This window comes from Oreochromis niloticus, unplaced genomic scaffold, assembly GCF_001858045.2.
Source record: "Oreochromis niloticus isolate F11D_XX unplaced genomic scaffold, O_niloticus_UMD_NMBU tig00000736_pilon, whole genome shotgun sequence".
Taxonomy (NCBI): Eukaryota; Metazoa; Chordata; class Actinopteri; order Cichliformes; family Cichlidae; genus Oreochromis; species Oreochromis niloticus.
Window position 1 is genome coordinate 114469 of NW_020327230.1, and position 72089 is coordinate 186557.

The following is a 72089-nucleotide window of genomic DNA, read 5'->3' on the forward strand; positions in this document are numbered from 1 at the left end:
GATAATTGGTCAATGGATTTAGAGAGTGGAGGAGTAAACTTGTCAGACTTGTTACTAGAAGCAAGGTGGCATCGAGGTGGCGGTGAGAGAAAAGAGGAGATGTGGGAGATGTGGCTGGCTTGAGGCTTGAACGAATCCAAGTAAGTAGCGCACAATGCAGGACGCACACTGGCGAGTCAAGCTGGTGGAAGTAAGGCAAAGTCTTGACAGCATGCTTCTGGAAGATCCAGCAGACAGGCTGGATGGAGAACTGATTCCAGGAAAACAAGGCAAAGCTGATTATTACTACGTCAGAGTTTGACTCAAAACAACTCTCAGAACTGACTGGTTACCGCTCAGGCAGAGACAGCGATCAGGCCAAGAGCATCTGCCACACCGCTCCTTAATGGTATCACAAAAAAATGGCAGTGCGTATGGACGCAGGCAGCAGCACAGCACTCCCGACTACTGTGCACCTCGTTGTGTTTTTCCTACTCGGCCCCCACCCCTCCCTCTATTTTCACACAGCACCAGATCCCCGCAGGGGATCAAGTATGCCGATGACACCACCTTGATTGGAGTCTTCTCCATTAGAAATGAGAAAGCATACACTGCAGAGGGAGAGAACTTGTCAACATTCATGCTCAGAAAATAGCCTGATGCTGAACATCTTTTAAACCAAAGAACTCGTCATGGACTTAAGGAGGCACAGACAGGTTCACTCCCCTCTCATTATAAATGAAGAAGAGTTGGAATCTGTCTCCATCTTCAGGTTCCTGGGCACCTAAATCTCTGCTACTCTCACCTTGACACACTGGTAAAGAAGGCCCAGCATCAGCTGCACTTCCTCCATATCCTGAGGAAGAATAACCTGGACCAGAAGCTGCTGCTTGCCTTCAACCCCTCCAAGTGGAGAGCATGTTCTCCTAATTCCTGGGTGTTTGGTACCCAGGTGCCACAACTGAGAACAGGAAGGCTGCCCAGAGGGTAATTAACACCCCCCAGTAATCACTGGCTGCCCTCTGTCACCCCTAGAGGCCATCACCAGATTCTCTCTTGTCTCAGGAAAACCAGTGACCCCTCGCACCTAGCCTTACTACCTGTTTGACACTCTGCCCTCTGGTCAGTGCCTCAGGTCAATCAGGTCCCACACCTCCAGATTCACAAACAGCTTCATCCTATGGACCATTCAGACAGTTAACAAACACTATCCCCCGACACCGCACCCCTGTCCACCAATCCTGCATCACCAATCTGAGCCATGTTCTGAGTAACCCTCATCACTCAGGCCACTCACACATGGAGTCTTTTCAGAACAAGTCTTTTCTTTGCACTACCTCCAAGCACTTTTTTGATTATTGTGTTCTCTAATTTGTGCCTTTCTCTTATTTTTGTATATATCACTCTTGATTGTATATATTTCTCCTGTTTGCTATTTATTCCTGCTGTCTACTTTTATATTTTATCCGGGCACAGTTGACGTGGAACACCTACAATTTCATTGTACATGTACAATAACAATAAAGGCATATTCTATTCTATTCTATTCTATTCTATTCTATTCTATTTGCAAGAGAATCACACCGTCTACAACTGGAGCAGCACCCTGAGGCTCCCTGCAGACCGCTGGATGAAGGTGGGCTCTGTGACCTGTGAGGCCACCCAGGGCTGCCAGACTCTGGTCTCAGAGCCACTGAGGAGAGTCCAGTGTTCCCAGTCCTGACCTGACTCAATCTGATACCTGTTTCACGCTCCTGCTTTCAGTCTGTGCTCTTTAACAATCTCACTCTCTGATTTCATCCTTAATGTGTTTGTTTTTTTCAACATTTAAAAATGATAAATATCTTTCATAAACATAACTTGTCTTTTTTGGTTTGGAATTTATACTTTACAGCATAGTAGTCATAATTAATTAATTCAAAGGAAATATTATTATTTTTTAAATAAAAAGCAAGTTTATGTGTTTTATTTTCATCTTTTCAGGAGTATTAGCAATTTTCTTAAATCTGTGTTGAAAATATTTTCATTCAGATTCCAATCTTGAAGCTTCCTCACAGTTTAAAGGTTTGAAGGTTGGGAATAAACAAGAAGGGAACAATTTCCAAAGGCTTTCACATGAATGGGGTAAGCAGAAATAACACAAATACTAATAATCATCAAACCAACTATGTTTATGGATATGATGTATAATCCATCCTTCCATGGAACAAGTACAGAAAAGAAATGTCAGTACAATGCAGATGCAAATCTGGATGAAAGATATTGTCAGTTGGTTAAACTGAAACTGTATGAAAGAAAAAATAAAAGATGTAAAAACTAAATTTGTTGAATATATCATATAATAAAAAATAAACAAAAAAAGATAAATAAAAGTGATGTTCCATTTATTAGTAATTGACTGTTTTGATTCACAATAAAGTCAGAACTTTTATTTTACTTCAAAAACTATAATAATAATAATAATTAATGTTATTCATCGTTGTCTTTCAAGGCACTCAAGTCCACCATACAAGCCATTAAATACCAAAATCACAATGTGCATAAAATGACAATTAGAGATAAAAGTTGATAAACTATAGTATTCAAATGTCAGCAATATAAACTGAAACAGATCAGGTTCTTGCCCGTGGTATGATAATGATAGTCAAAGAGATGGACCTCAGACTACAGGAAGGAGTCGTGATGTCCAGAAGATCAGAGAGATACTGAGGAGCAAGCTCAGAGACTTAAATACAATATTAGAATTGATGGTGTATTTTACAGGAAGCCAATGACATTGTTGGAGGACAGGAGTAGTAATATGTGCTGTGGAAGGAATTCTGGTAGTGACACAAGCAGCCACATTTTTCTCTTAATTTTATTGACTTGCGTGGTGTGTCAGGAAAAAGTAAAAACATTTTATGTCGGGGCGAGTGTCGGTTCAAACTTCATAGTTAAGTTCATATTGCTGTGCATAAAGTGCCTTGCATTTGCAATTTTACCTTTAAAAGCAGCTCAGTTAGTTGGATAACCTGTTGTAGCGTCCAAGAATAATTCATAATCACAGATTTCACACTGGTAATACACAGGTTTAAGGGTAGACCATTTAGTTGTCAAATCTGAGGCAAAAGCACAATTATGTTGACCACAACATATTTGTGCTGGCCTGTTTGGTGCCCTGGGCAAACACTCCCTCTGACAGATGCCAACAGACTAAATTAACTGATCCACAAGGCCAGTAATGTTGTGGGGATGGAGCTGGACTCCGTTAGGGTGGTGTCTGAGAGGCAGATGTTGTCCAAGATAAAGACAATGTTGGATAATACCTCCCACCCACTCCATGACATGACATGCTGGCTAGTCACAGGAGCACGTTCAGTGAGAGACTGAGATTACCAAAAAGCACCACTGATCAACACAGGAAATCATTCCTGCCCGTGGCCATCTCCCTGTACAACTCATCCATCTAACACACTGTGAACACTGCAATAGTTAGGGAGACCGGGGATAGTTGTAACGTGGGTCGGTTGTAACACTTCCAATTTCTCCAATCAGAGCTAAGTTTCAAATGATGTGATTCATCCTGTACATGCCCAATTCAGTTCTTCTATCACATGTGAAAAATTAGCACATTTTGGCAAACACAGACAATTTAAGAAGAAAAAAAGTAATTTGTTTGTTTGTTTGTTTGTTTGTTTGTTTTTACTTTATTTCAATTTTTAATAGCATTATCTGCTTTGCAGTTAAACTCATCAAACTTAAATTAGATTTTTTTTTATGTCCTTGGGGATATATTCTTTGTAGGTCTTTAGTGCTAATGTTTTAGCCGTTGGCTGTAATGTTAGCTAATTCATGGCTATAGGAGTCTGGGTCAGTTGTAACAGCAACAGTCTGGGTTAGTTGTAACAATAACGCAAATGTTACAATTTACCACACTATTACTTTAACTTATATTAAACAAGTTGGGGCAATGAGATCGGCAGAGAGAGGTTCACTGGTCACCTTTGTATATGCGGTTAATGACATTGGCAACACAATTACTCCAATGTTTGTGTTCCCACGCATACGTTATGCAGACCACTTTGTCAGAGATGGGCTAGTAGGAAGTATTGGTAGTGGAAATAAATCAGGATGGGTGCAAGAAACAAATTTCCTCATCTTTCTGAAGCACTTTGCAAACCACACCAAGGTAAGCCATGAAAAAAAGTAATTCTTCTCATGGACATCTCAATGGAATTGCGATGCTGGTGCACAACTACATTCTTTCAGCTTCATTGTTACGTTCAAAAGTTGGTGCAAGAGTTGTAGGTTACAGTGCACACTGAGCCAATGAGGCCAAACTCAAGGAAGACCAACCAAAATTAATGAAATATTCAGTTGCTGAAAATTCCATAATTTGTCTTTTTTGGGGGTTGGAATATGTTCAAAAGACAGATTTCTGCATTCTGTCACACACACACATAGCTACATAAATAGTGCTAAGTGCATTCAGGTGTTGAATAAAAATGATTACATGTTAAGATTTTGTCACTACCCTTATTTCATTGTGTTACATTTCACCCCAGGATATGTTACAACTAACCTAGACTATGGGATTAATTGTAACATTTCACTCTTTGTGTTTGAGACCATACCATGCAATGAGTAATTGTGCTGCAGAGAAAATAGCTGTACTGTTTAATAGCAGAGACATGTAAATGCTTTGCATTACATTTTGAATCCAATACCTTAAAAGAGCTCCAAGCTACAGACAGAAATGTCAAAAATGTTACAACTATCCCCGGTCTCCCCTACACCCTTTTTACACACACTCTTTTCTACTCTGTAATATTCTTGTCAATTTTCTTGATATTTATTTATAATCACCTCTGTTAATCCTTGATATTTATAATTGAGTGATCTGTATATATTAGTGCTATTTCTTAAATGTGTAAAATCTGTAACATAATGTATTGTTTGGAGTTTAGTCTGTTACTGTTACTATTTTTACCATTTCTTCTTGGAGCAACTGTAACCCACATAATTTCCTTAGGGATTAATAAAGTATTCTGATTCTGATTGTTTCAGGATACATGACCTGCCATTATCCAATGACACATCTGCTTGCCTGTATCTTTCACTCATTTCTCCTCCTCTTCTTTTCTCTTTTTTCTAAACTGAGCACCTGATGGCTTTGAACTTTTCTTGTTTGTATTCAGGATTCAAATCATGAATACATAATGTGCTTGGATTTACAACATTATAACTGAAATGTGCTCTATTTGGAAGCAGCCAGCCCCCCTCCCCTTTCGACAGGTTGTGTGTGAGACTTTAAATCATCAAACTGTAAATTATAAATTTTAAATTGTTATTGATCCATTTACCCCGAGTCCTAAGTGTATATATATTTTCTTACTCTTCTTATATATATTGTTTGTTTACTTGCGCTGCTGTAATTGGAGCCTCGTCATCTCATCTCTCTATATACTGGACTGTATATAGCGGGGATGACAATAAAGTTTAGTTTGACTTCAGCTCAGCAGCAAGCAGGCGCACTGAGGGCTCTCGCGCTCACTTTATAGAATTTCTAAAAAACATTGGTCCAAATTATAAGTCTGTATCATAATATCTGGTGTTTTTGTGTTTGTTGGTTTTCAATTCAATTCAATTCAATTTTATTTATATAGCGCCAAATCACAACAAAGTCGCCTCAAGGCGCTTTATATTGTACAGTAGATAGCACAATAATAAATACAGAGAAAAACCCAACAATCATATGACCCCCTATGAGCAAGCACTTTGGCGACAGTGGGAAGGAAAAACTCCCTTTTAACAGGAAGAAACCTCCGGCAGAACCAGGCTCAGGGAGGGGCGGCCATCTGCTGCGACCGGTTGGGGTGAAAGAAGAAAAACAGGATAAAGACATGCTGTGGAAGAGAGACAGAGATTAATAACAGATATGATTCGATGCAGAGAGGTCTGTTAACACATAGTGAGTGAGAAAGGTGACTGAAAAAGGAAAAACTCAATGCATCATGGGAATCCCCGGCAGCCTACGTCTATTGCAGCATAACTAAGGGAGGATTCAGGGTCACCTGGTCCAGCCCTAACTATATGCTTTAGCAAAAAGGAAAGTTTTAAGCCTAATCTTGAAAGTAGAGGTTTGTTTTTATTTTGTTTTATTTTGCGAGTTGGTTATTAGATGCCGCTCCAACCAGCCATAGAATCCCCCACCACCCCGCCCTCTCCTCCCTGTGCCGCAAGCAGCAGGTGCACCTTGCAATAGGGCGCCCTTACTCCCAGCAAATGGGCGACAGAAAACTGATCGGTGCCTATGACATTCCCAATATGCGCTGGCATGACGTCGGGGCAGCATGAGTACGAGCAAATTTTTTTTTTTCGATGCCCTTGATGCCGCCCCCCACCATGATGCCGCCCTGGGCAACCACCCATGTCGCCCGTATCAACAACTGCTACTGGACACTGACACCGCTTTGATTTTGCAGTTCCTGAGGGGTGTCCAGCACCTAACAGCTTGCAGGCCAGGGTCCTCAGTTCCCCTTGGGACCTGGACCAAGGGAACTGGACCTGCCGGTTCGATCCCCAGCTCTGTCTGTCTTGGTTGTTGTGTCCTTGGGCAAGACACTTCATCCTACCGCCTACTGGTGATGGCTAGAGGGGCCAATGGTGCGATATGGCAGCCTCGCTTCTGTCAGTCCCAGGGCAGCGCTGTCTACAACTGTAGCTTGCCTCCACCAGTGTGTGAATGTGAGAAAAGTGCTTTGAGGGTCTCGAAAAGCACTATATAAATGCAATCCATTATTATTATTAAGACCACCTTCCTTCTGGCCCTAACTTCCGCCAGATGAATTAGTGAGCTCGAGGCGCTGTATGTCCACAGTGACTGTTGCAGGTGGTGGTCCTCCGGCCCAACCCTGCCTTCTTGAGTAAAGCCCTCTCAGACTTCCACCTCTCTCATTCAGTTGAGCTGCACTCAGGTCCTACTGAAGGTTTGGACCAAGAGGCTGCTGGCTCTGTGCCCCGTCCGAGCTCTGGCACTGCATGTTGCACGTACCCACTCGATCCGGACAACGGACCAGCTGTTAGTTTCATTCAATTCAATTCAATTCAATTTTATTTATTATCATACTTCCGGCGCCGTCTCGGATGGCAGCCTGTCTAGCATGCTCTCTACAGTTGAAAATTACTTTCCCCTTTCTTTCTTTTCCTCTTATTTATTTCTTTTTGTCTACTTAGTTAGTTTTTTAGTTTATACTTCTTGTGTTGTCGAGAAATTTTTGTCCGTGTTTGAACAAGAAACTCTTTGTAAAACTACTGAGATGACCGCAATGCCACGCTGCCCCTTTGTCTATAGCCGGGACCAGCTGCTGGGACTAAGACAGCATAGCCATGCCAGTGTTCAGCATGAGATCCCTGCGGTGATCAAGAGGAACTACCGCGGCTGCAGAGCCGGGAAAACCCGATGACTGAGGAGGAAAAGATTCCGTCCTGCTCTCCCGTCAGTAGTGACTGGCAATGTTAGATCGCTGGTTAATAAGATGGAGGAGATCGCGACGCTAACAAGGACAGAGAAAGTTTTCCGAGAATGCAGTGTTATGTGTTTCACGGAGACATGGCTGCACAAAAACATCCCGGACCAGGTGGTGGATATAAACGGATTTACGTGTGTGAGAGCGGACAGGGACCCAGGCAGCAGCGAGAAGAAGAGGGGAGGAGGACTCACTCTTTATGTTAACAACCGCTGGTCTTCCCCCAGTCACGTTAAGGTGAGGATGGCTGTGTGTAACAAACACATCGAACTGTTAGCAGTCGGTCTTAGAACATATTATTTACCGCGGGAGTTTTCCTCGCCATTATCGTCATTGTTTACATCGCCCCTGATGCCAACGCGGCGCAGGCATATGATGTCATCAGCTCTGTGACAGCGGACCTACTAAATCATAGTCCCTCTGCCTTTGTGGCTATAATGGGCGATTTTAACCACACGAACCTCTCCACTGTTCTACCTACATTCAAGCAGTATGTGGACTGCAAAACAAGAGACAATAAAACACTGGACCTGTTTTATGCCAATGCTACTGAGGCATACACCTCCAGCCCTCTCCCTCCTCTGGGCAGTGCTGATCACAACCTGGTCTACCTCCAGCCCCTTTACAGATCTGCCGTCCAGAGACAACCTGCAGCCATAAAAACCGTTACAACATGGACAAGGGAGTCGGAAGAGACTCTGCAGGGATGCTTTGAGTCAACAGACTAGATTGTTCTTTGTGATTCTCATATGGACAATATTGCCAATCTGACAGGCTGTGTTACAGATTATACAGGGAGTGCAGAATTATTAGGCAAATGAGTATTTTGTCCACATCATCCTCTTCATGCATGTTGTCTTACTCCAAGCTGTATAGGCTCGAAAGCCTACTACCAATTAAGCATATTAGGTGATGTGCATCTCTGTAATGAGAAGGGGTGTGGTCTAATGACATCAACACCCTATATCAGGTGTGCATAATTATTAGGCAACTTCCTTTCCTTTGGCAAAATGGGTCAAAAGAAGGACTTAACAGGCTCAGAAAAGTCAAAAATAGTGAGATATCTTGCAGAGGGATGCAGCAGTCTTAAAATTGCAAAGCTTCTGAAGCGTGATCATCGAACAATCAAGCGTTTCATTCAAAATAGTCAACAGGGTCGCAAGAAGCGTGTGGAAAAACCAAGGCGCAAAATAACTGCCCATGAACTGAGAAAAGTCAAGCGTGCAGCTGCCAAGATGCCACTTGCCACCAGTTTGGCCATATTTCAGAGCTGCAACATCACTGGAGTGCCCAAAAGCACAAGGTGTGCAATACTCAGAGACATGGCCAAGGTAAGAAAGGCTGAAAGACGACCACCACTGAACAAGACACACAAGCTGAAACGTCAAGACTGGGCCAAGAAATATCTCAAGACTGATTTTTCTAAGGTTTTATGGACTGATGAAATGAGAGTGAGTCTTGATGGGCCAGATGGATGGTCCCGTGGCTGGATTGGTAAAGGGCAGAGAGCTCCAGTCCGACTCAGACGCCAGCAAGGTGGAGGTGGAGTACTGGTTTGGGCTGGTATCATCAAAGATGAGCTTGTGGGGCCTTTTCAGGTTGAGGATGGAGTCAAGCTCAACTCCCAGTCCTACTGCCAGTTTCTGGAAGACACCTTCTTCAAGCAGTGGTACAGGAAGAAGTCTGCATCCTTCAAGAAAAACATGATTTTCATGCAGGACAATGCTCCATCACACGCATCCAAGTACTCCACAGCGTGGCTGGTCCATCATCAAATGTGAGATTTACAAGGAGGGAAAACAGTACACCTCTCTGAACAGTGTCTGGGAGGCTGTGGTTGCTGCTGCACGCAATGTTGATGGTGAACAGATCAAAACACTGACAGAATCCATGGATGGCAGGCTTTTGAGTGTCCTTGCAAAGAAAGGTGGCTATATTGGTCGCTGATTTGTTTTTGTTTTGTTTTTGAATGTCAGAAATGTATATTTGTGAATGTGGAGATGTTATATTGGTTTCACTGGTAAAAATAAATAATTGAAATGGGTATATATTTGTTTTTTGTTAAGTTGCCTAATAATTATGCACAGTAATAGTCACCTGCACACACAGATATCCCCCTAAAATAGCTAAAACTAAAAACAAACTAAAAACTACTTCCAAAAACATTCAGCTTTGATATTAATGAGTTTTTTGGGTTCATTGAGAACATGGTTGTTGTTCAATAATAAAATTATTCCTCAAAAATACAACTTGCCTAATAATTCTGCACTCCCTGTATCAACTTCTGTGTTGACACTGTGGTTCCCAAAAAAACCATTTTGTGCTTCCCCAACAACAAGCCCTGGGTTATGTTAGGGTTCAGAAATTGAGGAGGAAAACCAAAATAATGACCACTGATCCTGCCGGGTGCAATTAGACGAAGATTTTAATGAATACACGCGTGGAGTCCAACACTGTGCAGATTCAGTGTTGAACTGTCTTACAATTGTCAGAACAAAGACTTTATAGGGTTGGGGTGATACTGCTCCCCCCCCTTCTGTTGCCAGGCAGACTCAATACAGCATACGTCAATGCAAAACCACAAACGTTCAGTTAACTTTGACATAGTTTAAAAAGAACATTGTCTTCGCGTCGAAGTCAGGTGTCTTCCTGTTGTCCCCGGACGCTCGCTTATCTGTCTGGAACATCAGGCACACGTTCTGCACAAACTGTCACTCATGCAGGCACAATTTTGCAGTCGCAAGCAAAACATGATTAAACTCTTACCTATATAAATGAGTCTATCTAATATGTGTGTATGTATGTGGGTGTATGTGTGTGTCAGCTTCGGCTGCCCTTTGTTTCACCTCTCAGCTCCCCAGCTAGACCTTGTAACCTTTCCACTAGACAGAAGGCCAGCACGTACACAACTGAAACTATGTGTGTGTGTATGTGTGTCTCGTCCTTAAATGCTCTCTCATCTCACCCGTTGCACTTCTGACCTTTCACCAGAACAGAGGCTCATCCTTACATGTAATAACCTAACTGGAACTATATATGTAATCTACTGAATAAATGTTTTAATCAAAAACCTCTACTAAAAGCTTAATCCAAAGATATAAATGCATAATAAAATAACCTGCTCTTAGCTTGCACTCAGACTCTGCTTTCAGTTTCACTTTTGCAAAGCATGGCGTTTCCTGTCAGCCTGCAACTCAGTTTCTCACCCACTGAAGACTTCAGTGTAAGAATATAAAAACATTCAAAAGCCTTTAAAATTATAGATTCACCTCAACAGTTTAAAGTGGTTCTTACTGGACTTGTAATAAAAGCTTAATTGGGTGCCAATATGTTTAAGCCTCTAAATGCAATATCCCTACTTGGAGATTATGTGATTAATGCCATGGTAATATGAACAATAGCAGTGAAATAATTTCTCTAATCCCAATAGTTACCAAAGACATCAAAGCAACCCTGAACAAGAAAAAAAAGAGCTTTCAGAAACGGTGACAGAGATCAGCTGAAACTGGTGCAGAAGGAGCTGAAAGCCAAGATTGCAGAGGGTAAAGAGTCCAACAGAAGGGGGCTGGAAAATAAACTGCAGGAAAACAACACCAGGGAGGTGTGGAATGGAATGCGGGCCATCACTGGCCTGAGACAAAAGAGAGGTGTTGCGATGGATGTGGACGTCGAAAGTGCTAACAACCTAAATCTGGACTTCAATAGGTTTGACTGCCCTGCCTCTCCTGTCTCCACACCCAGCTCAGATCAACCCGTCGACCCTCAGTGACTACAGGCCAGTGGCTCTGACCTCACATGTCATGAAGACGCTAGAGAGACTCATCCTGAAACATCTGCGTCTGCTCATGGAGCCCTGGCTGGACCCCCTGCAGTTTGCTTATCAACCTCGTATCGGAGTGGAGGATGCCCTCATCTACCTGCTGGACCAGGCTTATTCTCATCTGGACATAGTTGGGAGCACTGTGAGGGTCATGTTCTTTGACTTCTCTAGTGCTTTTAACACGATCAGACCATCACTGCTGGGGAATAAGCTCACGGAAATGCAGGTGGACGCCCCACTGGTAGGTTGGATTACGGACTATTTAACAAGTCGACCACAGCATGTCCGACTGAAGACCTGCCGCTCAGATAACATCCTGAGCAGCACAGGGGCGCTGCAGGGGACGGTCCTATCACCCTTCCTCTTCACCCTCTACACATCTGAGTTCAGGTACAAGTCTCAGTCATGTCATCTGCAGAAATTCTCGGATGACTCTGCCATCGTGGGCTGTATCAGGGATGGACAGGAGGAGGAGTACAGGAGTGTGGTGGACAGCTTTGTCGAGTGGTGTGAGCTTAACCACCTACAACTAAAGATCACAAAGACAAAAGAACTGATTATGGACTTTAGGAAGCAGGCTCCTCCTCCTAACCCTGTCACCATCAGAGGGGCTGATGTGGAGATCGTTGAGGACTACCGGTACCTGGGCGTACACTTGGACTGTAAACTGGACTGGACCAAAAACACCAATGCTATCTTCAAAAAAGGGCAGAGTCGGCTTTTCCTACTGAGGCGACTCAGGTCCTTCAATGTTGGTAGGAAAATGCTGACCATGTTCTATCACTCGGTGGTGGAGAGCGTCGTGTTCTTTGCAGCTGTGTGCTGGGGAAGTGGGGTGAAGACAGCTGATGCCAACAGGCTGAACAAACTGATTAAAAAGGCTGGTTCTGTCCTGGGTGTCAGACTTGAGAACCTGGAGGAGGTGTCTGAGAGGAGAATGCTAAAAAACTTCTTTCTATCATGGACAACCCCTCCCACCCCATGCACGCCCCCATGATGGACCATCGGAGCAAAGGCAGCAAAAGACTCATTGCCCCGAAATGCAGAACTGACCGCCACAGGAAATCCTTTGTGCCAGTGGCAATAAGACTGTATAACTCTTCCTCACTCTGTAGGTGATTTTCCTGAGACTATTACCAATGTTATTCTGTTCCTTTTCAGACTGTGCAATATTACCCAACAGTACCTTATTGAATATTGAATATTTGTTTCATCTCCCCATAATACGCTGCTACTCCCTTTATTCTATTGCACATTACTATGTCACTTTCTAGAATCGCCTGCACTGATAGTGAAGTTATTTATTCTCCAGGATACAGTCATTTGTATTACTTCATTAGAGTTATTGATACTATGTCTTGCACTATCCTACTACTGTATATTACTGTATACTACTATTCTTATTGTACATATTGTATATCTTATTTATCTGTTCCTCTGTCTCTCCTGCTGCTTTGAGCATGTACATGACAAAAGAATTTCCCTCGGGATAAATAAAGTTATTCTTATTCTTATTCTTATTTATATAGTGCCGAATCACGACAACAGTCGCCTCAAGGCACTTTATATTGCACAGTAGATCGTACAATCATAGATACAGAGAAAAACCCAACAATCATATGACCCCCTATGAGCAGGCACTTTGGCGTCAATGGGAAGGAAAAACTCCCTTTTAACAGGAAGAAACCTCCGGCAGAACCAGGCTCAGGGAGGGGTGGGGCCATCTGCTGCGACCGGTTGGGGTGAGAGAAGGAAGACAGGATAGAGACATACTGTGTAAGAGAGACAGAGATTAATAACAGGTATGATTCAATGCAGAGAGGTCTACTAACACATAGTGAGTGTGAAAGGTGACTGGAAAGGAAAAACTCAATGCATCATGGGAATCCCCCGGCAGCCTACGTCTATCGCAGCATAACTAAGGGAGGATTCAGGGCCAGCTGGTCCAGCACTAACTATATGCTTTAGCAAAAAGGAAAGTTTTAAGCCTAATCTTGAAAGTAGAGATAGTGTCTGTCTCCAGAATCCAAACTGGAAGCTGGTTCCACAGAAGAGGGGCCTCAAAACTGAAGGCTCTCCCTCCCATTCTACTTTTAAATACCCTAGTAACAACAAGTAAGCCTGCAGTGCGAGAGCGAAGTGCTCTAATAGGGTGATATGGTACTACAAGGTCATTAAGATAAGATGGGGCCTGATTATGTAAGACCTTGTATATGAGGAGCAGGATTTTGAATTCAATTCTGGATTTAACAGGAAGCCGATGAAGGGAATCCAAAACAGGAGAAGTATGATCTCTCTTTCTAGTCCCTGTCAGGACTCTTGCTGCAGCATTTTGAATTAACTGAAGGCTTTTCAGGGAGTTTTTAGGACATCCTGATAATAATGAATTACAGTAGTCCAGCCTGGAAGTAATAAATGCATGAACTAGTTTTTCAGCATCACTCTGAGACAGGATATTTCTAATTTTAGAGATGTTGCGCAAATGGAAGAAAGCAGTCTTACATATTTGTTTAATATGTGCGTTGAAGGACATGCCCTGGTCAAAAATGACTCCAAGGTTCCTCACAGTGTTACTGAAGGCCAAGGTAATGCCATCCAGAGTAAGAATCTGGTTAGATACCATATTTCTAAGATTTTCAGGGCAATAACGTCAGTTTTATCTGAATTAAGAAGCAGAAAGTTAGCGGCCGTCCAGGTCTTTATGTCTTTGAGACATTCCTGCAGTTTAACTAATTGGTGTGTGTTATCTGGCTCCATGGACAGATAGAATTGGGTGTCATCAGCATAGCAGTGAAAATGCATGCTATGTCTTCTAATGATGCTGCCTAAGGGAAGCATGTATAATGTAAACAGAATTGGTCCTAGCACTGAACCCTGTGGAACACCATAACTGACCTTTGTGTGTGAAGAGGACTCTCCATTTACATGTACAAATTGGAGTCTGTTAGATAGATATGATACAAACCACTGCAGCGCAGTACCTGTAATACCTACCTACAGCGTGCCGGTCAAATCCCGTGACTTTACGAGACTTTAGCGCGTGTGCAGACTGCAGGATAGTTGCCGCTGAGCTAGCATGTTAGCTAACCAATAGCCCGGAATGGATCTGCTGAGTATAGTTGTGGATGAAGTGGTTCTGGAAGGGCTGGACGGGATAACCATTCCCAGTTTGTGGATATGACTGGAAGACAGGCAGCCCGGGTTTCCCCTCAAGCTCGATGACTACACCAAGGAGCTCATATGGAAGTCACTGGTCATCAACACCGAGCTGACGTTTTACGAGCTCCCAGAGGAGAGAGAGGATGTCGTGCTGACCAACAGGTTTAAGGACATTGATGCAGAGACAGGCATCGAAGTGACTGACAGCTTTACCGACACTCCCAAAGACATCTACCCCATCGACGTTGTTCCAGAAAACAAGGATGGGATTCAGGGCTCATGTGCCTTCTTCAAAAAGAGGAAAGACATCACAAAGCAAGTCAACTCCAAGTCTCCGCTGACCCCATTGTTCAGATTGAACGAGGCTTTGGAAAGATACGGGAGAAAGCTGGTTGTCGTGGCATCACAGTGTCTGCGATATCGTGCCCTGATTGGCAGCGAGAGCGATCCTGATGTAACACTTGGCAGCGACTCTTACTGCGTGCTGGAGAGAGTGGGCCGAGCACGATGGCAAGGAGAGCTGCAGAGGGATCTACATGGAGGCTCTTTCAAGGTGGATGCCCGAAAGTTTCACTACTTCAAAAAGTCTCCTGTCTGATACCAGTTGGTCCCCATGCAGTCCTACGTCAGGTGAATGAAGACCGGACAGCAGCAGCACTCCATCCTTCTGCTGCTTAAACGTTTCCATGTAAACAAGAGGACCAAGTATGACATACTGATTGTTTTATTCAATCCCGGGATCCTGGGAAGCCTCCAGTCCAATTCCCAGTCGTCTCGCTTGGTTGTAGAGACGATCCAGCAGGCACGCCATGACCAAGGGGGTCATACCCCTTACATATGGAATATGTAACGGAGTGGAGAAATAGTCTCTCACTCAGAGAACCAAGGTTACAATGCAACTGTACGTTCATTTGTTTGTTTTCACATCTACCCTGTTATAATGTGTTTCCTTGTGTGCCTCAGTTCCCTTGTTACTCCCAGTTTACTCTTTGTTCCTTGGTTCTGCTGCACGGCAATGCTGCTGCAAGGCTTTTAACTAAGACACGAAAAAGAGAGCACATTACACCAGTTTTATGTTCATTACACTGGCTTCCAGTACATTTTAGAGTTCATTTTAAAATCTTGGTACTGACTTTTAAATCTTTGAATTGTGATACTCCTGCCTACATTTCTGATCTTTTAGAACCCCACGCTCCCTCTCGCAGCCTGAGATCATCTAATCAAAGGCTGTTGGTAGTCCCACAAACACGTTTTAAGACCAGAGGAAATAGATCTATTAGAGCAGTCGCCCCCAGGTTGTGGAATGCTCTCCCTCCATCATTACGTTGCCTTGATTGTATTTATTCTTTTAGAAAGCAGCTTAAGACTCATTTATTTAGATTGGCTTTTAATTAGATTTGTGCTGTATGTTTGATTGTGCTTTTTTTATGTATTTCTGTTTTTATATTACTGTGAAGCACTTTGTGGTTTTTAACCTGTGAAGAGTGCTAAATAAATTGAATCGAATTGTTCCTAGCTCTGAGCCTCTAGCTTCAGACTTTCCTTTTAGTTCTGTGTTTCAGTAAATAAAGCTGCCTCTTTCAATTTGTCCATTTGTTTCTGAGTCCTGAGTCCTATACCTGCCACAGTTGTACATAACAAGGAGAGTGTCTGAGTTTTAGTTGATGCTTGACCTTCTTATGACAAACAGCCAGTGTAATCTGACTTTGTAAGTTAAGACCAACTTATTTTGTGAAGTCTACTTTCCTGTGTTCTCCTTTATATCCAGGAAACCTGTGAAGCGGAGCTGGAGAAAGAGGCATCTTGGAAAAAAAAATGTCATCAGCTGTGTCAGCCTGACTGTACTGGGAGCTGGGATTAACACTGCTGTGGACTTTGTGTGTTAAAACTGTTTATGACCCTTTTTTCACTTGTCATTGAAGTCACTGTCTCTGCTAGAGGAAGTCCTGTGATTGAGTCCTGCTTTTCTGCCCAGTGTCAAACCTTAACACAAACACAACTACAGCCAGGACAGAAAGATTTGAAGACAAAGGAGGAAACAGAGAAGACCTTAAATAGCTCCATGATTTTGTTTCATTCTTTCTGTTTGTTTGATTACATTTAAATGTTTGATAATAAATATATGTTTATGTGTAATGCCAAAGCAGATTTCTTAAACCCTATTGCTCTTTTGCTTCAAAGGAGTTCTTGTGAAACACAAACTTTTAAATCTTTTAAAAATCTTTTAAATGAAGCTGTTATCAGAGCTGTTTCAGTGGATATGTGATGGCAGTCATGTATTTATGGAATGACAGTGGGGCAGATCAAGCATAAATGTGACTGACTGACAGCCACATCACTGCTCTCTCCTGGGCCTCCCCCAGCGAACAAACAGATTAGGGATGTTTAGCGATCTTTTGTTTCAATATTTTGGCATAGCTCACTGCCTAAGTCAGTAAATGGGTGTACTGCATTTACACTTCCTTTTGGTTTTGGCTTATTCTTGGGTGGAGTTGGAGTCGGGAGACAAATTCTTGTTACACCGAGGATGTAACACACTTTTGAATAATTTCGTGAGCAGCAAAAAAACAACACTTACTATTATTCAGCACTTCACTGCACCTTACTGAGTGCTGGCATTTGAGTCTTTCTCACTACTCTGTGTATAGAAATCTGTACATTACAGAGAGTGCAAGCATGCATAATTTTTGATTGCCCTTCTTACAATCCACCTTAAATAAAGGTGGGATAAGGTTTTAGGTTTTAGGAAAGTGGAATTTGTTTTGGTCAGCTCAGATCATGCCAAAAAGTTTACTAATCCCTGAGAAAATTATGTAACTTTTTTTATGCTTTAACTAGGGACCGAGAGTACTTAAAATCTCAGTGAAGCGGAGTAGGTGAGGTAGAAAGTCATTAAGATTACATGTTACATATCACGCATTGTCTCACTTTGTCTTAGAAAATTGTGTGTGTGTGTGTGTGTGTGTGTGTGTGTGTGTGTGTGTGTGTGTCCTCAGTGAACTGTATCAGTCTCTGCAGTATCTTCCAGCTGCAGCAGTCAGTTCAGTTTCTGTTCAGTCTGACTGAGGGAGGTTTTTGTACGACTGTTTTTCACTGTGTGAACACCCACTGACTGTTCAACCAGTGAGCACTCAGACAGTAATAAACTGCTGCATCTTCAGCCTGGACTCCACTGATGGTCAGAGTGAAGTCAGAGTTTGATCCACTGCCTGTAAAACGAGCTGGAATCCCTGATACTCGAGTGCTAGCAAAGTAAATGAGCAATTTAGGAACTCTTCCATCTTTCTGTTGGTACCAGGCTAAACAGTGAGAGTTGCTATGAACATAAACATTCTGACTGGTCCTACACTTGATGCTCACAGATCCTCCCACAGCAGAGCTCACTGCTCCAGGCTGAGTCACTGTGATCTGTCCTCTGGACTCTGAGGATACAGAGACAAAAACATAAAGCAGCTTCATGGTTTTGTGGGCTTCATTTCAGAGGGACAGATGTTGATAGAGGAGAGGAGTTTGATTCTCTGGACTTTACCTGTGAAGCAGCAGCAGAGGAGAGTCCAGATGAGGACGCAGATCAAAGTCATGTTTTTGATGAGGAGGATTTCTCTGGCTTCTGTTGTGATGAAGGACAGCTGTCAGTCATCCAGTCTTCAACTCTCAGGACTATAAACTCTCCCAGAGCACTGGAGCATGGTGCTGCTGATGCAAAGTGCCTCTCTATGGAAATCATCTGACTGACACAATGAAATCCTTCTTGTTTTTTCTATCTGAAATTTTTGTCTGAATTAATGATGTCTTTTCTGTTTTTGCTTAGTTTCCTATTAATTGATATTTAAAATTATTCAAAATGTAATTTGCAATTTCCATATGGATGATGAAGTTAATGTATAATCTGCCCCTTACCCTGAGACAGCTGGGAAAAGCTCCAGCCTCTCCAGAATCCTGTCAGATAAGATCACAGATTGAAATAGAAAGTGTGTGAAGTGTTTTCTCACAGTGTTCCTCACATGTGAACAGACGGCTGTACTCCTGCTGACAGTAATAAACTCCTGCACTTTTAGGTTGAACTTCACTGATGGTCAAAGTGAAGTCAGTTCCAGACTGACTCCCACTTAAATAATCACAAACTCTAGATTTGCAGGTGGCAGCATCATCAATCTGCAGTTTAGGAGCTTCTGCAGGTTTCTGAAGATACCAGGTGATGTCATCACTAACATACTCACCAAGAGTCAGTACGGGTTCAGATCTGGCAGATCACCATCTTTGGCACTATTAGAATCAATGGAATACACCCCAAACTCCATAGACAAAAAGCAATATGTGAATGGGTTATTCATACACTTGAGCGTTGGACACAAGAGACCATGATATATTAATAAGAAAATTGGAACATTATGGTGTTAGGGGAATAGTTTTATATTTGCTTAGGGGTTATTTAAGAGACAGGATGTCAAGAACAATAACCTGGGCACACAGTAGAAGGATTAACATAGTTCAAAAGAAACCAGAAATGCCACATCCACCTTCACGTGAGGGCCAAGTTACCGCTGAATGGTGACTAATGGACTGGCGTGGAGCAGCCAGCCATGCGGGGTTAAATAGTCCTCCTGATGATCGCCTGGAATGGGATGCAGGTGTGGAGACAACAGCCACACCCGTAGGCGTGGGCATCCCATCCGCTCCTCAGGCACCAGGCCGCAGACCATGACACAGGAAGCAGTTTGTGAAATGAAATGGTATTCCTCCTTTTTTATGGACATTGCTTGTGAACACATTTAATTCTTCATGGTTTAAACGAAGTAAAATACTTGTTTTATCTTGTGGTCTTTAATCATTTTGTATTGCAACAAGAGATGATCAGTGATGAGTTTTTCATAGTTCCAGAGTTGTGCTTTTATTCGTGCTTTGGTTTCTTTGCTGTCCTGGTGCTCCAGTGTTTCCATTTCTCTGACCCACTCTGTCATCTTGTTTAGTGTATTCCTCTCACTTTCTTAATTTATCTTTTTGTTAGTTCCTGTTTATTTGGAAAGTTCCTCATCAGTAGAGAGTTGAAGATGAAGAATTTCCATGTAGACACAAGTACAGCAGGACAGAGAGAAAGATTTGAAAACAAAAAGGTGGAAGCAGAAATGCCTTTTAAATAGTTGTATTGCTTTGTTATTGTTATGGAAATTTAATTAACAAAATCTACAGACACGATGAGCAGAAGGCTAACACCTTTTAATAAACACAAGCGCTTGGGAGAGAGCTGCCATCGGGGCACTGACAGCAGTCTACTAATGAAAAGTTTTATTATATGTTTATTATATATTACATTACATATATTACATATTATATATGTTTTATTATAAATAATATATCGAAGCCCAAACTTTCATAATCAGACTTATTTTTATTGTATTTTAAACCCTACAGGATCAGAAAACCCCAACAATTACATGACCCCCTATGAGCAAGCACTTTGGTGACAGTGGGAAAGAAAAACTCCCTTTTAACAGGAAGAAACCTCCAGCAGAACCAGGCAACCATTTACCATTTACAAAAAACATGCTGTGGAAGAAAGCCAGAGATTGATAAGAAGTAATGATTCTATAAACACATAAAGAAACCACGCGACCTGCGGCGTAGGGGCCACAGACGGATGTCCTGGTGGTTGTGTAGTAGGTGGAGCTGATGGCTGGATAGACTCTCCAGAGCTGCCAGGGGACACAGCAGGTGGAGACAAGACTGACTGGATATGAAACATGGAAAAAGGGAAGACAGAGTGACTGAAACTAAAAGCTAGAACAAAAAATATAACATCAAGAGAACTAAAACCATGAATAACAATAATCAAGAAATATAATTTAAACACAAAACACTTGGTCACAGACCCAGGGCCGTGACAAGTATTTTGATTGAAAACATATATTATGTTGTTTAATTTATAATGACGTAGAGTTGGTAAAAGAGGAAGAATTTATAGATTATCTGGGATAAAGAATAGTTGAGTTCTTTAAAATAAATAACAAAAACATCTGCCTTCATTGAATGAAGGCATTTAAATATTTTTATTGAGATTCATAAAAAGCTTTATTATTTAAGAAGTACAATAAATCAGACTGCTTATGTAATGGAGTTATTTCTAGGAAAACGTCTGTCAGAAGATTCATTCACAGAGAGAAAAATAGCCATATGCTATGAGATGATAAATTGATGACGTTTGAAGCAAATGCTTGCTGTGTCAGTGTTTATTTTTGTTAGAGCATATTGTAGTGTTGCAAGTTTTTGTATATATTGTTTGTGTTTGGGGAGAAGCCCCTCCCTTCCGCCTTCCTCCACTTGATGCTTGATTAGAGACACCTGAAGGGCAGCGAGAGGAGACGCTGTAATGACAGGGGATGGAGAGAAGAGAACAGAGAGCTGAACTGAACGGCGAGCCAAACCGAGGGTTAGCAAAAAGGACGCCCCATATTAGAAAACTGGCCCAGTGAGCTGAGAGCGGTCGAGGGTAGTCTCAGTGGGAAACCACAGCTGACAGTGGGTGCTTGACGAAAGCCGACCGTACGTTTGAACCCGGAGCAGCGGCGGGCGGAGTTCAGAGCTCTGGCCTCCCGGGGTAAGTACCACTTGTTAAGATTCATGTAATACCCCGGGAAATTGAGAAGAGTGACTGCCGCTGCTCTCCTGTGCCTAGCGGAAGCTTGAGCGGAGCGGCAAGGCGACAACAGAGGACGCGGTCGGCCCGGCTCCCACTGGTGTAATCGGTGGATTCTTCACGGCCGGGAAGTGTGGCTGTCACCGCTTGCGGGGTGAGCCGTGTAGAATTTAACAAAGGACCCAAGATACTGATATTGCAGTGAAGTGAGAGGCTTTATTGAGACTGAGTGATTAACAAACAAAAGGTGAGAGTGACGAGAAACAGAACTTAGAAATAATCTATACTGGGAAAACTAAAACCTAAACAACAAACCTGAACATGAGAGGAGACAACAAGCAGGGAGAATTCACAGGATGATGCAGGGAAAGAACACAGACAAACCAGCAACGCACACCAGAAAACACAGAGCTTATATACACAAAGAGACAATCAGGGAATGAGACACAAAAGGAGGGAACAGCTGGGAGTAATCAGATGAGACAGGGGAAACATAAACTGAATACACTAACATAAGACACAGACCTTCACAATAAAACAGGAAATACACAAAGGTGCAGAGTGGAGAGAGAGAGTACACTGAGGAGCAGGAGGGAGAACACAGACATGATGGACTGGGGGAAACATGGAATAAAAAAAAAGTGGAAACCCAATAAACTAAACAACTTGGGACCGATAGGAACTCCAAGAATAACAAATGAACTTAACATGATACAGAAACACAGGAAACGAAGAACGCTGGGTCAAAATGACCCAGGACCTTGACAGTGGCGGAGCCTGACTTGGAACTTGGGACTTAGCTCATGGACTGAGCACCGTTATGTTTTTATTGTGCTGAGTTTTATATTTTTATTTTTCTCTCCCCTGATCAGGGTATTTTAGTGTTTTTTAGTGTAAATAAAGTGTATTAATTTTTTAATGACTATTTTAACCGGGTAATACGTCTTCTGTTTCCGGGATCACCCCCTGCTGCTCTCCCCGTTATAGAAGGGGCTCCCTTTTAGCTTACACCCGTGACGCAAACAACAAATGATTATTGAGGAGATACAATTGTTCAGCATTTCACTGCACCTTACTGAGTGCTTCGATTTGTATCTTTCATACTGCTCTGTCCATAAAGATCTATAGATCTCTGTCCATAACAGAGAGTACAAAGACGTGCATTTTTTGATTGCCTTTCTTACAATCCAATTTATATAAAGTTGGGAGAAGGTTCTAAGAAAGTTTTGGAAGGTGGAATTTGTTTTGGTCACCTCAGATCATGCCAACAAGTTTATCAGTCCCTGAGGAAAGTATGTAACTTTAATAAATATATGTTATAACCAGTGTTGAACTTCCCCAACACTGTAATTAAGTAAGTAATTATAGTTACTAGTTACTTCGTCAAAAAAGTAACTGAGTTAGTAACTGAGTTACAAGATTCTAAAAGTAATTAATTACTTGAAAGGTAACTATTGTGTTACTTAAAAAAAAATGTTTAACCCTCTGGGTCCAGGGTATAATTGGCCATTTTTAACTACTTTTGATTTTCCCTCCACATTTCACCTTTAAAAACTATTTACTTTGCCTTGTTTGGTATCATCCTTTTCAGCACAACCTCACGTGTCTGAATTTACTGTTATGTTTTCATTTTGACGTACTGTACTAACACAATTGATCTAAAATCAGACAAAAAAAACATAAAATCAGAGTAGAAAAAGTTATATTTTTTACTGTAACAACCACAAACATGTTTATTGAATCATATTTCATAACTTTAAATGCAAATATAAATTGTCAATTTTGTCAACACGAAAGGGCTGGGGTTTTTTTTGTTTGTTTGTTTTTTAAGCTCTAGCAAGCACTCTCATAAGCAGAGAGTGCTTGCTAGAGCTGTCCTTAGACAGTAAACATGACGCAACTATTGAGGAAGAAACGCCGCGTATATATTGTTTATCATGACTCTGGTTTTACTTGGCCTATCAACACAATTTATAAACTGGTATATATCACCTTGTTGCTTTGTCTTTAAGTGGTCATGTGATTGACTTAGCACGACTACTTTATTCTTCCTCAGTCACACAGCAGCACTCATGCGATTGTTTTTCCCCCTGAGCTCCAGGTGTTGTGCCAAAAAGTGATCGTCAGGCAGAAAGTGATTGCCGTCCGCGGGAGCGCGCGTGCTGCTTAAAGATGTAGCCCCCAGATTACTTACGTAGACAGCTACTTCCTTACAACTGATGCAGTAAGCTGAAGACAGCTTCAACCGTCTGGTTGTTGAAAAATAGTAACGCGACCGCACCGCATTTTCTTGTTAGTAACAGTAACAGCGTTGTAACGATAGGAATAGTAATTAGTGAGATTACTCGTTACTGAAAATAGTAACGCCGTTAGTAACGCCGTTATTCGCATCACTGGTTATAACACATGTAGGGAGGTCAAAGTCATGAAGATTCCATGTTATATATCACATATTCTCTCACTTTTTATTTTTATCTCATTTACTAAAGACAATCTTTGTGATGAATCACTTTAGTGTGTGTGTGTGTGTGTGTGTGTGTGTGTGTGTGTGTGTGTGTCCTCAGTGAACTGTATCAGTCTCTGCAGTATCTTCCAGCTGCAGCAGTCACTTCAGTTTCTGTTCCGTCTGACTGAGGGAGGTTTTTGTACGACTGTTTTTCACTGTGTGAACACATCCTGATTGTTAGGATAGTGAAAACTCTGACAGTAATAAACTGCTGCATCTTCAGCCTGGACTCCACTGATGGTCAGAGTGAAGTCAGAGTTTGATCCACTGCCTGTAAAACGAGCTGGAATCCCTGAATCTCGAGTGCTAGCATAGTAAATGAGCAGTTTGGGGAGGTTTCCATCTTTCTGTTGGTACCAGGCTAAACGATGGTTGTTGTCCCAATTAATAACATTCTGACTGGTCCTACACTTGATGCTCACAGATCCTCCCACAGCAGAGCTCACTGCTCCAGGCTGAGTCACTGTGATCTGTCCTCTGGACTCTGAGGATACAGAGACAAAAACATAAAGCAGCTTCATGGTTTTGTGGGCTTCATTTCAGAGGGACAGATGTTGATAGAGGAGAGGAGTTTGATTCTCTGGACTTTACCTGTGAAGCAGCAGCAGAGGAGAGTCCAGATGAGGACGCAGATCAAAGTCATGTTTTTGATGAGGAGGATTTCTCTGGCTTCTGTTGTGATGAAGGACAGCTGTCAGTCATCCAGTGTTCAACTCTCAGGACTATAAACTCTCCCAGAGCACCGGAGCATGGTGCTGCTGATGCAAAGTGGCTCTCTATGGAAATGATCTGACTGATGCCAGCAGGACTACATAATTAGTCTTTGCAATGTGAATTCACAGGTTTCATTTTAATTAGCCAACGTGTTTTGAGATGTAATTGGGTTGGTAGTTTTTTATTATTCTATTTATTACTTTATCCAGGATCTTGAAGCCTTCTCCTGATGCACAATCTGGTAATTTGAATCAAAAGCAGAATTAAACATTTATTCAGCTACTGCTATAAAAGTGATCAATGACACCACTGAGGCAATGAACCTTTTGGTGTCACGTTTTTCCTAGACTGACTCCAACGCAGACTTGGACCAGTCTCATGATGCTGTTTAATAATAGATCAATCAATTTAACATACCACTGAATAAAGGTCTCAAAGTCAGTTTTCTAAAATCTGGAATGTATTTTAGCAGATTGCCACAAGGATACGTCTTTGTTTTTTAAAGCCATTTCATGGACAGTTTCCATGTACCGAGAAAAAGTAAACAAATGATTGATTGATTTTAAGTAAAATAATTGCATGTATTGTTAATTAATTACTATCCATATGAGGTCCAAAGAGATCATCACCACAGGAAATAACAAAATAAACATAAGAGCAATAGCAAAAACTTTAGGACTGTCCAAATCAACCATCTGGTTCATTCCTAAAAGGAATGAATGCACTGAACAGCACAATACTAAAAAGGACTGAAAAACCACAGAAGAAAACTAAAACTGATAATGACAGAATGCTAAGTTAAGAAAAAAAAACCATTCCCTTGGAAAACTTGGATGCCGTTCGCCTTGCTCGCTCAGCACTCAGTGACACTGACACTGCTTTGCACCTAACAGCTTGCAGGCCAGGGTCCTCAGTTCCCCCTTGGTACCTGGACCTTGTCCTTGGTGCCCTCCATTTGAGCCCCTGGAAAGTGCTGAGTTGAAGTGGCTATCGCTTAAGACTGCCTTCTTTCTGGCCCTAACTTCCACCAGATTAATTAGTGAGCTCGAGGCGCTGTCGGTCCACAGTGACTGTTGTAGGTGGCTGCCAGATGGGAAGGGGGTGGTCCTCCGGCCCAACCCTGCCTTCTTGAAGAAAGCCCTCTTGGACTTCCACCTCTCATTCAGTTGAGCTGCACTCAGCTCTCACTGAAGGTTTGGACTGAGAGGCTGCTGGCTCTGTGCCCCGTCCGAGCTGTGGCACCGTATGTTGCACGTACCCACTCGATTCGGACAACGGACCAGCTGTTAGTTTCATTCCATCCCGGGATTCTGGGAAGCCCCCAGTCCAAGTCATCAGCTGTGTCACACAACTACAGCCAGGACAGAAAGATTTGAAGACAAAGGAGGAAACAGAGAAGACCTTAAATAGCTCCATGATTTTGTTTCATTCTTTCTGTTTGTTGTATTACATTTAAATGTTTGATAATAAATATTAGTTTATGTGTAATACCAAAGCAGATTTTTTAAACCCTATTGCTCCTTTGCTTCAAATGAGTACTTGTGAAACACAAACAGACACAATCAGTATCTTTAAATGAAGCTGAGGTGTTTCATTAGCTATGTGATCACAGTCATGTATTTATGGAATGACAATGGGGCAGATCAAGTATAAATGTTCACTATTTGCTGATGATGTATTTTTTTAATCTACAAAATTACTAACTGAATTCCAGCTTTATTAAAATGAATAAAATCTCATGATGTTATCATCATGGACATAAATGAACATATACCTTGTTCAAATGTGCTGTTGGATTTGAAGGTAAAATCCACAGACTGAACTTGTGGCTTTCACGTTTCTACCCCTCTTATGATCCAAAATCATGTGGGTCATATGTGTGTGTATTTCTTTGGGTGACTCTTCCCATCAGAGGATGTAGGTGTGGGTGTTTCTCTTTCGTCTCTCACAGGTGTGTTCATTGGAGTGTCTTGACAGAGACAAGTGCCTGCTGAGTGGTTGGGTTGACTGATTCCTGTTCCCAAATTGGAAAACTGGATGGACAGCAAGCTCTTAACTACCAGATGACTGACAGCCACATCACCGCTCTCTCCTGGGCCTCCCCCACCGAACAAACAGATTAGGGATGTTTAGAAATCTTTTGTTTCAATATTTTGGCATAGCTCACTGCCTAAGTCAGTAAATGGGTGTACTGCATTTACACTTGCTTTTGGTTTTGGCTTATTCTTGGGTGGAGTTGGAGTCGGGAGACAAATTCTTGTTACACCGAGGATGTAACAAACTTTTGCATAATTTAGTGAGCCGCAAAAAACAACACTTACTATTGAGAAGGTACAATTATTCAGCACTTACTGCACCTTACTGAGTGCTGGCATTTGAGTCTTTCTCACTACTCTGTGTACAGAAATCTGTACATTACAGAGAGTGCAAGCATGCATATTTTTTGATTGCCTTTCTTACAATCCAGCTTATATAAAGTCGGGATAAGGTTTTAAGAAAATTTAGGAAAGTGGAATTTGTTTTCGTCAGCCAGAAAGTTTACTGATCTTTGAGAAAATTATGTAACTTTAATAACTATATGTTATAACTAGGGACCGAAAGCACTTAAAATCTCAGAGAAGCGGTGTAGGTGAGGTAGAAAGTCATTAAGATTACATGTTACATATCACACATTGTCTCACTTTGTCTTAGATAAGTGTGTGTGTGTGTGTGTGTGTGTGTGTGTGTGTGTGTGTGTGTGTGTGTGTCAAGATATGGCCCTGTGAACGCCTTGTTAAAAAGCTGGTGCAAGGAGTCCTGCGGTCCACCTAAACAAAGGGCTCTTATACTTAAACAGATACAGAGTAGGTGTCCTCCCATACTATATATCAGAAAGAGAAGGTACGACCTCTCTCATGACCTTAGGATGTGTGTGCATGCCAGAACACTCTGGAAGGCACACATAGTCTTTGCAGACTACTAAGGATCAGACCTCTATCATTATACAATTGATTATATACCTCTTAGCATATATGATTATATATTTCTAAGCATAAATAACAATCCAACAATATAAACCTGACATCAGTCTGAACTGCTGTTGCCCGAAAACGATCTGGAACTCCAGACTGACGCTCTGTAGTATCATAGATCAGGAGTTTCTGAGCTTTTCCAGATTTCTGAAGGTACCAGTTAATGTCATCACCTATAGTTGTACTGGATTTACATCTGATAGAGACAGTCTGTCCTGGAACAACAGACTGAGCTTTAGGAGTCTGAGTCAGGATGATTTATGCTGATTAACCTGAAAACAGGAAAAGAAGAGAAGAGTTATTGAGACAAATCAAACTCAGAAAAAGATGATCAAACATTAGAGGATCATTTCTTTAACATGGAGAACAGATGGAAGAAGGTCAGTGCTGCTTGTTTCAGAGTTTCTCCATCATAGCAGAACATCATTGTGGTGAACCTGGCTGCATGCTGAAGCAAAGTTTTCAGAGAGAGTCTCACCCTGAACAAGGAGCCCCAGGGTGGCCAGCAGTAGAGTCAGTGACATCATCATTGTGCTGCTGGTGTGTGAGTGGCTCTGAAAGGTCTGGACAGCCACTGATCAACACTGGCCTCTATGGTGTTGAAAGCACTGGAAAAGTAAAAAAACATGACCTTGTGAGCACTGTGAGGGTCATGTTTTTTGACTTTTCCAGTGCTTTCAACACCATCAGGCCAACCCTCCTGGGTGATAAGCTAACAGCGATGCAGGTGGATGCTTCTCTGGTGTCCTGGATTGTTGATTACCTGACAGGAAGACCACAATATGTACGTCTCCCACAGTGTGTGTCTGACAAGGTAATCAGCAACACAGGGGCACCACAGGGGACTGTCCTCTCCCCCTTCCTCTTCACCCACTACACCACAGACTTCAGCCACTGCACAGAGACCTGCCATCTTCAGAAGTTTTGTGATGACTCCGCGGTGGTTGGATGCATCAGCAGGGATGATGAGACAGAGTACCAGGCTGTGGTCGACTCCTTTGTCACGTGGTGTGAGCAGAATCATCTGCAGCTCAACGTGGCAAAGACCAAGGAACTGATAGTGGACTTCAGGAAGACCAGGAAACACTTGACCCTGTTTCAATCCCGGAGGTCAATGTGCACATTGTAGACTACTATAAATACGTTGGAGTACACATTGACAATAAACTGGACTGGGCTAAAAACACCACAGCACTTTACAGGAAGGGCCAGAGTCGTCTCTATTTTTTGAGGCGACTGAGGTCCTTCAACATCTGCTGGACAATGCTCATGATTTTCTATGAGTCTGTTGTGGCCAGTGCGATCCTCTATGCTGTTGCATACTGGGGGAGCAGGCTGAGGGTCGCAGATGCCAACAGACTCAATAAACTGATTCGTAAGGCCAGTAATGTTGTGGGGATGGAGCTGGACTCCCTCAAGGTGGTGGCGGAGAGGCGGATGCTGTCCAAGATAAAGACAATGTTGGATAACACCTCCCACCCACTCCATGACATGCTGGTCAGTCACAGGAACATGTTCAGTAAAAGACTGAGATTACCGAAAAGCACCACTGAACGACACAGGAAATCATTCCTGCCTGTGGCTCCCTGTACAACTCATCCACTTAACACACTGTTTACTGCAACAGCTACACCCTTTTTGCACATGTTCTTCCTTTTTCAGCTATTTATTAATAAATGACCTTTATGTATATATATGCCTGTATATATTGTGCTATTCTTAGTTAGTGTATTGCCTGTCTTTGTTAATGGTTGTTTATAATGGAGCACTGTAATGAAAAAGAATTTCCCCTAGGGATCAATAGTATTCTGATTCTGATTCTGATTAACAGCTGTGAGCAGAGAGGCAGGACACATATGCAAACACACAGAGTCAGTCATCTTTCCTCATCATGTCATCCTGAGTCATGTGTTCAGAATCCTTCAGTCAATACAACACTTTTTTCCTTTGTCTTTTTTTTTTTAATTTGAGTTTAATTTAGTAATTAAAGATATTCCAAAACAGGAACATGTATATTTACTTAAGTATCCAAATCTCAACAATGTTTTGTCAATTTGTGTTTAAAAGGTTAAACTTGAACAATTATTCTTTTCCTAATTTCTTCCATAATTTACTTTCAGAGAGTGTGTGATGACTCATGCTTTGGTATTTATGAATATAAATAATCAGAGAAACATATACATATACACATTAATTGTTACCTTTCTTGAAAACGTATCGCTGTGGTCATCGCAGCCCAAGGAGGAGAAGCCTCTCTCAGACTGAATACACAATACTACTTTCTGCCTTTTAATGAATATTTCTTGTATCAGTATTAGCATTATTGCTATTTGATTAGGGGATCAGCCATCTGTAAAATGTTTGGAGACTCATTGTTTTCACAAGACTAATTATTTTTGACTTTATCAAAAAAAGATTAAAAATCTAACATTTATTTAAAAAAGAAGAAAAAAAGTCCTGGTTTAATTCGGTACGATTATAAGATTTGGATATCATTGCATTTTGTGCAAGTTGTCTTAAAAGCTGTGTGTGTGTGTGTGTGTGTGTGTGTGTGTGTGTGTGTGTGTGAACTGTATCAGTCTCTGCAGTATCTTCCAGCTGCAGCAGTCAGTTTAGTTTCTGTTCAGTCTGACTGAGGGAGGTTTTTGTACGACTGTTTGTCACTGTGTGAACACCCACTGACTGTTGATGTTATGGAGACTCTGACAGTAATAAACTGCTGCATCTTCAGCCTGGACTCCACTGATGGTCAGAGTGAAGTCAGAGTTTGATCCACTGCCTGTAAAACGAGCTGGAATCCCTGACTGTCGAGTGCTAGCATAGTAAATGAGCAGTTTGGGGGGGTTTCCATCTCTCTGTTGGTACCAGGCTAAACAGTGAGAGCTGCCAGAAACATAAACATCCTGACTGGTCCTACACTTGATGCTCACAGATCCTCCCACAGCAGAGCTCACTGCTCCAGGCTGAGTCACTGTGATCTGTCCTCTGGACTCTGAGGATACAGAGAGAAAAACATAAAGCAGCTTCATGGTTTTGTGGGCTTCATTTCAGAGGGACAGATGTTGATAGAGGAGAGGAGTTTGATTCTCTGGACTTTACCTGTGAAGCAGCAGCAGAGGAGAGTCCAGACGAGGACGCAGATCAAAGTCATGTTTTTGATGAGGAGGATTTCTGTGGCTTCTGTTGTGATGAAGGACAGCTGTCAGTCATCCAGTGTTCAACTCTCAGGACTATAAACTCTCCCAGAGCACTGGAGCATGGTGCTGCTGATGCAAAGTGCCTCTCTATGGAAATCATGGAAATGCCCTTGTCCATTATAAAATATTTACTCTGTGTTCAAGAATCAGTGATTTGGTATTTCTGTCTGCTGTAATTACATCAGATTTTTCTCTTAGTCTTTTTAATTAATCCATTGAGTTTTTCATAAAATCAGCAATTTGCATTTTGTTGATTACTTTTAAAAGCATTTTTTTGAAGTTTTACATTGTGCATCTTATGCTGAGCAAGCTTTGGTTGTGAGGATTGGGCAGGCTATTCTGTGACATACTTCAAATCTGGCAATACAGTAGGTAAATATTTGCACGAAGAAAAGTCATCATTTCTTCATCTTGCTCTGTACTACACTATAAAGATTACAGCATAAAAACAAATAAGCAGCACATCATCAGAACTTTACTGAATCTTTGCACCAGACCGTGTGTCTTACTCATGGCCGTTGATCATTGGCTGTTTATTAATGGTCATGAGAATTTGCATATTAATGATCAACGAACTGACCTCCCAGCCCATTGTTCCTTCACTGGGCTGGTTTCAGTTATTATGCAAATGTACTGTTTATAAGGTTTGGGGAAACCTGCAGTCAGCTGAGACTGAAGAAGTCACTTGGATGAGTGATGAAATGTTTCTCCTGCTGATAACATTACATCCAGATGAACCGAATCAACCTTGTGGGTTTTACTTATCTAGATGATTGAGCATGCATCAAGACACCATGTGTATTAGTGCCTAATTATGAATAATATTACTCAGATATTGATCAGTGACAAACACAAAAGGCTACAGTTTCAAATATTTTAGACTCTCTGACTGGTGAGAGTAAAATGCTGAACATTTGTGTCAATGCTAGATAGAAAGCACTCAGGCATAAAATTTAGTGTTTATATGAACGTCTGTGAATGAGGCGTTTTATGAAGAGCTTTGATTGCTCAAGCTGAGTAGAAAAGTGTTATATAAGAACCAGTCCATGTACCATTTACCATTCCTTCATCTTCAGCCTGGACTCCACTGATGATCATAGTGAAGTCAGAGTTTGATCCACTGCCTGTAAAACGAGCTGGAATCCCTGATGTTCTAGTGCGAGTGTAATAAATGGAAAGTTTAGGAGGATTTTCCATCCCTCTGTTGAGGCTAGGCTAAACAGTCTGATACATAGACCTTATGACTGGTCCATTTGATGGTGACAGTGTCCCCCAGAGCAGACCTCCCTGCTCCAGACTGAGTCATGTTGACCAGGACTCTGGTGCTACTAATGTACAGACACTCTCTATGGAAATGCTGTGGATCCAACTGGGACTTGGATAATTTGTGTTTTTATCAGTAGATCAATCATTTTTACAGTATTAAGGGAAATTGTTTTAATCCTTTGGTATTTATACTAACTCAGTTCAGACGTTTATTATGTTGTTACATGGTTGACAAAACAATCAGATTATTTGACTATTTATTGCAAATATGTGTAAACTTATTTTTAATATAGTTCCTGTATTAAGAAAGTGAATAATATTACTAATGTTTCTTGTAATATTACCATGAATAAAGTCCTTAAAACCTTTATAAATGTACCTACACTGCAAAAAAAACTACTCTGGAGGTTTTCACTAATTCAGTAATTGCCAGTTTTAAAATTATCTGTGAAAGTGTGCAACTAAAAAGTCACAGACATGTTGCTCTCTACAGAAAGAAATCTTTGTTTTGTTCTGGGGTTTTTGGATTTGTTTTGGAAACAGTGAAAAAGTGTGAGTTAGTGACTGGTGGAGCAGAAAAAAGCATCTTACAGCTAAATATCAACGTGTGGTTTTTGTTATCTAAGATGACTGGTGTCTCTTAGGTGACCCCTGTCCCATCTAGATGGTGCTGGGTTCCTCCAGTGACGAACTGAAGCAGGGAAATGCCACCATCATGTGTCTGACCAACAAGGGCTTCCACACAGACTTGAGGCTGTCACAAAGATGACTGACAGTGTTGGCAGTGGCAGCATCAGTGATGAGGAGAGCAGGAGCCCCGGGACACTACAGAATGATCTTCTATAGCTGAATCAGCACCGTGAAGCTCAAAGCAAACCACTGGATGAAGGTGGGATTTTCCTGTGTGTCCTGAATTTAGGTCATCTCTCCTGTTCCTGTAAACTACTGTCACAAACTCCTGTTACAAAGATGAGACAAAATTTTAAATGTATTTTTCTATTAAAGGATGCTGTCTGTTGGGTTTATCTAGGCACAAACCCCGCTGGAACACGAAACCAATAACTGCACGACAAAACAAAACAAGACAGAGCTCTTTGTCTTTGTGGCTCGCGAGGGAAGTCAGCCAAAGTTGAGGAAAAGATTCCTTCACCTGAACTCAGCCCACTTCCACTGATTCCTTCGCTACAGCCCTTTTTATTGTCAGCAAGCAATCAGTCATGAATATGCAATTACAAATACACGTGACATTCTTAAGCAGGCATATCTGAACAACATCAGTGTGTGTATTCTGTGTGTGTGGGTGTGGGTGTGTGTGTGTTTCCAGCCACACTATACATAGACATACGACCTTTCAATGAACTTTAACTGTGTGTATGAGGTATGCAGAAAAGCAGAAGTAAGCGTCTCGCTAAACTATAAGAACAGGAACTTGCAATAGGTCATGTCTCCAACGAACATTTAAAGGTGTGAAGTCTTGCACTTTTAGAAACAGAGCAGTCTGGTTCCTAAAGCTATAATGGAAATTATAAGGTCGAGGCTGCTTCCTCTCATCTCAGGGTGCACAGAGTGTGCACAGAATCCTTATCAGACCAAATAAGGATAAAATACTTTATCAGCATATGAATGATTATATATCTCTAAGCATAAATGATTCCATGTTTCTAAGCACAAATGACAATATAAAAAATATCAATTCCAACACTATCCAGAGTAGCTTTTTTGACAGTGTCCGTGAATCGCTACATTATTGTAGTGGAGGGGACTGTGTGTCCCAGGGATCCCAGGGGCTATCTTGTCGGTGACCCTACCTGGACCTGGGGGGTATAGAGGATGTTTGGGGAGTGTGAGTGTGTGTACAGTGTTCATTTCTGTTTGTCTCTATGTTGTGTGAGTGCTGAGTATTTGTATATTGATTGATAGATTGAAGCCTTTATTTGTCACTTGCAGTTGCCTGCAGCAAAATCGGACCTTTCCGACCGCACATACAATACACAAACATCACAATGGGGAGACAGGACAGAACAGGCAGCATAAAGAAAACAATGAATGTATAACACAAAAGGGCAGTCGATGAGGAAAAAGAAACTCTGCTCATCCTGATCCCTAATGGGGGATCAGGATGAGAAAACAGAAACAAAAACTTCTCAGCATCGGATGGGAGGTAAGCATGGGAGGCGATGGGTTCAGGGAGGGGGGGGTATCTGTCTAAGTGTATGTGTGTGTGTGTGTGTGAGGATGTTGTGGAGATTCAGAAACTCTTTTCTTGCTGCCATATAACCTGCATTATTATAATTGCATTAAGAACATGTTTTACAGCATTGTTTATCAGTAATATTGTTTACAGGGTTCATATTGCATTGAATATGTTTGTCATCACATTCATTCTATTCACAGGTTTAGTTCATTTTATACACAATGCATAACTGTGCTTGTTTAGAGTTGATGTTCCATCCAAGAGGGTTTTAAGCTTCACTGGTGAGAGTGTCCAGGTGATACATGTTGAGGGAGGATGAGAACATAGCAGGTTGATTGCATGCATGCTTACAATACATAAATCTAGCAACAGGCCTGAGCGAAGGCCCAAGTGTCTTTGACCTTTTTGTAACCGGCTGTCCTTTTACCTACTTGGTAACAGATGACTGGAGGCGATAACCAGCCCTCAGACACCCTGAAGGCTTAAGACTATGACTTTGCATGGAAAGTGTTATAGAAAAGAGAAGTTACATGTCTGTTTATAGTTATTAGAGATGTACAAGATGTACCCTTGTCTGTAAACAATGACTGTACATAATGTATTTTTGACCTGTATTTGACGCCATGGGGGTGGGGGGTGGGGGGGTGGATACCCCATTGCTTTAAAAGTGTTCTCCACATGTATTTTTAGCAGAGAGAGAGAAGACTCATGCTGTAATTTTTTGTTCTGTATTAATAAACTCACCGTTTGATTGCACTTTTCTGGGGCCTCCATGGTTTGTTTCACTGCTCTACATTGATCGATTTCGCGACAATGTGTGTCCTGTGTTCAGCCTGAGAAAGTGTCTTTTCGCCCAATTAAGATCAACAGTCCACAGCCTACGCAGGTGGAGTTGAGGGATCTGGTGAGAGAGTCAGGGAGTCTCGTTGTCACTGTCAGGGGAGAATTTGTTGTTGTTCTCGTCGGCGTCGGCCTTCAAGTGTCCAGCTGCTGCCGCCGGGTTTGGGTAGCCGCATGAGATGATGATGGTGGTTATGTTGTTTAGGACGAACAGACTTCATCTGAATTTTACAGTCGTGCTTTAAGTCCATCACTGGTCCGGGGGTGTATCAAGAGAGGTACATCCGCCTCCTCAAGGAGCAAAAAGAAAAGAGTGTGTTCATGATGGTGGGAATGCATGTTTGTGTCTGTGTTTGCCTGTTTGTCTATGTTTATACATTCAGTATTTATTATTTACTCTTACTTATGCTTAATTAGTTGTTGCTGTGGTCTCCCTACTGTGTTGTTCTCTTTTTGCTTGTTTACTTCTTTTTTTTCCAGCAAGTGATCTCGTGGATTTTTTTTTTCTTTTCTCACTGTCCCTCTTTCCCTCTGTTTTTCTTTACCTCTCCTTTTCCTAAACTTCTCTTATCTGTCTTTCTCTTTATGATCTCCCGGTTATATCTGTTCCGATTGTAATCATTTTAAAAATAAAAAAATAATTAAGATGAATCAAGTGGACCAGTATTGCAAAGCCATAATGATACACTTGAGAAAATAAATCTGTTGAGAATTTTTTTTTGGCCTTCAGACAATAATTCTGATTGCTTCAGTGCCGAACGGGACAGGCAAAAAAAATGTGATCGTCCAAAAGCTCATGGATTGAACTGTATTTAAACTAATATTTGTATGATGGTATTTGAAGAAGTCATATCAGCTGAGTCATGGCTGCTGTGCAAACAGTGAATTATGTTGTTGAGTTTTTTTGTTTCAGAGTCAGAGAGCCGTGTCTCTCTACAGTCAGAGGTTTTTGTACGGCGCCTCAATGAGTTTGTATCACTGTGGTGGACTTTTGGTGGAGGAACCAGACTGAATGTTGGAAGTAAGTTTATTCTGGTTTACTATCAAATACTTTCATTTTTATTGAAGTTCATTTAACAATTTCTCTTCTGATTTTAAGAGAAAAGCACGTAGCTTTACGAGAAGTTTGATGCTGGAATTTTTTATCATCCTCTTATGTCATGGAGGGTGATTCAGATCTGCTCTGTCAAAATGTTATGTCTACATTTCAGTCAAATTAAAGTGAAAAAAAATCAAAACAATAATATAAAGAAGAAGAACTGTCAAGTATTGTTTGAAATTATTTTGAGTTTGTGTGAATTTTAAAAATTGTTTTAGATATACATGAAGAGCATTTTGTGTCACTGAATATATATTCTATTTATTTGTTTCCAGTTAATATTAATGTAAGTCATGTACAATATTGATGATTTTAAACTTGTTTTATAAATGTTGCCACATCTGCTTCTTTTATTTCCAGTGTAGTTTGAACATATTTCAGGTCAAACTGTGTGATGATTCTCTCTGTGCTGATATGCATGAGAGCTTTCTTAAAGGGAAGTGAAACAATGTGTGAGTTAATGACTGGTGGAGCAGAAAAAACACCTGACAGAAACTTCTTAACGGAGAAAATCAGCTCTTACAGTAAAGGTGTCCGACTGTCTGTGGTTTGATTGACAGCTGTGTGCTCCCTGTGCTCTAAGCTGATTGGTGTCTCCTAGGTGATACCCGTCCCATCCTGACAGTGTTGCCCCCCTCCAGTGAGGAGCTACAGCAGGGGACTGCAACAATCACATGTCTGGCCAACAAGGGCTTCCCCTCAGACTGGAGTCTGTCCTGGAAGGTGGATGGCAGTGGCAGCATCAGCTGGGAGGAGAGCAGGAGCCCCGTGGTGCTGCAGAATGACGGCCTCTACAGCTGGAGCAGCACCCTGAGGCTCCCTGCAGACCGCTGGATGAAGGTGGGCTCTGTGACCTGTGAGGCCACCCAGGGCTGCCAGACTCTGGTCTCAGAGCCACTGAGGAGAGTCCAGTGTTCCCAGTCCTGACCTGACTCAACCTGATACTGGTTTAATGCTCTCATTCTCAACTCTGTAACTGTCTCTCCATCTTTCTTTTTAAAGAACAAATAAAGACTAAAACTGTTATTTTCTTTCTCATAATGACAACATTCATGTTTTAGGTAATAAAGATGTTTTGCAAAGTGAATTTTGGTTGAATCAGACACTTTATTTTATTCAAATCTACAAACCTACACTTGATGAATATATTTTTCATTTAGAAGAATTTAGACCAACTCTGCACTCCAACATGATGTCTTTATTTTACACTGGTAAAATAAAACAGGCTGAAAGAACCATTAAGGAGATCTGCATTTTGGCAAAAGCTGAAAAAGAAGTTTTAAAATTGTACAGGTTATTTTTATGTTTGTTCAAAGTTACATGAATGTGTGTGGTAGGTTGTTGGTGGTGTTGCTCACCTGTACGAGACAGACTGGTTCATGAAGCAATGCTGGGACCTGGTTGCCACGGAAACAGTCTCACCAGACTACAAAGCAAGTCTAAAGAAGAAAGAGTCTTTAGTGTCTCTTATGAGCTGTTTGTTCTGAGGAGAACTCACAGACAGGAGAGTCAACGAGTACAAGGAGTGATTAGAAAGAATCTGAAGTACAAAGTTTTCAATTCATTGATGAACAAGGAGAAGATTAAATGAATGATGATATGAACAAATAATCGATAAATGAAAACACCTTCAGTTCAATAACAGCTTTTTCACTCATGTTCATATTTGATGATATGTTTACAGTAAAATCTTTACTCACTGATCAGGAACATTTTCAGATTTTTGGATTCAGATTATTTTATCTTGATATAGATTCAGTGGTTTGCTCCACTTCTAAGGTCAAAGGTCATGAACAAGACTTATCCTGGTATCTGTTAATGGCCCACGTTTGTTCTTTAGTTAAATATATATTTGAAAGTTGAACACAACATGTATGCGATAGCAGTGTGTGTGTGTGTGTGTGTGTGTCCTCAGTGAACTGTATCAGTCTCTGCAGTATCTTCCAGCTGCAGCAGTCACTTCACTTTCTGTTCAGTCTGACTGAGGGAGGTTTTTGTACGACGGCTTTTCACTGTGTGAACACATACTGACTGTTAGGATAGTGAAGACTCTGACAGTAATAAACTGCTGCATCTTCAGCCTGGACTCCACTGATGGTCAGAGTGAAGTCAGAGTTTGATCCACTGCCTGTAAAACGAGCTGGAATCCCTGATTGTCGAGTGCTAGCAAAGTGAATGAGCAGTTTAGGAACTCCTCCATCTTTCTGTTGGTACCAGGCTAAATATTGGTTGTTGCTATAAACATGAACATTCTGACTGGTCCTACACTTGATGTTCACAGTTCCTCCCATAGCAGAGCTCACTGCTCCAGGCTGAGTCACTGTGATCTGTCCTCTGGACTCTGAGGATACAGAGACAAAAACATAAAGCAGCTTCATGGTTTTGTGGGCTTCATTTCAGAGGGACAGATGTTGATAGAGGAGAGGAGTTTGATTCTCTGGACTTTACCTGTGAAGCAGCAGCAGAGGAGAGTCCAGATGAGGACGCAGATCAAAGTCATGTTTTTGATGAGGAGGATTTCTGTGGCTTCTGTTGTGATGAAGGACAGCTGTCAGTCATCCAGTGTTCAACTCTCAGGACTATAAACTCTCCCAGAGCACTGGAGCATGGTGCTGCTGATGCAAAGTGCCTCTCTATGGAAATCATCTGACTGACACAATGAAATCCTTCATGCTTTTTCTATCTGAAATTTTTGTCTTTTCTGTTTTTGCTTAGTTTCCTATTAATCAATATTTAAAATTACTCAAAATTTAATTTGCAATTTCCATATGGATGTTGAAGTTAATGTGTAACCTGCCCCTAACCCTGTGACAGGTGGGAATAGCTCTAGGCCCTCCAGAATCCTGTCAGATAAATCAGATTGAAACAGAAAGTTTGACATCATCAATAATGTTTTTCTTACTTTGATTTCATACTTTTTATTTACATATAAATTTGTTGGCCCAACGGCTAATTTAGGAAATTATATAGGTGACTAAATATCATAACTGAATGATCAGCTGTCAGTCATTCAGTGTGTAACAGGATGGCTTATTTATTTATAGGTGTTAATAGTAATTGATCAGTTGTAATGAATATTATCCATTGTGTCCATCTTAACACAAGGTCAGTCTTCTGAAAACAAAAATAAATTATTAAAATTCAGGGGGGCTGGTGGGTGTCATGCCGAAGAAAAACAAAATGAGAAGAGCCCAATGACCGCGGAACAAAAACGTCTGGTAGGCAGTGGTGCACGGGGCCAGGGACAGAAAAGGAGCCTCCAGGTGAGCGGAGAGATGGCACCGAGACATCAAAACAGTGGTGGGGGGGCTCTCAGGCAAAAATTCCCCAGGGATGCGGAGGGGTTGGCCAAGGACCAGTTCAGCTGGACAAACCCCGAGGTCCTCTTTAACCACGCTGCGCAACCCAAACAAAGCCCAAGGCAGATGGTCGACCCAGTTACCACTCATTAAGGAAGCATGGAGCGAGGCCTTGAGTGACCAGTGAAACCACTCACACATCCCGTTAGCCTGCGGGTGGTACGCTGTGGTTTGGTGGACTTTGACCCCCAGGCCGTCAGCCATGTTGGACCAAAGCTCCAACACAAACTGAGGGCCCCTGACCGAGGTAATGTCAGCCGGGGGACCAAAAAGCAAAACCCACGTGGACACAAATGTCCTGGCCACCACCTCCGCCGTCATGGAAACCAGGGGAACCGCCTCCGGCCACCTGGTGGTGCAATCCACCACAGTCAAAAGGTGTGTGAAACCCTGTGACTGCGGAAGCGGTCCGACCAAATTAACATGAACATGGTCGAAACGCCTACCAGGCATGGGAAAAGGTTTGAGGGGTGCCTGAGTGTGCCTGAGTGTGCCTGAGTGTGCCTGTGGACCTTCGAGCATTGGCATGGAATGCACGCGGCGGCCCAACTCTTCACCGCTTTCCGCAGGCACGGCCAAACGAACTTGGCGCTGACCAGCTTAACCAAAGCCCGTATGCCCGTGTGAGCAAGGGCATGGATGGAGTCGAAAGGGGAACTTTATTACTGTCAAGATACACTGAAGAAATGGAAGACTGGATTAGACTTTGCCAGTAAAACATTTCAAAGAGCAGGAACAGTTCCAAGATGAAGTTTTTTCAGCATGATTGAAAGAGAAAATTACAAAGGAGGAAAACTGATCTGAAGCAAATCACATCATCTGTCAAAGATGTTGGAGCCAAAGTTATGGCACTGATGGTTTTGGCTGCCAGTGTAGCTGGGCCACTAGTGTTTATTGATAATGTTACTGCTGATAGAGGTAACAGGGTGAAATGTGAAGTGCTGCAACACTCACTGGACAACCCTTCACAGTGCAAATGGATAATGACCCCCCAAAAATTTAAAAACCACCCAAGACTTTCTCAGGCAAAGAAACATGATATTCTTCAATAGTCAAGTCACTTTATTTCAACTCAACAGAGCATGCTTTCTTGTTATTATATATTAAACTGGATGCAGAGAGACCCACAAACAAGCAGAAATTGAAGATGGCTTCAGTAAAGTCAGAAGACTTTATGTTTGGAGAGTCATGTAAATATATATTATTTGTAAAATGATTAGAAACGTCACACCAACGACCACCTTAACTTAAAAACACACAGAACTTTTTCAGGTAAAACGGCCTGACTGTTTAATCAGGTGTTGACTGCCTTCATTTGCTGATCCCTCGTGGATGACACAGAGCCTGCTCTGCGCGTCACTGTTGGAGTTTGGCAGCGTCTAACGCAGAGATCTCTCTTAACCTTTATGGTTATTGCTGTGGTTCTGGAATCTTCTAATGATGACTAGCAGGACCCTAAAAGGCACGACCCTTGACCTCAACCACTGCCCGGGCTGTCAGCTATGCCAGGATTGGTCCCTGCTTCTCGTTAGTTCTCTGACAATTTCTGACCCAGTCTCAGTGTGGAGATTCCCCCCTTGGGGTGATTTCTTCCAGTAATACTCTGGGTACTCCACTTGTATCTCCTTACGAGAAGGAAAAACTTTTAACCATTTGGAAAACAGATCAACCATCATTGAACGACATTTTCCTTTCAGTTGAGTGAACTTTACTTATAGGTCATCAAAACCTTATCTGAACATGGATGTACCACCGTAGAGGCTAAAACCTGTACATGAACTGTTAATCCCACAAATCCCAGTAAAAATCATGGAAAACATAGAAAACATTGTTTCATGTTAAATTGTTTCATGTTAAATCTAGAATCTCTCCTTTTGACACATGGTCCCTCCCATGAGTCAACTCATCAGAACTAGGAAAATAACAAAAGGAAAAGGTTAATTAGATCATTTCTCAGGCAATATCAGGGCTTCTCCTCCAGAGTAGCTTCACTCCAGCAATGTAAACCTGTGTTAAAAGATGTTAGTGTGGCTGTTAAGCCTGTTGAACTCCTGGCTCTGCCTGGAGCCTGCATCCACACTATTATTGCGTGGAAAACAAAATCTGTGAGTTAATATAAACTTCACATTTGCAAACAACTGTAGGTCAAAAGAGTAACAAGGCATCCAGCCCCACAGACACAAGTGTGCCATGTGCAGTTTATTTTTTCATATCATTAAAAAACTACTATTGCCATAATTCACCCAAATCATGGATCATCTCATGTGTTTATGCAAAGCTACTGTAATCATTGACTGTTCTTAAGTAATGTCACTCCCTTGTTTTAACACTATGAGCTCAGTAGCTTGAGATAAATAGTGATATGATAATGAGCCCAGCACTAAGATGTTCTGTAATCACAGCACATCCTGCTTTATTTCACTCATGTCTGTGTGATGCCAAATCCTCCACAAAGACCCTCAGAGAGAATAAAAAACATTAGCAGTGGAGCGTCCTGGAGGTCAGGTCTGGATCAACAGATTCCAGAGGTGCTGCTGTAAATCATGTAGTTAACAATCTGCTGCTGTGAACACTGGTTTCAACACAGTATATTGTCCACATTGTATGCACACTTTCCCACTGTAGCGTTTAACATTTTCCAACAATACAGTGTGATACTATAACCAACAAGCAGCCAGTAAAACCACAGTTTCCTTCACACAAAAATCAGTAACACAGAAAAGTTGCAGCTAAAGGGTTAAGTCCACAGGGCCCACACACACTCGTGTGAACCTACAGTCTCCCCCTCCTCTGGACTCTGTCATCCTCCTGCTCCTGCAAAAACAATCAAACAAAAAACCCCACAAAAACACACATACATCCACCTTTTTTTTACTGTTTGGGTGGATTAGGCATTAGAAGTGACTAATCTTAAAATAGTTACCGTCTTCTCAATTTCAAGTCAGTCACACTTAGTCCACCTCATCAATCCAACCACAGTCCAGTCACATGCATTCATACCAATCATTGCTGATAGTGGAAAACCATGCACAAATTTAAATATCCACTGACAGCAATATTACGTAATTGCAAAAATAAAAACAATTCTTATTGCTTTTGAAATGGATTGAATCGCTACAATCCTTTTAAACACAGGACTTACCATCTAATATGGTCAGCATCCTAGGTAGGTGAATTTGCCCTAAACCATTGTAATCTGGAGAAGCTCACCTTGTATTTGCTCTCAGTAAAGTATTTTATAGCACTTTTACTTCCAATCTTGCTGGCCTGCTGATTATTAAATCATCAACACACAAAATATCACCCCCAGAGGGATGATACCTGGGAGGGTTTTTTTTCCTAAGTGCACTGTTACAAACAAACATATTAGGCCCGGTTCCAGACATGTCTAACCTTCCTCTTGTGTTAGCTTTCTGTTATCATCTCTTATGTTAACGGGTCGGTTTTGACCCGTGTGTTAAATCAACTATAAAATACACTAAAAACAATAAGTTATCATCCAATTTGTTTCTCATCCCTTGGTTACCTTGTTAGACTTCCTTATCCATGAAAATGTTGGTTTTAATACTTTTGGTGTGGGCCTCTGGGTCTTTTTTTGTCACAATACCCCTCGATTTCAATTTTAAAAAAAAAGCAAAATTAACCTCAAGAGAATCATATTAATAAATAAAAGGTTTTTGTGTTACCTGACTATTATTGAGGGGTATAGGACACATCTCTTTAATAAATCTGTTTTATTGATTATTTCATTTTAATATTAATAACTAAAATGACATCTATGGTGTTACGGGTCAATTTCGACCCATAGATATTTACATCAAGAAAAGCCAAAAAAAGGTTTTTTTTTCAGCAGTAGACCTTTAATATAAACTAAAAAACAAAGAAAAGTCCACTCCTCCTTTGTTTCGGTTATAGTCGTGGGTAATTGTGGGCTTTTTATCACTTCCTGATGATACAGCTGTGTCTTTGTGAAGTTTCCTTTGTGAAGTTCTTGTCCGAGGTCATGTCTGGTAAAAAATAAAATAAAATATCACAGCTGATATTGTGACCCTGCAGTCCAGTGGTCATATCGAGGACCACACATTTTCACTGGTTCTTCTCAGGGGTGCCACTCGCAGCTTTGACTGTGAAAATCTGTACATTCCAGGCATAGTTGGTTTTGGCATCACAGGCTTCCCAGATTTTTCTGCCGTATATCCCTGGCTTACTGGGTATGTATTGCCGGAAGGGGCATTTTCCTCAAAGTGGACAAGACGTTCATCCACTGTCACCTCTGGCCCTGGGATGAACATCAGCAGAAGAAGCTGCACCCATCTCTCCCAGACCTCGCTTGTCAGAGCAAGCTTGTCAGACCTCGGTCTGGTCTCTCTGTTGTCAAATCTGAGGACTCTTGAATCAAAATGATATCAAATGTGTGAAGTGACATTGTTGCCCAGAAAATATTTCTGCCTGTCGATGCGTCCCATAGACTATCAGTGGCCTCATTGCAGCATCTGTACACTCCAGTAAGAAGAAGAACACCAATGAAAGCATCCAGGTATTGCTCATCAATATCTTTCCACATGTCGACATGGACTTTTTTTTCCTTCAAGGTTCATCATAGTAATGATGATTCTTTTTAGTGACAATGGCATAAATAGCTCAAAACATCTCTTGATGTCACTGCCTTCGGTCAGAGTAAACCTTGTGATTCCAGGGGTCATTTTGATGACATTTGCAGCAGCTGCCCTGCTATGTACATCATGAGGTGCTGAGCTCCAATAGATCTTCCCATTTTTGGACTTGAATCTTTCAGCAGGAGTAGCTTCAGCACCAGCGACCTCCACCTCTGATCAGATGTGTCTGTGTCTTCTGGATGATACTCCACATTGTCTTCCCCCTCAGAAACCTGCCCATCTGAATCGCTATGCTGCTCTGTCCTCTCCTTCATTTTCACCAAAAATATGATCCAGAACTTGGCTCACTGTGAATCTTCTTCTCATTTTTGTATGCTGCAAATTGTAAATGTGCACCCTGGAAGTCAAATGGCCACTCAAATGAGTGAATTCACCTCACATGTCTTGACATGCCCATCTTTATTTTGTTTTGGTTTTGTGCAGGTATACTGCAAAAAACACGCAAAATAAGAATCCCCTGAAGCTCATATGATTATATGATTAGGAGAGGAGCTAGCTGTCAGTGTGTCAACTGACAGTGCACTTATGATTTCAGTTTTGGCTTTAATTATTGCTTTATACTCATAATATTATAACTGGGTCGAAACCGACCCAAACAACACAAAGGTCATAATTTCAACTAGGGCATTTTATAATTTAGTGAAAATATTTTTTTTTGTTTTATTTTGTAGAAATAGAGGTTCCTGACAAAGTCAAAAAGCTTTGATACAATAAACAAATGTATGTGATTTTTTTTATGCATTTGAAATTTAAAATGGGTCGAAACCGACCCTAACACAAGAGGAAGGCTAAGTGTAAAACTAAAACAGTCATTCTCTTAGAAAAAGAAAACAACCCAAACCTAACTGGCAGAATCAGCCTAGTAAAAAAACAAAAATTCCCAAAATCTGCCAGAAAAATCACAGGAAAAGTTCTGCTTTCAGGTGAAACACCATGCTGTAGGGATTAGAACCTGCCATGCAGTGCTGCAGTCACTGTTTCTGGCTTTAATTAATAACTGATGCTTACATGGTCTGAAATCAGACTTAAGAGTCACTACCTTTGTTCATTTTCACCACATCATATTTACTGGTTGCCCACAAGTGCTCCAGAATATCACACAATGCTGGAAAGTCTGGGGCCAACCAACATAGTTCCACCTGTTAAATACACAGGGAAATGTCCCCCCTTTTTTATTAGCAGCTGCACAGTTCACACAACACTAATGTTCACCATTAAACACTTCCTAAACACTTAATACCAGTGTTTTATCACTGGAATGTGAGTTTCTTCCCCAGGTGTGTGCTTTTTCATTCATTTTTCATTTTCACAGACCCAATCATTTTATTTAGCTTTTCTCCTTTTTTTCCCCAAAAGCAAACGTGTAACATGTCATCATGTATTTCACAAAACACGTTTGTTCTTACGTATTCAGAGGTGTGTATCTGGGTGCAAGCTTCACCCATACATCAGAAACAGGAAACTCATTTCAACCCTCTGCTACATCTTATTCACTTGTTTTATAATCCAGTCATCTTTCCCTGATCTAGTAACAATCTAGTAACAATCTAGTAACTAATTTGCAAATCAGCTATTAAACCACTAAGTTGACAGGACAACAGAAATGCATGTTCAAAATATTATCACAAAAGAGAATTTCCTTCATACAGTAAATTACTTGTGTCGCTCCAATCAATCAGAAAGCATCTCACAATTTACTATATTAACAACTAAATTTATTGTCTGATCACTGGTTGGTCATAACAGAATCTTTTTTTCCCTGGCATTTGTACATGCTGCTGAACCCTTTAACGTTTAGGGCAGTGGTGCGCTCTGTTCACCTGGTGTTGACTCTTTAAGTCGATGCCATTGCTCTGGAACTACCTTTTGTTTTCAGGGAGAGTTTGATTGTCGTCGAAGCTTGTTCTTCAGTGTAAGGTGTACATGGAGTGAAGTTGTGAAATATTCAGCCAAAACACGGGCTGGTGTGGTTCCAATTATCTTAATCTATCATTTTGCTCCAGCCGCTGTGCTTGTGGAGGAGGTTGATCCAGTTCCATAGCCACCTGTACTAACACACTAAAACATTTATTTAATATCATTTTCATCACTACTCATTAACACTTTCATTCTCCGATTCAGTAAAAACACCACTTTTCCACATTTAACACACCTCTTCTCATCATTCATCCCACACACATCAGCCAATTTAACTCTTTTCTTTGTCCACGTCTCTCTATCTCTCACACAACATATACTTCACCCATTTGGAGTTTTCACCCAGACCACCTCCAGGGACAAAATCTCCCCACGGCTCCTGTAGCCACTTTGCTGAGCTCAGCACCCATTGCAGCCAGGTGTCCCCTCTGCAGCCTTTGTTTCAGTACAAAGTGCTAAAAACCATAAACCCAAGAACAGAAAAGTCCTTCCCACGACAGTCCTTAATTTAGGCGTCATTTTTTGAAGTTTCCCCTCTCTGTGGTCCGCTTGAAAACTCCCCCCAAATCAAAAACAGCTCACAGTTGCAGATCCTTTGCAGTGCCTCCCTTTGTTCTTTTAAAAATTCCTGCATGTGTGAGTCGCTGAGGCACTCCCTGCGGTTCCCCCTTTTTTTGAAAACAAAGGAACGGTGGGATTTGCAATTTGGGTTTTTTTTGTACGGCGCCTCAATGAGTTTGTATCACTGTGGTACACGTTCGGTGGAGGAACCAGACTGAATGTTGGAAGTAAGTTTATTCTGGTTTAATGATCAAATCTTATTTTTTACTGCAGATCATTTAACAATTTCCTTTCTGATTTTTGAATGAGAGAAAAGCACGTAACTTTACAACAAGTTTGATGTTGAAATTGTTAATTATCATCTTATGTTGTGGAGGGTAATTCAGATCTGCTCTGTCAAAATGTTATGTCTGCATTTCAGTCAAATTAAAACTGGGAAAAAATCAAAGGAAAATATTAATATGATCTCTGTTGTCTTAAGCTTGTTAAGTATTGTTTGAAATTATTTTGAGTTTGTGTGAATTTTAAAAATTGTTTTAGATATACATGAAGAGCATTTTGTGTCACTGAATATATATTCTATATATTTGTTTCCACTTAATATTAATGTAAGTCATGTACAACATTGATGACTTTAAACTTGTTTTGTAAATGTTGCCACATCTGCTTCTTTTATTTCCAGTGTAGTTTGAACATATTTCAGGTCAAACTGTGTGATGATTCTCTCTGTGCTGATATGCATGAGAGGTTTCTTAAAGGGAAGTGAAACAATGTGTGAGTTAATGACTGGTGGAGCAGAAAAAACACCTGACAGAAACTTCTTAACGGAGAAAATCAGCTCTTACAGTAAAGGTGTCCGACTGTCTGTGGTTTGATTGACAGCTGTGTGCTCCCTGTGCTCTAAGCTGATTGGTGTCTCCTAGGTGATACCCGTCCCATCCTGACAGTGTTGCCCCCCTCCAGTGAGGAGCTACAGCAGGGGACTGCAACAATCACATGTCTGGCCAACAAGGGCTTCCCCTCAGACTGGAGGCTGTCCTGGAAGGTGGATGGCAGTGGCAGCATCAGCTGGGAGGAGAGCAGGAGCCCCGTGGTGCTGCAGAATGACGGCCTCTACAGCTGGAGCAGCACCCTGAGGCTCCCTGCAGACCGCTGGATGAAGGTGGGCTCTGTGACCTGTGAGGCCACCCAGGGCTGCCAGACTCTGGTCTCAGAGCCACTGAGGAGAGTCCAGTGTTCCCAGTCCTGACCTGACTCAACCTGATACTGGTTTAATGCTCTCATTCTCAACTCTGTAACTGTCTCTCCATCTTTCTTTTTAAAGAACAAATAAAGACTAAAACTGTTATTTTCTTTCTCATAATGACAACATTCATGTTTTAGGTAATAAAGATGTTTTGCAAAGTGAATTTTGGTTGAATCAGACATTTTATTTTATTCAAAATCTACAAACCTGCACTTGATGAATATATTTTTCATTTAGAAGATTTTAGACCAACTCTGCACTCCAACATGATGTCTTTATTTTACACTGGTAAAATAAAACACAGGCTGAAAGAACCATTAAGGAGATCTGCATTTTGGCAAAAGCTGAAAAAGGAGTTTTAAAATTGTACAGGTTATTTTTATGTTTGTTCAAAGTTACATGAATGTGTGTGGTAGGTTGTTGGTGGTGTTACTCACCTGTACGAGACAGACTGGTTCATGAAGCAATGCTGGGACCTGGTTGCCATGGAAACAGTCTCACCTGACTACAAAGCAAGTCTAAAGAAGAAAGAGTCTTTAGTGTCTCTTATGAGCTGTTTGTTCTGAGGAGAACTCACAGACAGGAGAGTCAACGAATACAAGGAGTGATTAGAAAGAATCTGAAGTACAAAGTTTTAATTTCATTGACGAACAAGGAGAAGATTAAATGAATGATGATATGAACAAAATATGAAAAAAAAACAACTTCAGTTCATTAACAGTTTTTTTACTCATGTTCATGTTTGATGATATGTTTACAGTAAAATCTTAAATTCACAGGTGTGTTTTTTTTTATTTTGATCCTCACTGATCAGGAACATTTTCAGATTTTGGTATTTAGATTATTTTAACTTGATATAGATTCAGTGGTTTGCTCCACTTCTAAGGTCGTCAAGGTCATGAACAGGACTTATCCTGATATCTGTTAATGGCCCATGTTTGTTCTTTAGTTAAATATATATTTGAAAGTTGAACACAACATGTATGCGATAGCAGTAGGACACAAATTTTTGATGAATCAATTTATTTTACGCGCGTGTGTGTGTGTGTGTGTGTGTATGTGTGTGTGTGTGTGTGTCCTCAGTGAACTGTATCAGTCTCTGCAGTATCTTCCAGCTGCAGCAGTCAGTTCAGTTTCTGTTCAGTCTGACTGAGGGAGGTTTTTGTACGACTGTTTGTCACTGTGTGAACACGTGCTGGCTGTTAATGTAGTGTTCACTCAGACAGTAATAAACTGCTGCATCTTCAGCCTGAACTCCACTGATGGTCAGAGTGAAGTCAGAGTTTGATCCACTGCCTGTAAAACGAGCTGGAATCCCTGATTGTCGAGTGCTAGCATAGTAAATGAGACGTTTAGGAACTCCTCCATCTTTCTGTTGGTACCAGGCTAAAAGCTGATTGTTGTTATAAACATGAACATTCTGACTGGTCCTACACTTGATGCTCACAGATCCTCCCACAGCAGAGCTCACTGCTCCAGGCTGAGTCACTGTGATCTGTCCTCTGGACTCTGAGGATACAGAGACAAAAACATAAAGCAGCTTCATGGTTTTGTGGGCTTCATTTCAGAGGGACAGATGTTGATAGAGGAGAGGAGTTTGATTCTCTGGACTTTACCTGTGAAGCAGCAGCAGAGGAGAGTCCAGATGAGGACGCAGATCAAAGTCATGTTTTTGATGAGGAGGATTTCTGTGGCTTCTGTTGTGATGAAGGACAGCTGTCAGTCATCCAGTGTTCAACTCTCAGGACTATAAACTCTCCCAGAGCACTGGAGCATGGTGCTGCTGATGCAAAGTGCCTCTCTATGGAAATGATCAGACTGACAGAATGAAATCCTTCATGCTTTTTCTATCTGAAATTTTTTTTCTGGATTAATGATGTCTTTTGTGTTTTTGCTTAGTTTCTTATTAATCAATATTTAACATTACTCAAAATTTAATTTGCAATTTCCATACAGATGATGAAGTTAATGTGTAACCTGCCCCTTACCCTGTGACAGGTGGGAAAAGCTCCAGCCTCTCTAGAATCCAGTCAGATAAGAACACAGATTGAAAAAGAAAGTTTGACATCATCAAAAAAAAATTTCTTAATTTGATTTGATACTTTTTTATTCAAATATAAATTTGTTGGCCCAACGGCTAATTTAGGAAATTATATTCAATTCAATTCAATTTTATTTATATAGCGCCAAATCGCAACAAAAGTCGCCTCAAGGCGCTTTATATTGTACAGTAGATAGCACAATAATAAATACAGAGAAAAACCCAACAATCATATGACCCCCTATGAGCAAGCACTTTGGCGACAGTGGGAAGGAAAAACTCCCTTTTAACAGGAGTTTTATAGGTGACTAAATATCATAACTGAATGATCAGCTGTCAGTCATTCAGTGTGTGGCTTATTTATTTATAGGTGTTAATAGTAATTGATCAGCTGTAATGAATATTATCCATTGTGTCCATCTTAACACAAGGTCACTCTTCTGAAAACATAAATAAATTATTAAAATTCAGGGGGGCTGGTGGGTGTCATGCCGAAGAAAAACAAAACAAGAAGAGCCCAACGGCCGCGGAACAAAAACGTCTGGTAGGCAGTGGTGCACGGGCCAGGACAGAAAAGGAGCCTCCACGGGAATGGAGAGATGGCACCGAGACAATGGGGGTGGGGAGGGGCTGGCCAAGAACCAGTTCAGCTGGAGAAACCCCGAGGTCCTCTTTAACTGCGCTGCACAACCCAAACAGAGCCCAAGGCAGACGGTCGACCCAGTTACCACTCATTAAGGAAGCACGGAGCGTGGCCTTGAGTGACCAGTGAAACCGCTCGCACATCCGGTTAGCCTGCGGGTGGTACGCCATGGTGCGGTGGACCTTGAGCCCCAGGCCGTCAGCCATGTTGGACCAAAGCTCCAACACAAACTGAGGGCCCCTGACCGAGGCAAAGTCAGCGGGGGGACCAAAATGCAAAACCCACGTGGACACAAACGCCCTTCCCCTGGCCACCACTTCCGCCGTTGGTGGCAAGGGGAACTGCCTCTGCCCACCTGGTGGTGCAATCCACCACAGTCAAAAGGTGTGTGAAACCCTGTGACTGCAGAAGCGGTCCACGTGCTGAATGTCCATAGTAAACTCCGATTTGGCCGCCAACTGATGCTGCTGGAGCGCGCTCCAAGGATCGGAAACCTTGGAAATGGCAAAGGTCAGAGGCTTATGGTCAACGTACGTGGTAAAACTGCGACCCTTGAGGAAAGATCGAAAATGTCGCTTCGTGAGAAGCAGAGCCAACAACTCTCTGTCGAAAACACTGTACTTACGCTCAGCGTCTCAGAGCGTGCAACTGAAAAAGGCGAGAGGCTGCCAGACGCCGGAGACCCGCTGTTCCAACACAGCGCCTAACACTACATCCGATGCGACGGTGGTCAATGCGATCTCCGCTGATGGGAACGGGTGGGCCAGCAGAGCAGTGTTGGCCAGCGCCGACTTTGCCGCTGAAAACGCACGGACGCGTTCTGGGGACCAGTCAACAGGGTCTTTAGCCGTTTTACCTTTTAAAGCTGTGTAGAGCGGTTGTAACAGGTGAGCGGCCCGGGGAGGGAAACGATTATAAAAATTCACCATCCTCAGGAACTCCTGCAACACCCTAACTGAGGCGGGACACGAAAAAACTGCGACAGCCTGGACCGTGTCCAGCAACGGGACCACACTTATTAATATTAAATAATGATTCAATGCAGAGAGGTCTATAAACACATAGTGAAGCCACGCCAGCTGCAGCGTAAGTGCCACAGACGGATGTCCTGGTGGTTGTGTAGTAGGTGGAGCTGATCGCTGGATAGACTCTCCAGAGCTGACAGGGGACACAGCAGGTGGAGACAAGACTGACTGGATATGAAACATGGAAAAAGGGAAGACAGAGTGACTGAAACTAAAAGCTAGAACAAAAAATATAACATCAAGAGAACTAAAACCATGAATAACAATAATCAAGAAATATAAATTAAACACAAAACACTTGGTCACAGACCCAGTACTGTGAAAACTATTTTGATTGAAAACACATATTGTGTTGTTTAATTTATAATGACGCAGAGTTGGTAAAGGAAGAAGAAGTTATAGATTATCTGGGATAAAGAATAGTTGAGTTCTTTGAAATAAATAACAAAAAAACAAAAAAAAAATCTGCCTTCATTGAATGAAAGCATTTAAATGTTTTTATTGAGATTCATAAAAAGCTTTATTACTTGTGGAGTACAACAAATTAGACTGCTTATGTAATGCAGTTATTTCTAGGAAAACGTGTGTCAGAAGATTCATCCACAGAGAGAAAAATAGCCATATGCTATGAGATGATAAATTAATGGCGTTTGAAGCAGATACTTAAGAAAGCTCTCATGCATATCAGCACAGAGAGAATCATCACACAGTTTGACCTGAAATATGTTCAAACTACACTGGAAATAAAAGAGGCAGATGTGGCAACATTTACAAAACAAGTTTAAAGTCATCAATATTGTACATGACTTATATTAATATTAACTGGAAACAAATAAATAGAATATATATTCAGCGACACGAAATGCTCTTCATGTATATCTAAAACAATTTTTAAAGTTCACATAAACTCAAAGTAATTTCAAACAATACTTGACAGTTCTTCTTCTTTATATTATTGTTTGATTTTTTTTAGTTTTAATTTGACTGAATTGTAGACATAACATTTTGACAGAGCAGATGTGAATCACCCTCCATGACATAAGAGGATAATTAAAAATTCCATCATCAAACTTATTGTAAAGTTACATACTTGTTTCTCAAAATCAGAAAAGAAATTGTTAAATCATATTTAATACAAAGACAGTATTTGATAGTAAACCAGAATAAACTTACTTCCAACATTCAGTCTGGTTCCTCCACCAAAAGTCCACCACAGTGATACAAACTCATTGAGCCGCCGTACAAAAACCTCTGACTGTAGAGAGACACGGCTCTCTGACTCTGAAACAAACAAACTCAACAACATAATTCACTGTTTGCACAGCAGCCATGACTCAGCTGATATGACTTCTTCAAATAACATCATGCAATGTTAGTTTAAATACATTTCAATCCATGAGCTTTTGGATGTTGACAAAGTTTTACAATTTTACTCTGTACACTCTGACTCACACAATTAGGATGTGACTGAAGTGCAGACCTTCAAGTCCCACAAAAGTCTTTATCCTTTAAAGGCATGAGCAGTTTTTGGAGTTTAGTTTTGTGTCAGCTGTTTAGGAATCACAGCCATATTTAGAGATTAGCCCCCATTTTCAGAGGCACACAATTAATTGGATAAACAAAGATAACTATAAACATAATAATCATTTGTAATTCTTGGATAAAAATCCTTTGTAGTCAATGACTGCCTAAAGTCTTGAACCAATGAAGGTCCCAAAATGCTGTGTGTCCTCTCTCAAGATGCTCCTGTGCTGCTGACCACAGTGTCAGACGTGATGTCCTTCAGCCTGATGTACTGTGGTCTGTCAGTGAGGTAGTTTAAATCTACAACAAGTGTTCTTCTTTTTTTTTTTTTTTTTTTTTTGGATTGATTATGGTTCATATGTGCAGGCAATTTGGCTGTTTGTTGCTTAAAGGGAGGCTTTGCAGCTTAGGCAGTTCTTTTTTTTTTTTTTTTTTATATATATATTTTTATTAAATTTACTGCATCCATTTTTGCAAAAGAGAAATTGAACAATATGCCGTTTTCCTTTTGAAGAACATAAAACAATATGAAACATACACTCCCACCTCATAATTATAGGAGTACCAGTGGGTATACAAAATGAAAAAAGAAAGGGTCCAATCTAATAATACGAGCGGGGCCAGTTTAGGCATAAATTTACGATAGAACTCAACAGGAAACCCGTCCTGTCCGGGACACTTAGAACACTGCAATTTGCTGATAGCTTGCAGGATCTCTTCTACAGTTACTGGTCCCTCCAGCTGAAGGCTATGTGTCTGATCAATTGATGGCAACTTAAGATGATTGAAAAAGGAGTCCAAAGCCTCAGTGCTAAATGCACACTCAGACGCATAAAGAGATGAATAAAAGTCTCGAAATTGGTCATTAATTATTTTAGGGTCCGTAGAAACACCGCTTGATGTCTGAATCCGAGGAATGGAATGTGCAGCTGCTGCACTACGAAGCTGATGGGAGAGCAGTTTACTGGCCTTTTCCCCATACTCATACTGGGAGTACTGACACTTCAACAACATCTCTTCAGTCCGAGCAGATCAAACTCAGTCTGCAAAAACAGCCTGTCATTATAGACCTCTGGTATCGGGCAGACAGCATACAACTCATCTAATTGCGATATGCGTATTATGAGCTTGGAGAACTTTGCTTTTATTTGATTTGCTTCAAAACCAGCATAAGATATAATATGTCCCCTGATAAAAGCCTTAAACGTTTCCCACAAAATGGAGGGTGATATTCCTGGTGTAATATTTGTCTCTATAAATAAGTCTATCTTGGAATTCACAAATGTGATGAATTTATCGTCTGACAGCAAGCGTGTGTTCAAACGCCATGGAGCTGGTGGAGAACTTTGGGCCACTGCTAAATTTAGAGTCAACGGAGCATGATCTGAAATGACAATAGCACTATGAGAGCAAGAGCGAATCTGTGAAGTAAGTCGACTGTCCAGTAGAAAGTAATCAATACGAGTGTATGTATGATGAACGGGAGAAAAAGGTGTACTCTCTACGTGTGGGATTGAGAAAACGCCAGGCATCAATAACAGAAAATTCTTCAAGGAACATATTAATAATTTTAGAAGACTTGGATTGCCTACCAGGCTTATTTGAGGATCGATCCAGCGGCCCGAGCCAACAATTAAAATCGCCACCAAGAATCAAATAGTGGGAAGACAAGTCAGGAATTTTAGTGAAAAAAGTGCTGAAAAAATTTGGATCATCCCAATTGGGAGCATAGATGTTGGCAAAAATAAATTTAGTGTTCAAAATACTACCACTTACAATAATGAATCTGCCATTCTGGTCCGCTATAACATTAGAAGAAACAAATGGCACTGATTTGTGTATTAAAATAGCAGCACCACGAGCTTTGGATTTAAATGTAGAGTGATAGAGTTGGCCCACCCCTTACGAAGTCTAAAATGATCTGAAATTTTTAGGTGTGTTTCTTGTAAAAACACAACCTGGGCGCCCAAAAATTGCAAATGGTGGAGGACCTTGCTCCTTTTAATAGGGTGGTTCAGACCTTTACAATTCCAGCTACAGAACTTTAACGAGTGACCTGCTTGTTGATTATTAATATTTAATTGCGATACCATGTTAGAACATAGATTGAAAAAAACCAAAGCTGACCGATGAAAAACACAGAAAAAACAAAGTCAGTGTACAGAACAGTACAACATAAAAAACAAAAAACACCCAAACTTCCCCCTAAATGCTGAAGCATCTTCCCAAACAAGATGCGCGCACCCCCCACCAAACACACCCCTGAACACTTCCTCCCAACCATTTGAAGTCCCAGTTGAGTTAAAGCTCCTTGCATTAAAAAAAATAAAAATAAAAAAATATATATATATATATTAGAACGAGACATCCTATAAATCCAGCTCACCTCTAATAAACATATGTATGTTACTTAAAAAAAAATACAATAAGATACAATAAAAAATAAGAAAACAGTGAAGAAAGAGAGAGAGAGAGAAAAAAATAGAATAGAATATTTTACAGCAATTAACCAAGATGGATATATCAGCCCAATGCACTAAGACACTTATGTGTCTTGAGAGGCAGAGCCCCCCAGGATCTTATTGGCAAAGTCCGTGGCAGACGCAGGATCAGTAAACTTACGTACAGCTCCATCTGGAAGTGTCACCCTCAGTTCCGCAGGATAGAACAGGCCGAACTTAATCCCAGGACAAGAGTGCAGAAGGCGCTTGACACCAGTAAACTGTGAACGTTTTTTAGCCACTGCAGGTGTGAAGTCTGGAAAGATGGAGATCCTTCTGCCCTGGTAAAGTAGAGGAGAGTTTGCCCCTGCAAGACGTAGCAACTGTTCCTTAACATGGAAGAACAAGTGTTCTTTGATCAGAGTGGCAACCCAGATTACTGTTGGTATGACAATATATAAAGTATGGATATATTATAATGAGGTTATTATTACACATTATGTTGAAAACAGCAAAGCTTTTGGAGAATTTCACCAGCCATTTGTACAGTACTGCACTTAAAACAACACAGAAGAGCTACTGATTATTGAAGGTGTTAACTACCATTTCAAATGGAAACAGAGGATACCTGGATTCTGAAATAAACACTGGATGCTGGAAAATGGTGCAAAGTAATTGAACGACTGTCTACTACAAACAATTTCATGGAGATATAAGATTTTTTCCTCATTATTCCAAGATAAATTAAAAAGATAAAGTATTTTGAGTTCAAGAGATGAGCTTGCATGTATCAGCATGAGGTCCAGGAAATCATCAGTCAGCTGAAAAACTAAATCAAACATCGAGAGAGATCAAAAAAACTTTATTACTGTCAAGTTCAACATGGCCATTCAAGATGGCGCTGGAGTGACGGCAGCATTTCCAAGTAGCTCTGCAACACCGCACCTTTTCTTAACTTTTAACTTTTTAAGAGTAGGCTTTCAAACTTTATTTCACTGTCCTCTAGTTACTCTACTTTCTACCTCTTAGATATAGCGATACGAGATGGATAATGCACTTTTTAAAACTTCTGGAACCAGCTCCTTTATCTATTCGAGAGCGGAGCTGCTGGCACTAAACACAAAGACACAGACCAGCATGCAACACAACATCCCGGCCGAGCTAAAGAGGAGCTACAGAGGCTGCAAGGCTGGAGCGAGGAAAGCGGATCATTGGAGGCGATTCAAACCATCAATCCCGACAGTGATAATGGGCAACGTGAACTCATTACAGAATAAGATTGATGAACTGTGTGCTCTGAACAACCACCGACTACACCGTGAGTGCAGTTGGTTTATCTTCACGGAGACGTGGCTAACCGAGCTAACGCCGCAGGCTAACGTAGACCTATGCGGTTTTACATCCGTGAGAGCCGATAGGGACACACAGGCCAGCGGAAAAAGCAGAGGTGGCTGACTCATTGTCTACATTAACAACAGATATTGTAACCCTGGACACGTCTCCGTTAAAGTATCGGTATGCCGTCCAGACCTGGAGCTGCTAGCAGTTAGCTTGCGGCTATACTATCTACCTCGAGAGTTCAGTCATGTGATCTGTGTGTGTGTTTACATCCCTCCGAGGGCCGACGCAGCAGCTGCCTGTGAGGAAATACAGATAGTTACAGCAAGACTGCAGACACAAAACCCCGAGGCTTTCATTATTATATCTGGAGACTTTAATCATGTCACACTGGATTCTACTCTGACTGCTTTTCACCAGTTTGTGAATTGTCCCACACGGAGCAACAGGACAACTGACCTACTGTATGCTAATGTGAGAGATGCATACAGAGCCACCCCCCTCCCCCCACTAGGGAAGTCAGACCACAACCTGGTTTACCTACAGCCACAGTACACACCCTTCGTCCATAGGCAGCCTGTCACAACACGCTCCATCAGGAGATGGACCCCAGAAAAGGAAGATGCCCTGAGGGACTGTTATGACACCACAGACTGGGATGTGCATATGAGCCCACATGGTGAGGACATAGAGGGGGCGACACACTGTCTGACGGACTACCTCAACTTTTGTGTGGACGTTGTCGCCCCTGCTAAGACAGTACGGTGTTATCCTAATAACCAACCGTGGGTAACACAGGAAGTCAAAGCTGTCCTCAACATGAAGAAGAAGGCCTTTAGGAGCAAAGTGAAGGAGGAGATGAAAGCAGCACAGCGGGAGATGAAACACTGCCTGAAGTAAGCAAAGGACACCTACAGGAGGAAGGTGGAGCAGAAGTTGGAGAGGAACAATAGGGCTTTGGAGCGTGATGTCACAGGGGTGGGCGTGGAAAGGATTTTGGCCCGATCCGCCATTTTCGGGGTCTAGCAAGTGAAAAGGGAGCGAAGGCACACACAACAGCCATGGTTCGTATTTGCTGTGCGGTCGGCTGCAATGCTCGATCGCACGACCGGCAAGAGAATAAGCTTGAAAAGGGTTTATCTTTTCATTCTTTCCCAACCTGGAAGCAACATGAGGCAGCTCGTGTATCGGATGTTACCAAACGAAGGCGTCTAGCCTGGATAGCAGCTGTGAGACGAGCTGATATCCAGCTCTCTTCCATCTCCAAATATCTGTTGGTGCTCCAGACATTTTCATTCCGGTAAGTTCTAAATATGTTCATATCACTCTTTATAGCCTATTAGTTTTATTTTCGATGCCCTCTGAGGTCATAGCAAATTAGTACAAACATCCTACTGAGTGATTTTGCAGAACTACCTTCTATTTATAGAGTTGCTAATTATTTGGCATTATTGCAGAAAACCAGCCTATGAAATGGATGAAACACATCGTGACTGGGTTCCAGCGCTACACAAGGGACCTGCTTCAAACTTACCACCATGCCAATCAGATTACTTCTTCCATGTGAGGGTGAAGAGGTGACCCTTCTGGATAAGATGGTGAAGGTTTGCTGCGTTTGTTGAACAGTGTTGTAGTAAAACCAGGGAAAATGAAACTTGCTCCTGTTAAATATTCTTAAGTCTTTTGCTGTATAAATAGTGGGGTTTTTTTTTTTTTTTTTTCAAAAGATACAGTAAATAATGTTAGTAGTGGGTGATATCATGTAAACACTGTCATGATTTTATGTAAACATTTTGTCTTTTGTAAACTATAAATGACATGGATTCTACATTGTAACTGATGTGATGTTCTATAAAGTGGTTTTAATAATAAAAAAAGAGGCAAAAATTAGTTTGTTTCTTTATTAAATTTTTGAACAGTGGGACTCAGTCAGTACATATTCAGTAAATGCAAATTATTTACATGGCAGTGCACTACAGGCATAAATCTAGACCCCTAGACAAAACATTATGGCATTATAGCAGTGACAACTCCTCCACAGTAGCAGGTGGGATTTTTCTTTTTTGAGGACGGCTCCTTTTACCTTTCAATACGGATGGTCTGTTTATGTTTTGATCAAGAGCCTTTTTTTGGGCAGCTGAAGAGGAGAAGTCTATCTTATGGCCAACCTCTGGCTGTATCTTGGTCACATAACCCAGCAAAACCCAGTATGGAGGTTCATCTGTAACAGGCCTTGTGCCACGGATCAACACTGTTGCTTCTAGATTAAACAGAAGAGCAGCGACATGGGTGCAGGTCTCCACGACTCCGGCCATACAGGTGCAGTGGGCGGCTTCAACCTTCCCTGTGATGCTCACAGTGACCCATGGCTGCAATGCTGGTTCATTCAGTCTTTGAGAGTGCAGTACCTGAAACACACACAGACAAAGTTCAATTAAAGACAAGAACTATGTGTTTTATCTACTTTATCATAAATGTAACAAAGTGTTTAGAAAGTTAGCACATACATGTAATTTTTCATTTCTTTATGTGTCCATCTATAGAACGCTGCATTTTATAGGGTAAATCTGCCTGTTCTCTGTCAGAAACCTGCCTGCAGAAAATGAACCTAAAGTATGTAATGCAAGGATGTAGTGATGGGTCCAGCAACACTGACGCACCGACGCATGTATCAAGCTCACCTAGCGATGCCTGTATCGGTGCGTGTGTCGCTTTAAGAAAAAGTCACGTGATCGATACAGCTGCTGTATCGCTCATTGCCAACGCGCCAAACTGTGTTTAAAAAGTACCGCATCCGCATCTGCCAACGGAATGAGTCGCCACCAAAAAACCCCACAAAATTACTCTTGCAAAGATAAAAAAAAAATAAAAATACACATCTCTCCAAAAACAAAATGGAGCCCGAAAGAAAAAGAAATGTTTCTGCTGTGAGGGATCATTTTGATCTTTTAACTGCAAATAGTTTGTCTGTCTTTGTTTCAGTGTAATCTATCAGAATAGGAAAAACAGCAATGTGACTTGAAGTGTAAATTATTTATTTCATTTTATGCAGGTTAAATGTCGCATCTGTTCTGCGTTTCTTACACAAACAAATGCACCTCCTCAGTGTTTAGGCATTACAGAGCCAAACATGAAAATGAGGAGACAAACACACCGAGAATGAACACAGGTCGGCCTATATAGACACTGAATGGCTTTATCATCATTTTTTTTTTATTAATATGTGTTTTATTATTTTGAAATCAAGCATCTAGGAAGATTGTTCTGGACCAGGCAGTCCTGAATTTTATTATAAAGGACTGCCAACCCCTTAGTATTGTGGAGAGTGTCGGAGAGAAAAATTCCAAGATCAGAGGATCCTTTAACGTACTGAGGGAATAGAAAGACATCTTATAAGAACCTTTTCCACCTGGCTTTACAGTTTTGGTGTACCCCAGCTTCATCTGTGCCTGTGAGTTTTCCAAAGCTGGGGAAATGGTGTAAAAAAAACAGAAAAAACAAAAACGCAATAGACTGAATGCAAAAACATTGGATAAACCTATTTTTCTGAATAGAAATTTGTAATAAACTCTGAGTCAAATGGGTAATATTACATTCACAATACTTTCATTTTAATTTTCACTTAATGTCATTCACAATATATTTTAAAGATGTCTACAATATTTGCAATATAAAAGATATAAAATGATTGAATGGAAAATACACTACCTTACAGTGTACAAGTATGACTAGGTCATTGAATCAGTGTCTGTTGTGAGTCTCAAGTAAGTTGCCTGCAATGATATTTAAGGTCCAGCAGGTGTCAGTATGGAGCAAAACAGCAACACTGTGTCGACACAGTATTGATACAGTTTGGGGAATGTGCTGAAACGCTTCACGAGGCCTCATCTACCCATCACTACAAGGATGTAATCACTTTAGAGATGGAGAAAGCATAAAGTGACAATTATGAATCACTTAATATGATAAGGAGATTCTGCAGGTCATTAATCAATGTATAAAATTAAAATAAAATGTATTTTTAGTGACACGATACAAATATTGAAGCAAGATCTATAATTAGAATTATTTATAATAAATATGAATAAATCAGTGCAATTTCTTTAACCATAAAGAATAACTAAGTCCTTCAGGACAATGTCACATCAATGCACTGAACTCACTATGTTATCCCTCTAACAGCCTCCACATGTTCTCACTGTAATTTCCCCCTCATGAATGAATTTATGCTGCACTAATCTGAATGTTTGCAGGGAAATCAAACGCATTTCACACGCAGTACTCGAGCTGACTTACCTTTGTTTGAATGAGAACTTGTACGCGCTGACTCCACAGATAAGGTACAAAAATATGTCAGGCTATAGCGGTTGCTCTTCAGGGATTCTACTCCACGGCAGTGTTTCATACGGGTCCACATTTCCAATGCACGCAATTTTCTGGAAGTACCGCTGCTTCGCCTCTGGACGCAATCGGTCTCTATACCGTCCGTTTTCTTTGGAGCTGCTTTTAAGCATGATTCTTGTCGTCGTCGTTGTTCCAACACTGTGTCTCTTTTGATTCGTAGACCCCGAAAATGGCGCCGCGCTCCGCGGTGTGACGTCAACTCCAAAGCCCTATATGAGGGAGGTCTGGAATGGTGTGAAAACCATCACAGGGCACAACACCAAGAACAGCACAGTGGGGGGGACTGTGGAGAAGGCAAACGAACTCAACAACTTCTTCAACAGGTTTGACCAGCCCACAACCCCCCTACCCTCACCCTTACTACAGAGCCCTCTCCCTACTCTCCTACCTCCCCCCCCGACACTATGACATCCCCCCTCCTCCAACCCATCTCTCAACAGCAGGATATCCCCCCCCCCCTTCCAATCATCTCCCAGTGACAGATGATTGGACAACTGAGGAAGCTTTGCCCCAGGAAGGCAGCAGACCCAGACAAGGTGTTTCCTAGGATGCTAAAGGCGTCTGCTGCTGAACTTGGGGAGCCACTACAATGAGTCTTCAATCTCAGTCTGCGACTGGGGAGAGTGCCTGCCCTCTGGAAGACATCCTGCATCGTCCCGGTCCCCAAAAGGAACCGGCCAAAGGAGCTGAATGACTTCCGACCAGTGGCACTGACATCACATCTTATGAAAACTCTAGAGCGGCTCTTCCTCAACCTCCTCTGACCACAGGTACAACATGTGTAGTGGAGATATCAAAGATAGGCACGGCTGTGGCACTAATTCAGACTTTGAGCACTACGGTCACCCCGGTGTGTCGGCCAGAACACCACTTAAGGCCAAATTGTCCCAGAGTAGGAAAGAAGAAGGGAGCTTGAGGTTCCGTTAGAGGCACTTTATTGTCACCACTCAATTTCTGGGGCTGTAAACACAGCGGGTGTACATAGGTGTGTGTGTGTGTGGTTTTCTACAAAGGAAATAAACAAGGGAAATAACGATAAATAAAGAGAATAGACAAGTAAAACACTCAAATATAAACATGATACAACATAGTTGGCATAATCACATATATAGAGATAAGACAATACAGTACACTTCAAACTGCTTACACTATGCAATTAAACCGCATTAGTGCGAGGTTAAGTTACTGTCAGTACACAGGAACTACTTCCGGTAGTTGTACAAAATAAAAGCGTCCCCATTACAATCTGCCGTAATGCTCTTATTGTGAAGGGCAAGCGAGAACGCGATCCTTCCGGTCAAACTACGATCGCTATTTTATTAATCCTCGTACCTAATTGTACACTACAAACTCCGCTACTTTAAAGTAAACAATCACAAGCATCACATACAACATACAGAGAAGGTTTGATAACACAGGAATGACGTTATGGACCTACGAGCGACCGTACATGTGTCAACAAAGCTAAACCGGGGTAAGCTAACAACATAAATTAGCATATGAAATGAGGGTGACCTCACGCGTTGCATGCGTGGCCTACCGCTCCAACTATGGACTACATTAGCTCCTAAATGGTAAACATACTACAGTACTGACACAAACAAAGGCAAAATACAACACCGGTCAATACTCACTTGTCATTTACGCACACATAACATTCCCCAGGAATCAGTGCACCACCTCCAGACCAACACTGCTCATCCGACATTAAACTGCCCACCTTACTAACCGGATGATGTCACTAGAAGGTGGGCTGGCCCAAACTGACAGAAGAGTGAATATCAAATAAACTTATATAAACTTATAAACACCAATAAAACTATTCTATGAACTTTGGGGCCTTTTATACAGCCGCCCCCAAATGTATGTAAGACATTTGCTCATCAATAAGGCAACAAAGTTCTAGGGTTGTGGTGAGTTTCATGCAGAGCTGTCCTCATCTTCTCCAGAGGGCAGCGCAGGGAGGGCAACCAGTCTGGCAACTGGCCGAGTGTAGACTCTCTCCTTCACCTTCACGTCAGCTGACCTGATGCGTCCATCAGGGCTAAGATGAGTTTTAATCACCCTCCCCACAGGCCAGAGAGCCCTGGGAAGCTGTGGATCAGCGATCATCACCACAGAGCCCTCAGCCAAATCAGCTGCCATTGTTTGCCACTTCTGGCGAGTCTGCAGACTAGGAATGTACTGACGGATGAAACGTGACCAGAAATGGTCAGCCAACACCTGGGAATGCTTCCAGCGACGGCGACTGAGGAGCTCATTCTCTGGGTATACTATCTGAGGTAGCGATCCATCCGGCCGCCCCATCAGAAGAACATTAGGAGTCACTGGATCTGCATCTCTGGCATGGGAAGACACATACCCCAGGGGTTTACTATTGAGTATCCCCTCCACTTCGATGAGTACTGTGCGAAGCACTTCTTTTGGAACTGACTACATTAGCTCCTAAATGGTAAACATACTACAGTACTGACACAAACAAAGGCAAAATACAACACCGGTCAATACTCACTTGTCATTTACGCACACATAACATTCCCCAGGAATCAGTGCACCACCTCCAGACCAACACTGCTCATCCAACATTAAACTGCCCACCTTACTAACCGGATGATGTCAGTAGAAGGTGGGCTGGCCCAAACTGACAGAAGAGTGAATATCAAATGAACTTATATAAACTTATAAACACCAATAAAACTATTCTATGAACTTTGGGGCCTTTTATACAACATGCCCAGGACCAACTACAGTTCCGCATACAAGGTGAATGTCGGAGTGGAGGATGCCATCCTGTACCTTTTACACAGAGCCCACTCACACCAGGACTAGAGATGGCACGATACCACTTTTTTATGTCCGATACCGATACCGATATCATAAATTTGGATATCTGCCGATACCGATATGAATCCGATATAGTGTATTTTTTAATCAATAAAACTGTTTTTTAATATCTTGCTGCATTTTGAATAAGTTCATACTCCAGTTTAAATAAACAACAACACTAAAGCTATTCTGTTATACCTGTATGTAAAAAATACACTGCGCCCAAAATATTTCATAGTTCAGCAACACTGATCAATCTAATAAACTTAAACCTACTCCATCCTCCCTATTCTGGTATTTTAAAGAGTACTTAGCAGAAATATTAAGCAACCTAACTAATAGGGTTGCAAACTCCCAGCAAAAGAAAATAGGGAACCACCCTCCACCCTCCACCTGATGATGCTTAATCGACGTAATCAACTTTAATTTGATGCAGTGTGGAAAAAATGCACAGAAATAAATTATTTTTCAAGAATAATTAAATAGATTCAACATCTTTCTTCAACAGAATTGCAGACTGCACAGATGGTACCTTCCCAAAGGAAAAAGTACTATAGCTTACTAGGGTATATTAGACTTAACAGTTACTATATACAGTAATGGACTTCTATACATTTTACATCAGATTAAAACTTTGGGTGTAAGATTCAGATAATTATTTATTAAAAGCTAGACATTTTAAATGAGAATAAGAAAGAAAAGTATGTCTTTGTGCCCCCTTTTCCCTGTTAATGCCCTGTCGGCCCCCCTGGCTAAACTTTGCTAGATCCGCCCCTGCACAGTTACCAGCCGTCAGCTACTTAGAAAAGGATCCTGGTGTAGAAAGTAATATTAAATACATTCTAACAACAGCTTATCAATGTTAAACGTGCTGCTGTTGTTCAGCCGCTGGTTTCCTCTTTCTGGTGCAAAGTGGGCCAAAAACAAAGAAGAGAGACGGAGTCGCGACAGAAAAGCCGATCAGCTGATCATTAATCAGTTTCATGATTGAAGTAGCAGCAGGAAGGAGAGGGAGAGAGAGAGGCAGTCGCTCCATATATCGGTTGTTAAGCTTAACATGGGAACGCTTTACAAACATTCAGAGATGAACTTACACACTTGCTTTACTTCTCTCTGGGATAACTTCCTCGGAGATGAAATGCTGGTTTGGTAGCGAGGCTACAAATACACACAACCGCTCTATCACGTGATGCATACTGCTCCGACTGCTACGGTTATGAGCCGAGTTACGCCATGTCGGAAGTTTTCTGAGCTGCTTTTTTGATATTTAATGGATCGGATAACATTTTTTATTTCTCCCCGATATCCGATCCAGTAATTTAGGTCAGTATCGGACCGATACCGATACGTAATATCGGATCGGTCCATCTCTACTTTGTGATATAACCCCAAGTGTTGCCAAATGCCAAAAAACAGAAACATGGAAACAATGCAGTCTGAAGATAAAGGCACAGACATTTGACCTTGTAAGACAAAATTTGATTTCGTCTTGTTCACATTAAAAAAAGAAAAGTAATGTTGTACATGTTTACTCACAAACACATTAACAGAGTTTCAGAGAAACTTCACCCTGAAAGACGTTTTAGAAACTTACCTGTTAGCAACTCAAAGAACCACTTACATGTGAGCAATAGGACAGAATAGAAAAGTTTTCCCCCAAAAACTAACCTGCACATGTAAACATGGCCTCAAAAATGAAAGACATAAAAAAAATCAGAGGAAAGGTATAATTTTCAAAACTTAAATTTTGGATGCATGATGCTGACCACAGGATGCAAAACTTAAACATGACCGCAGCTGAGACTCATTCATCTCTGCTTTTATTTGACATTTTTATATAACATGTTACAGCCTAACATACCGGAAGGTCGCCGGTTCGATCCCCGGCCTTTCTGTCCTGGCCTTTCTGTCCTGGTCGTTGTGTCCTTGGGCAAGACACTTTACCCTACCGCCGAATGGCTTCAAAATTAGCGACCACACCGATGGCGCGATATGGCAGCCTCGCCTCTGTCAGTCTGCCCCAGGGCAGCTGTGGCTACAACTGTAGCTTGCCTCCACCAGTGTGTGAATGTGAGCGTGAATGAATAATGTCATTGTAAAGCGCTTTGGGTGCCTTGAAAAGCGCTATATAAATCCAATCCATTATTATTATTATTATATGAAACAGGAAAAGACCGCTGTGTAATCCATTTATTTCAACAAAGTAACTCTATTCTGAATACCACCTTTTTAAGCGGTAACTGTAACGGAATACAGTTACTCATATTTTGTATTTTAAATACATAACGCATTTTAATGTATTTTGCATACATAACATATCATTTAAAATTGTCAAAAAGTAAGAAGTAAAGAAAACAACTATTGAAATTCACATGAGGTAAGTACTGGTCTTTAGTTTTGCAAATAGAGCAGGAAACAAACCAACAAAACAAAACCCCAACAAGGACCCCAGACCAAAACATGAACGAAAAGAGCCAAGAAAACATAATGCTGAAGGTCCAAGTTACAAGGTTCAAAACAAGACAGTTCTGGGGGTCGACCCGGAGGGCGACAGCACAAGAGTCCAAAATAAGACAGTTCCGGAGGCTGGCCGCGTGGGAGGCAGCGGCGCCGACCGAGCAGGTCCGGAGGCCGGCCGTGAGGAAGATGGCAGTAACAGAGATCAGTAGGCCGTCCACGACACCAATGACGTCCAGCGGCCTGGAAAGTGGCCGCCTGGGTCGAGCTGCAGGACGTGGACGCCCATGACAGCCAAGAAGTCCAGCTGACGGCCTGGAAAGTGGCCGGTGACGGTGCAGTCGTGGACGTGGCTTGGCAGGCGCCGGTCGGGGACGTGGCTTGGCAGAACCAGATGAGCCGTGGGGCTGGACAGGCTCCTCGGGCCCTCCAGCAGACGAGGCGTGGGGCTGGACGGGCTGCTCGGGCCCTCCAACTGACGAGGCAGGTGGCTGGACGGGCTGCTCGGGCCCTCCAACTGACGAGGCAGGTGGCTGGACAGACTCCTCGGGCCCTCCAGCAGACGAGGCGTGGGGTTGGACAGGCTCCTCGGGCCCTCCAACTGACGAGGCAGGTGGCTGGACGGGCTGCTCGGGCCCTCCAGCTGAGCAGGCGTGAAGCGGCGTGGGTGCCGCGGGGTGCCAGGTTGGCACACCCGGGCATCCAGCAGCAGATGCAGGACGAACAGTTATGGAGGCCCCTCACGGGACCGGGAGCTGAGCTGCTAACGGGACCGGGAGCTGAGCTGCTAACTGCTCGGATGGCTGTAGTGGACATGGAGGTTGTCGTGGCGGCGATGATTCTCTTGAATCTCCAATGGAAACATGAGCTGGTGCAGGCGCCTGCAGAGCGACAGCCGCTCCGACCCGAGTGCCTAGGACGGGTGCGGAGCTCAGCTGCGTACTGACTGGCATAACCTTGGGGACCAACCTGGGTGCAGGAACAAACCGGACGGCAGCCACTCCCACTTGAGGTGTAGATGCAGGTGCATGAGATGGCTGACTTACGGCTGCCCTAACCCTAGTGGCGGGAGCTAGCGCAGGTGCTGGCTGAGTGACCACTGCCTCCACCTGGAGATCAGACCCAGGTGAGAGGTCAGGCAGCACCACAGCCACCCTGGGAGGGATCACAAAGTTCCGAACATTAACTTCGTCAGGTGTAAGCAGAGGAGCAACGACAGACAAAGACCTTAAATTCTCTAAGTCCTTAACACAGTTCAAATTGTCCTCAGTTGCCCTTCTTGAGGGGCTAAACACACCTTCCGTGTTGGAGCACGATTTAAACAACATTTCAGACCTGAAATAAGTTGGCTCAGTGACACAAGTGATAGTTATATTGTCCCTGGAAGCGTGATTCTTAAGGCCAAGACTTGATTCGTGAACCCACATAAAACAACCAGGACTGTGTGCAGATGATTTTAACACAATAATTTGGCAGCCACATGGGGAATAAGTACACTTATTGGAGTCTAAGCCACCCGTTGGCGAGACTGAGTTATGGAGGGGTTCAGCCACACACACTGATCGGCTGTAGAAAGCTAGTGAGTGGAATGCACATGGACTTGGCTTTGCACAGAAAACATAGTGAACTGGCTCTGAGCAATCCGGCTGGATTGTCTTTAGAGCGGCCAGTTCATAAACTGCAGTCAAAAGGTCCTGGCCCGGGGTGCAGTTAAAGTAGTGCAGTTAAGGGCTAGCTGGTTTGTAACAACTAGCATGGCTCTCGCCCCCGACAGTCTTGGAAACAAAAAATTCAACCTTGTCATTAGATAACGTGGAAGCATAACTAAAACAGTCCTTCAGTTTTGTATTAACAGAAATTGCAATGTCATTCTCAGACATAGGAAAACCTGGCAGACCCTTAATAGTTGTCCAGCTCCGATGGACTGGTGTAGAAAAGCAGTCGCTGATGTCGGCCTCCAAAGCACTCACTCTGGTCAAACCATCAGCAGAGTGAGAAACATGGGGACCGATCAGCGCAGGAACATAACATACATCTTCATGATCAACGCCAGACACTTCTTTCGCTGGCCTGGTTATACAAACAGAACATTCATTATTTGACTTGGGAACAAGGAAAACAAACCCAGAAAGGGGGGTGCTAGCCAAAGATAATACAGTCCTACTACTGGTCAGATCAGAGGCTCTCTCACTTGATTTGTAGTTAATGGACAGCAGGGGCTGAGGCACAGTCTTTAATAAGGCCGAAGATGCTGTAACAGCCTAAAAAGAAGCCTTCTTAGTGAAAGACGCATGTCCTGGGTGTGCAGAATCATCACCACATTCTGTTTCACTAATGTCCCCCTCAGCCTGCTCATTCATAATAACAGGATTTAACAGTACATCACTGGGCTTAATTCTCAGGACCAAAGAGTCTATGGCTGGTTTGGCAGTGTCAGTTTCACATTTCTGTGATGGCAGTGTGGAAGGTACACCCACTCTGTCTCTACAACAGGGCATGTTCAAGTGGAGAATTTAACAGTTCCCCAGTCCTGTATTGACAGACTGAGTTTCCTGTTTCTGATGTATGGGTGAAGCTTGGACCTAGACACACAAACACCTGACTACATGGGTCAAAGTCGCCTTATAAAATACATGACAGCATATAACACGATTTTATTTTAAATGCTAAAAAAAATGATTGGGTCTATGATTAGTGCAACAGTACAGACCTGGGGAAGAAAGTCACATTCCAGGGATGAAACATTGCAATGAGGTGTTTAGTCAGCATCTGACAGTAAACAGTGTTGTGTGAACTGTGCAGCTGCTAACGACTCTCCAGAACTGTGTGATATTTCGGAGCACTTGTGGGCAACCAGTGAATATGATGTGGAAAAAATGAATGGGGGTAGTGACTCTTAAGTCTGAGTTCGGACCAAGTAAGCATCAGTAAGTAATTAAAGCCAGAAACAATGAATGCAACACTGCATGTCATGGCACCTAGAGTTTTAATCCTCACGCCATATTGTTCCACCAGAAAAACATTTTTTTTTCTGTGATTTATCTGGCTGATGGTTTGGGGATTTTTTTTTTTTTTTGATTTTTTGTTTTTGTTTTAGGCGGATCCTCTCAGTTGAGTTTGGGTCTGCTTTCTCTTTCTAAGAAAATGGCAGCCTTATGCTTGGACATGTCCTAAAACTAGGCCTAATGTTTTTTTCGTAACAGTGGACATAAATAAAACCTGTCATGTGTCATCTCTCCGGGGGTGATATTTTGTGTGTTGATGATTTAATAATGAGCACTCTTTTCAGCAGGCCTGCAAGACTGATACTAAAGTGCTACAAAAAATATTCTTACTGGAAACAATCTCAAAGTGTGAGTCTCCAGATTACAATGGGCTTTGGAGAAATTCATCTATCTGGGACACTGAACACATCAGATAGTAAGCCCCAAGTCTAAAAGGGTTGTAGTGATTCAATCCATTCCAAAATCATGCAGAATTATTTTCTTTTTCTTTTGCGATATGATGTCATATTGCTGTCAGTGGATACTCAAATATGTGCACGAGAGGCTCCACTATCAGCAATGACAGATGTGACGGGACTGACTGGACTGTGACAGACTGTTGATGTAAGTAAAGCTTTGACTGACTTGAAACTGAGATTAAAGACTGCACCAACTTTATGCTTAGATGAAAGATGTGTCAGTATGACTTCGTAAATGCTGCTAAACAGTTCACCCAAACAGAAAAGGCTGGATTATGTATGTTGTTTTGTTTTGTTTTGCAGGAGCGGAGAATGACAGCAACCAGAGAAGAGAAGACTTTCTAGGTCCACATGAGCTTGTGGGCCATGGAGACTTAACCCTTTAACTGACACTTTCTGTGTCACTGATTCTTGTAGAGAAAAGTGTGTATTTACTAGCTTTTGTTGCTTATGATGCCACAATGTATTGTTGAAAAATGCCAAATGTCACAGTTGAAGAATGTACTGTGTTAAACCCAGCATAACTTATTTGACAGCAGCAGATGGTTAACCACGTGACTTTGTTGGAGCCATTTCTAGAATCAGTTTGTCCAGATCTGATCTGCAGGACGCATAACTGGCTAATGTTTTTTTTTTTAAAGGTCTTTGTGGAGGATTTGGCATCACACAGACAGACACCAGTGGAAATAAAGCAGGATTCAGTGATCACAGAACATCTTAGTGTTGGGCTCATTATCATATAAGTATTTCTCTCAAGTTGCTGAGCTCATAACACTGAAACAAGTAAGTGACATTGCTTAAGATCAGTCACTATTTACAGTAATTCTGAATAAACATGCGGGATGATCCATGAATTGGGCATATTATGGAAGCAATAGTGTTTTTCCTGATTCAGGAAAATCCATTGCACATGACAAAATTGTGGCCGCAGTGCTGGATGCCTTATTCTCCTCTGACCTACAGTTGTTGTGAATGTGAAGTTTATACTAATTCTAAGATTCTGTTTTTATAAAGTAGATGCGCTGCCGAAACCAGAGTTAAGCAGACTTAACATGAAAACCACACTAATTCATTTCCTAAGACAGGTTTACATGCCCACAGCGAAGCTACGCCAGAGGAGAAACCCGGATATTGTCTATGAAATAATGTACCTATGCTTTTTCTTTTCCTCATTCTCCTAATTATGGTAAATTGCCACACGGGAAAGACCATGTGTCAAAAGGAGGGCTTCCGGGTTTACTCTAAAACTATTTGATGATTTTTCTACAATTTTCAATGATTTTTCTATGTTATGTGTGACTAACAATTCATGTACAGGTATTAAACCCATACAGGTGGTACAGATCAGCTTTTGATAACCCACAAGTAAAGTTCACTGAACAGAAAGTAACATGCTGATTGATGATGGTTGATATGCTTCCAAAATGGTTAGAAGTTTTTCCTTCTAGTAAGGAGATACAGGTACAGGTACAGATACAGTATTACTGGAAGAAATCCTCCCAAGGGTGGAATCTTCAGACTGAGACTGGGTGCTGATCAGAAGTCTTCAGAGAACCAGGTGGAGCCGAGACGTCCCATGGGCAGAGCTGGCATGACTGTGAACTCTAATGTTCGATATGTGTGTTGGCTCTCCTGCTCGCAGTAATAAATAGCTTGACTACAGCTCTTTCTGTGTTGCAGAATTTATTTACAAAATTCCACAACATTTCAGATAAAACTATTGCTTATATCTTGCTGGTCTTCAATTTTACTGCAGCTCTCAGATCAGTTCCTCTCCAGCTGTGTGAGGGTTTTGTATGAACAACAAACTTAAACACTGCTAACAGTAACAAACCACTGCATCTTAATTGTGAACTCTGAACTGATGATCAGAGTGACGTCAGTCCCAGACCAGCCTCCAGTAAAATGATCAAAAACACCAGAGTGATGGAGATTAGCTTCATGAGCTTCTCTGGGTTTCTGAAGATACCACTGAATATTTTTGCTAATGGATCATCTGATTTAACATCTGATGGAAACAGTTTGTCCTGGAATAACAGATGGAGTTTTAAGAGTCTTCATCAGGATGATTATTCATGATAAAAGTAAAAACATGAGAAGTCATCATCATTTACAATTCCAAATATTTCATGCACCAAAATAACCAGGTCAGCTGTAAAAGTAATTGGGTGAATGTTTTCATTTTTTTTTTATCAATCATAGCTATTCAAATACAGTAAACAGTCCTAAATTTTAAATCAC

General features: G+C 41.8%; 7 gene segments (V, D, J or C); 2 read left to right on the forward strand and 5 right to left on the reverse strand.

Moving 5' to 3' along the window:
- Window positions 1-6670: 6670 nt before the first annotated feature.
- Window positions 6671-18052, reverse strand: LOC109199544 (Ig kappa chain V region 3547-like). The segment is given in 4 exon segments: window positions 6671-6695; window positions 17352-17357; window positions 17567-17888; window positions 17996-18052. Coding segments are annotated over 4 exon segments (405 nt in total).
- Window positions 18053-23705: 5653 nt separating this feature from the next.
- Window positions 23706-24254, reverse strand: LOC109199541 (Ig kappa chain V region 3381-like). The segment is given in 2 exon segments: window positions 23706-24090; window positions 24198-24254. Coding segments are annotated over 2 exon segments (384 nt in total).
- Window positions 24255-29863: 5609 nt separating this feature from the next.
- LOC109199582 (Ig kappa chain V region BS-5-like) lies at window positions 29864-30486 on the reverse strand. The segment is given in 2 exon segments: window positions 29864-30323; window positions 30431-30486. Coding segments are annotated over 2 exon segments (384 nt in total).
- A 5215-nt stretch (window positions 30487-35701) lies between these two features.
- Window positions 35702-36953, forward strand: LOC109199545 (Ig kappa-b4 chain C region-like). The segment is given in 2 exon segments: window positions 35702-35849; window positions 36529-36953. Coding segments are annotated over 2 exon segments (459 nt in total).
- Window positions 36954-37936: 983 nt separating this feature from the next.
- LOC102081724 (Ig kappa chain V region 3381-like) lies at window positions 37937-38432 on the reverse strand. The segment is given in 2 exon segments: window positions 37937-38268; window positions 38376-38432. Coding segments are annotated over 2 exon segments (384 nt in total).
- Window positions 38433-39536: 1104 nt separating this feature from the next.
- Window positions 39537-47849, forward strand: LOC109199546 (Ig kappa-b4 chain C region-like). The segment is given in 3 exon segments: window positions 39537-39664; window positions 46519-46667; window positions 47364-47849. Coding segments are annotated over 3 exon segments (603 nt in total).
- A 381-nt stretch (window positions 47850-48230) lies between these two features.
- On the reverse strand, window positions 48231-49359 carry LOC109199581 (Ig kappa chain V region 120-like). The segment is given in 2 exon segments: window positions 48231-49195; window positions 49303-49359. Coding segments are annotated over 2 exon segments (384 nt in total).
- Between the last annotated feature and the right edge of the window lie 22730 nt (window positions 49360-72089).